This window comes from Bombus terrestris, unplaced genomic scaffold (genome assembly GCF_910591885.1).
Source record: "Bombus terrestris unplaced genomic scaffold, iyBomTerr1.2, whole genome shotgun sequence".
In the NCBI taxonomy this organism is placed as follows: domain Eukaryota; kingdom Metazoa; phylum Arthropoda; class Insecta; order Hymenoptera; family Apidae; genus Bombus; species Bombus terrestris.
In genome coordinates, this window is record NW_025963549.1 from 1,626,924 (window position 1) to 1,699,012 (window position 72,089).

General features: G+C 41.6%; 1 protein-coding gene across 1 annotated transcript; it reads left to right on the plus strand.

Annotated features, from left to right (window-relative positions):
- The first annotated feature begins 21,334 nt into the window (after positions 1–21,334).
- On the plus strand, positions 21,335–57,966 carry LOC105667082. The gene is made up of 3 exons (XM_048414147.1): positions 21,335–22,589; positions 22,704–23,365; positions 57,847–57,966. Exons 1-3 carry the CDS (start codon positions 21,335–21,337, stop codon positions 57,964–57,966), a joined length of 2,037 nt encoding a protein of 678 aa, XP_048270104.1.
- The last annotated feature ends 14,123 nt before the right edge of the window (positions 57,967–72,089 follow it).

Consider the following 72,089-nt stretch of genomic DNA (forward strand, 5'->3'; position numbering starts at 1 on the left):
CCATTGTAGGTACGTCGACAATAGGATGTACGTAATACTGCATATTTGCTGCCAAATACAGCACACATCAGCCCGTTTGCACACTGTCAAGACTGGACTCGGAGAAATCCAGCGTGATTGCAGTTTTGGATACTAATGCTTACATATTCGAATGAAGGTATCTCCGCTTGTTTTGCAGAAACATTGGCCATACGATGCGCGTTATATTCCACATCTGATGCCAAGTACAGTGCACATCATACGGTTTACGCTATGTAAAATCTGGACCCAGCCAGATCCAGCGTAGTTGCAGTTTCGTATATTCAGGATTAAGTATTCAAACCGACGTATCTCCGATTCTACTTCACATATGGCTACAATTAGAGGCTCGTTATACTCCAAATTTGCTGCCAAACACAGTGCACGTTATCCCGTTTGATGCATGTAAAATCGGGACCCAGCCGAACCCTGCGTATTTGCAGTTTTACATATTCAGTATTAAATATTCGAACCAACGAATCTCCGTTTCTATGGCACACTTACAGACAATTCGGTGCGCGTTATATTTGACATCTGATGTCATATACAGCGCACATCAGTAGGTTAGCGTTTTGTTCACTCTTGTCCCTGTCAAATACACCATAATTGCAGTTTAGCATATTCATGCTTGTATATCGAAAGCAACGTATCTTCGTTTCTATGGCAGATATGACGACAATTCGGTGAGCGTTATGCTCCTGATTTGCTGCTGAGCACAGAGCACATCTTCCGATTCTATCGTCTCTACTGTCTTATGTCTTCTCTGGTCACTGACAGATTCAGCGTAATTGCTGTTTTGCATATTCATGCCTAAATGTTCAAGTCAACGTATCAGCTCTGCTATTGGATACATGTCGCAAATGCGATGCGCGCTATACCTCACAATTACAGCCAAATACAGTACTTATCCGGTTTGCGCTATGTCGACTGTATTTTCGAGCTATCGCGGGGAGACGCGGTCATTTGTATACGCGTCAATGGGAGTCGTAAATTCCCGTTACGATTGGAATAATCGACACCACGAATAGTTCGATCCCCGTATTTCGCTTAGGATAATAGATGTAGTTGTTGTGGTATAACACTGGGGGTCACAGAGTTATAAAAAATATATGTATTTCCAACGATTTATACAACACACTGAGTAAGAACGCCGTTGCTTAAGATACAGATAACGAAGAGAAGGATTATTCTTAGATGAGAGTGTGAGCTATAGGAGCTCTAGGTCCGTGAGAGCTGTAGGAGCTGTCGGACTTCTGGATACTGTGAGAGAAATAGGAGGCTCTTAGAGATATAGGAACGGTGAGAGTTATAGGGATTGCAGGAACTCTAGTCACCGTGAGAGATGATGTAACTCTAAAGTTTATTCTGATGTGAGTACGAAGCTCGGTATGGGTGTGCCCTTTGAACGAAGAACGCGGATTCGTTGCTTACATTGTTAGTTAGGAAAATGAGGGCAATGATCCGCGATGCCGATTGGTTATGACTAATGTTAGGAAGGAAGAGAGGAGGAAGAAGCCACCTACCAACGTGGGTCCTAGGCGACATTTTTTATGGTAAAACTCAGATTTTCCGTTAGGTAGATGTCCGCTTTTTTCGTTAGGCCACTACCCGCTTTCTCCGTAATTCTTAAGAGCGCGTCATAAACCCAAGGACCTTTCTAAAAACCGACCGACAACACTTCTAGAATTAGAAAGTCTTTTCGAAACAAACAGATTGACTTAGACCATATGTGCGAAAAATGCAGTTAGGATTTCATCTTTATGGTGTGTCCTTGGGCCGAAGGCGGATTCGAAGGATGGCGCGTGGACCGTTGGCTGTCAAGCCGCGCGGCATTGAGTGCAGATGTGTTGCGCGGCAGAACATCTACTCTGGTCTCTGTTATATGCAGGGTAATTGTTGTTTTGCAGATTCAGACTCAAATATTCAACTCCACGTATCTCCGTTGCGGTTGCTGATATGTCGACAATACGATGTGCCTGGTACTCCACATTTCTTGCCAAATACATCGTTTACCAGCCAGTTTGCGCTATATCCAGACTGGTCCCAGACAGATCAAGCATAAATATAAATCGGAGATGAAAGAACACGGGAACCTTCCGTTTGGAATTTTGTGAAAATCCCGTAACATTGTAATCTAGATTCTACCATAGCTGTAATTCAACAATTGTAGCCATCCAGTCCGATTGTAATTGTTCGAAACTTGTGATACTGCAATTGGCCTCGAGGCGACATCCAGTCACCGAACGTAGCCGCGGTCAAGGGATGAACGTTTTGTCTAATAAAGGCATGGAGTAATTCTATAGCTGTCCTTAAATGAAATAATCGTAGCGGCACGTGACAGTAAACATTTCAACGGTTTCTGTCCCGTGTCTCGCCACACGCAGACTCTATCCGTCGGATAAGATGATTGCCAGATGTCAAGGCATCTCAACAGTATATGTTTAGCTAGCCTGAGGACCCATTATAAACCTTAAGATTTAGTTAATTAAAGTCCTTAACAGTCCTAAACAGGAAACAGTCTTCGTTCCAACTACGGGATGATAGGTGAAATCTATTTTTCCACGGACGACGCTTCCCGCTAGCAACGTTCCCTCAAGGGCTACTAGCATCCTTCTCTAACCATCAACATGGAAATTGTCCAATTAACAGTAGCGTCACTATCAATCTCTTTCCGAGCGAAGTCTTTTCTCCACGAATCCGATGTTCCGGTGCCCTTAGACACACCCATCATAGTTTTCCACTGCAGCATCATCGTGCCGGAAAATCATTCTCTCGTGAGGTCACATTAGCCAGTTACAAAGAGCCTTAACACTCGGTGGATATTCTATGTTTTGACAAAGAATTTGTTCAGTCCTACCTATAACATAGATAAGGAAGTATGGTACAACTTGGAATCAGGATGAAAACGAATTCTGTTATCCCGTTGACCGCGGCTTTGTTATTGAACCCAGGATCATCATAATCAGGTACTCGAGTACCTAATTATCTCGACTACTTGTCAAATTATATAACAATCAAATTTATTCTAGTAAATATCTGCTCTATTGCATAACTACAACGTCTAAACCAAATGAAGATTCGTTTCGCGCCTCTAACTCTAATCATAATGTGAACCCGATGTAAGTGAAAATACATGCACATACCATCGATTCTGCCTGACCAGCACTCTCACCCGGAACCGTAACTCGCAGTGCACCGTGACGAACAGCACATATATAAGCTTCCACTCTTAGCTAGACCGTCAGTCGTGCTCGCGCAACAGTAGAAGCAACATGGAGTTTTTTAGATCTCTACTACGCGTCGTTGGTTTGTTCGTGCCAAGTATGGTAGATATCATTTCCGAACTACCACTGGAGGTTTCGCACTTGATACTTCGAAAATTGGATCCCTCGTCCCTGCAGAGCGCCGCGCTTGTCTCGCGCAAATGGTTCAACGTATGTAGATCCGACAAGTGTCTACGGCGGAAAGTGAGACGTCACATGCGACATACGAGAAAGCGGGTCAATATGCAATTTCTCGGACCTGCAGCCGCTAAAGCTACCAACCAAGAATCAAGAAGTAGAGGACGTGGTGAGGGCAACCTAAGGCACGAAATAAGTTTATCCGCTGCTCGTACGGCGGTCGTCGTTGGAAGGTTACGCGGTCCTCCGAAAATTTCGATGCGAGATCGCCCCATCGGTGTTGGACCAATAAAATGAATTAGACTCTAACTCGTGTAAGTACCTTAATTTGACTGCTTGCTCTTGCGAGAACTTGAAACGGTCTTGTCCGGATTCAGAACTGTAGCGTGAAGCTTGAAATAAAATGGTTTTATTGAGACGGCAATGTGTTTCAGTCACGATAATACTATCTGTATCGTAATAGGCCCATTATTGAATATTAACTACAATGTATCACCGCTGCAATTGCAGATTTGTCGTCAATTATGTGCGAGATATACTCCTCATTGGCTGCCAAATACAGCGCACTTCAGCTGGCTCGAGCTACTATATCATCTCTGCTCCTCGACATATCAAGCGTAATTGCAGTTTTACAAATTAAGGTTAACATATTCAAAAGAATGTATCTCCGTTTCTATTGCACATATGGCTACAATTCGATGTCCGTTACATTTCACATCTGATGTCATATGCACCACACATCAGCAGGTTTGTACTATGTCAACTCCGGGCTCTGTCAAATCCAGCGAAATTGCTGTTTTGCATGTTCATGCTTAACTATTCAAATCATCGTATAGCCGTTTGCATTGCAAATATGCCGACAGCACGAAGCGCGTTATACTCCATATTCGCTGCCAAATACAGCGCATATTATCTGGTTTAAGTTATGTAACGTGTGGACGCAGCCAACCTCAGCGCATTTGCAGTTTTGCATATTCAGACTTAAATATTCAAGTCAACATATTGTGGTAACGTGAGGAAAAGGCCTCATTAGAAATGGATCAAAACAATGTCGTCTGTCCTTCGGTAGTTAGTTTACATCGGGGAGAAAGCCTATGTGACTAAAGTCACCTTGTACTTGCGGAGCGTTTACAGAATGGGGTTAGAGAGTTGGAAAAACTAACGCTAATGGTAGGGGACGATGTAACTTTAAAGATTGACTGATCGAGAAGCGTTGAACGGTTGATCGAGAAATAAGAGTGAGTCGAGAGGTCAGAGTTAATCGAGGAGTCGAAGAGTAGAGTTGTTAGCGCTGTCGAGTTGCGAGAGGTGTTAGCGTTGTTGAGAGTGGAGTTGTTAGCGTTGCCGCTGGTGAGAGGTGTTAGCGCTTTCCATTTTCAGGATTAAATATTCAAATCAAGCTATTTCCGGTTCCGTTGCAGATATGTCCACAATTCGAGATAGCGTCGTACTGCCAAATGTATTACTCATCAGCCGGTTTGCGCTATGTCGATTCTGACCATTGTTAAAGCCAGCGCAATTGCAATTTTGGATACTTATGCACGAATAATCAAATCAACGTATCTCCGTTATTGTGGCAGATATGTCGAGAATTCGATGTGACATGTACCCCACATTTCTTGCCAAATGCACCGCACACCAGCCTGTTTCCGTTATGTCCTCTCTGGTTTCAGTCAAAGCCGGCATGATTGTAGTTTCGCATATTCATGCCTAAATGTTCAAATAAACCTATACGGCGCATATCTGCCAGTTTGCGCAATATCAATTCTGGACCGTGTCAAATCCAGCGTATTTGCAGTTTTGCATACTCAGTCTAAAATATTGATATCCACGTATCTCCGCCTCAAGAGCTCAAATGACGACCATTCGATGCGCATAATACTGCACATATGCTGCCAAATCAGCCGGTTTGTGCCACGTCAACTCTGGACCCGATCAAATTCTATGTAATTGGAAATTTGCATATTCAGGCTTAAATATTCAAATGATGGTATCTTCGTTCCTATTACAGATATGTCGACAATACTATGCAAGTTGTATTCCACATTTACTACCAAATAAAGCGCGCATCATCCGGGATGCGACTTTTCAACTGTGAACGCTGTAAAAGGCAATGTAATTGCGGATTTGCATGTTAAGGCTGAATTACTCGTTAGAACGTAGCCGCACTGGTATTGGATATATGTCGAAAATGCTATGCGCGGTAGCTCCACATTTGCTGCCAAATAGAGTGCACATCAGTGGGCTGGCGCTAAGTGTGAAATCCAGCGAAATTGCAGTTTTGCATATTCAGGCTTAAATATTCAAATCTACGTATCTCTGTTTCTAATGCAGACATGACGATGAATTTCTGTGTGTTATACTCCACATTGGCTCCCAAATTTAGCACACATCGGAGGGTTTTTGCTATGTCATCTGTGTATCCTGTGAAATCCAATGTAATTGCAGTTTTGCTTACATAGGCTGAATCCTCCATTAGAAAACATTGCGCTGTTATTAGCTGTATACATATTATGTATGTCGGAAATACGATGCCCGCTACACTCCACATTTGCTGCCAGATACAGTGAACACGATCCGGTTTGAGCTATGTCAACTCTGGACCTTGTACATGCAGCGTAATTGCTGTTTTACATATTCGGTCTCAGATATTTGAATCAACTTTTCTCCTCTTTTATAGCACACATGCTGAGAACTCGATGCATCTTATACTCCACAGTTGCTGCCAAATACAGCCCACATCAGCTGCTTTGAGCTATGTCATCTCTGGTCTCCGATAAATCCAACGTAGTTTCAGCTTTGCATATTCAGGCTGAAATATTCTAATCAACGTATCTCCGCTTCCGTTGCAGATATGCCGACAACGTAAAGCGTGTTATACGCCAAAATTGTTGCCAAATACAGCACGCATCAGCCGCTTTGGGCTATGTCGATTCTGGACCCTGTGAAGTGCAGCGTAATTGTAGTTTTGCATACTCAGGAATAAACGTTCAGATCAATGTGTCTCCGTCTCTATAGCATATGTGCCGACATCCACTCCATATTTGCTGCCAAATACAGCGCACATTAGTGGGCTGGCGCTATGTCAACTCTGGCCCGTGTCAAACCCGCGTAATTGCAGTTTTGCAAATTCGTGCATAAATATTCAAATCAACGTATCTACGATTCTGTTACAGATATGCCGACAATTCGAATCAGGTTATACATTACATTTGCTGCCAATACAGTGCACATCATTGGATTTAAACTATGTCATCTCCGATCACCGACAAATCCAGCGTAATTGCAGTTTTTCATATACATTATTATATATTCAAATCCACGCATCTCCGTTACTGTTGGAAATGTGTCGACAATACGATTTGCTTTGTATTCCACATTTCTTGCAAATTAAACCAATATCATCCAATTAGCGCTATGTCCACTCTGGTCCGGTCAAACCCAACACAACTGCAGTTTTGCATTATCAAACCTAAATAATCAAATCAGCGAATCTCCGTTTCGATTGCAGATATGTGGAAAATTCGATGCGCTATATACTCCGTAGTTGCTACTAAATACAGCTCACATCATCTGGTTCGCGCTATGTCAAATCCGGATCCTGAGAAATCAAGCGTAAATGTAGTAATGCATGATCAGGGTTCAATATTCAGATCGACGTGACTCAGCTCCTATTGCAGATATGTCGACAAAACGGTGCGCGTTATATTCCACATGGACTGCCATACACTGGGCGCTTCATCTGGTTTAAGCCATGTTAAATACGGAACGAGTCAAATCCAGCGTATTTGTAGTTTTGCACATTCAAGCCTAAATATTCAAGTGAATGTATCTCCGTTTTCATAGTAAGTATGTTCACAATAGGATGCATGTTATACTCCACATTTGCTGCCAAATACAGCACACATCAGACAGTTTGCACATTCTCAAGACTGGACTCGGTGAAATCCAGCGTGACTGCAGTTTTGGATATTAATGCTTACATATTCGAATCAAGGTATCTCCGCTTGTTTTGCGGAAACGTTGGCCATACGATGCGCCTTATATTCCACATCTGATGCCAAATCAGCCGGTTTGTGCTATGCCAACTCTGGACCCTGTAAATTCTAGCATAATTGCAGTTTTTGCTATTAATGCTTAAATATTGCTTTCAAAGTCTCTCCGCTTGTTTTGCACATATGTCGACAATTCGAAACGCCTTATACTCTACATTTGCTACAGTTACATTACTCATCGGTTTGTTTGAGCTATGTCAACTCTGGTCTCTGCCAAAACCTGCCAAAATGCAATTTTGCATTTTCAGGAATTGAAAAGATATAGAATGGATTCGGAAATACAAATAATTCCCTTTATTTAGCACACAACTGTTGTACATATATCTTATACTCTAAAGACCTCGAAATGCTACTAGCACGCACGCTTGTTGTCAACCGGCTCCTCCAGATACTTCTAACGCCTGACTCTTGTCTTTTGTCCCAACTAAGGCCTGGAAGTCCTCTGACGCTTACAGTGGTTTCTCAGTCTGATTCGTGTATTTTCCATGTATGTTATATCAGATTTCTTGAATATTATTTCGTCACAGTGTAAAATGTGTCTTTTTTATACTTGCGAACTGGTTAATTCTATCGTTGTTACTGAATATTATAATATTCTTGTACGTTAGTGTATTTGTAATGGTATAGAATGAATTCGGAAATACAAATAATTCCCTTTATTTAGCACACAACATTTATACATATATCTTATACTCTAAAGACCTCGAAATGCTACTAGCACGCAGGCTTGTTGTCAACCGGCTCCTCCAGATACTTCTAACGCCTGACTCTTGTCTTTTGTCCCAACTAAGGCCTGGAAGTCCTCTGACGCTTACACGCACATTTACATGTACAGTTTAAATGTATCATGTTCCTAACACGCCTCCTTACATTTATACTGTACACTTAATCGTATTTACATGCTTTGACGAATTACGTAACAGAAACTTTAACACTTATTGCTTTATCTACATTTCTCTTAGTTTACATTCATCCATGACCTAAACCTTTCGAATTTTTCTCTCTGTACACAGTGCCTTCGTAAAAATATCCGCAGTATTTTCGTCTGTACTTACCTTAAGTATGTTTATCTTGTTCTCCTTTAAGCACTCGTGAACATAGTGGTAATGAACTTCAATGTGTTTAGAATTTTTTGTAAAATTTCCGTGCTTTGCTATACTCATCACTCCAGAGTTATCCTCATCAATTTTTACAGGGTTATCGTCTAGATTTACATTGAAGATTTTCATAATTTCCATAATGGACATTAATTCACTCACCGCTTCCGATAGAGCTACATACTCTGCATACGTCGAGGCTTTTGTCACACACCTTTGTTTTTTAGACTTCCAACCAATTACATTTCCACACAATCTAATTACATATTCAGAAGTCGATTTCTTTTCTAAATGATCTCCTGCCTAATCAGCGTCCACATAACAATCTATCGTTTCACATTTTTCATTCCTTTTATAATCTAATCTTAAGTCTCTAGTCCGGTACAAATATTTCAATATTCGCAAAGCAAATTTAAAATGTGTCTCATTACAACAATCTTGAAATCTACTCAAATAATTCACACTATAACTTATATCGGGTCTGGTATTTTCACTAATATACAACAATGCGCCAATTAAATTTTTGTATCCAATATCCTCTCTATTTATCACAGCTTTTTCAATTTTTAAGTTGGTCTCCATAGGTGCACAGTACAATTTGCTATTTTGTAACTTACATTTGTTTGCTAATGATTCAATGTATTTCTTTTGGCTTAATCTTATTTCATTTTTGAAATAATCATAGTCTATATTTATTCCAAGATATTCTTTGACTTCACCTAAATCTTTCATTTCAAATCTATTAGTTAATAACTTCTTTACCCTTTGTATCTTCCTTTTATTTTTACTACAAATTAGCAAATCGTCTACATACATTAGCAAATAAACAACATTTTCTCCCTCTCCATGTATATATAGGCACAACTCTTTGTTATTCTTCTTAAAACCTAATCTCGTCACATACTTATCAAGACACTCATACCACTCCCTTCGACTTTCTTTTAACCCATAAAGCGCTTTCGATAGTTTACAAACTCTATTCTTTCCGTCCGCATATCCCTTTGGTTGATTTACATATAACTCCGAGGTTACTTCACCATTTAAAAAAGCAGTTTCTACATTCATTTGCTCAATAATTAATCCATTTTGACAACAATATGATAGCAATATCTTAAAGGTCTCATTACTCGCTACTGGGGAGTATATGTCATCGGCTAAGTTTCTTTGATGGAATCCTCTTACCACTAATCTAGCCTTATACCTGTCATCTGATTTTCTCGTGTAAACCCATTTTACATCTAATACGTCTTTGCCTTTTACCCTTTCTACCAATTTCCAAGTTTTATTCTTATAAAGACATTCTATCTCCTTATTCATAGCTTGTTTCCAATCTTCACTATCTTCACAACAAATCGCCTCCTCAAATGTACAAGGGATATCTACACTACAATAATTTGCATGGATTTCACTAATGTTTTCTTTTTCTGGATATCTTACTGGAGTTCTCTTGTTACGTGTAGATCTTCCAGGGATGTTTAAGCTTTCAAGACTGTTATCATTTTCATCTTCCCTACTTTCTAACTCTTCCTTATTCATGCTTACCAATAAATCATTATCCTCAATGTCATCGTTATCTTTATCGAATGAATTTTCCGCAACGCCGATACATTTTGTGTCTGTTCCTATGACCTCTACATGTCTCGCTATTGTTATTTTCCTAGCTAATAAGACTCTGTAACCTACTTCACTATATCCTAACAAAATTCCCATATCTGCCTTCTTATCCCATTTAGAAACTCTTTTTTGTTCTGGTTTTCTTACAAAAACTTTACTTCCATATAGATGTAGATTTTCAACACTTGGTTTTCTCCCGAAGAATATTTCAAAAGGTGTCTTTCTCTCTATAGTATTTGCCAGTATTCGATTCTTCAAGTATACCGCTGTCCAATCTATTTCAAGCCAGTACCTTCTATGTACTTTCGCTTCCGCTAACAAGCAACGCGCCATGTCCATCACTGTTCTATTATACCTTTCCGTTGTCCCGTTTAATTCATGTACGTAGGTTGGGCAGTTATTTATTCTGATACCTGTATCCCTAGCAAATTTATAAATTCGATTATTCAAGTACTCTTCTCCATTATCACATCTCAATATTTTAAACCTCTTGCCCGTTAAATTCTCGGCTTCATTTACAAACTGTACGAAACAATCAAAGACCTCACCCTTTGATTTTATACAATAACTTCTAGCTATTTTGCTATAATCATCGATAAATGAGATGAAATATTTCTCTTCATTGAATCCGGTAGTCTTAAAGGGAACGCACACGACCGTATGAATAATTTCCATTATCTCCCTAGCCTTGGTTCGATTATTTTTGAATGGTAAATTGTGCATTTTACTTTCTATACACAACCTATATTTCAAAAATTCCTTCTCAAATTCTTTCGGTATACCAGTAACTGGCTGCTCTTTAACCAAGATATTTAAATATTTAAAATTTACGTGTCCTAACATCCTATGCCATCTTTCCTTTTTACTCATATCACAACGTTCGGCGCTGTTTGCTAAGTGCTCCTTCCCTTTCAATATACTTTTCATTCTATATGTTCCCTTTTCTTTAACCGCTACCGCTGTAAGCTTATTGTCCTCATCTATTACTTTTGCAATATTTCCTTTTGAAATAACCGTGTTTTTATTATCTGTTAACTTGCCTAAACTAATCAAGTTTGCGGACATTTCTTTCGCGTAAAAAACATAATTCATATTTATTTCATTTTGCTTTCCAAATGCTTCAAAATAACTTATAACATTCGCTAATTTTGTTGCCTTTATCGATCTATTATCGCCTAAATATATATGTCGGAGATGAAAGAACACCGGAACTCCTCCTTGGATTCGCGGGAATACCGCAACTCTGTAACTTAGATTAAACAAATGCCGCACCGATTATTCGAGATTTATGATAGTGAGCTTGGGCTCGAGGCGACAATCAGTCGCCGAACGTAGCCGCGGTCAAAGGGATGAACGTTTTATCTGACAAAGGCACAGAGTAACTCTATACCTCTCCTTAAAAGAAATAATCGTAGCGATACGTGGCAGTAAATACTTCAATAGTTTCTATCCCGCGGCCCGCCACACGCAGATTTTGTCCTCCTGGTAAGATGATCGCCGGGTGTCGGCATGCCTTTGTGGTGTATGTTTAGCTAACGTGAGGACCCGCTATAGATCTTAAGATTTAGTCAAGCGAAGTCCGTCAAGTAGTCTTTGTTGCAACTACGGGAAGATAGGAGAAACCTATCTTCCACGAACGTTGCCCCCCGTCAACAACCTCCCCTCAAGGGCGGCCAGCATCTCTTTCAAAACGCCGATATGGAGATCGACCAATTTGCAACAGCGCTAATTTCCCTCGCCTTTGGAACGAAAGCTTTCGTTGACGAATTCGAGGATCTCATGTCCTTAGACACACCCATTATAGTTCTCCTCGACGGCATCGTCGAGACGGAGATTCATTCTTTCGTACGATCTCATCGAGGAATGACAGTGCCACCTTACAACCAGTGAATACCTCACATCTAGTTAACAAAGAGTTAGACTTGAACTGTTCGAGAACATACGTTTACCACCCCCGTGACCGCGGATTCGTTTCGAACCTAAGGTCATTATCACTAGTGCTACGAGTGCTTAATCTTGTTAATAAGCCCGTGCTAATAAACTCTCCATTGTATCACGACAATGGCTAATTCTAATGAAAATTCATTAAACGCCCATCTCCATAATCCTGACTTCAATCCGACATATATTTACCGGTACTTTAAGGTCAATAGATTTATCGAAATAATTTACGTTGTTAATTATGTGATCTGTGCAACCGCTATCTAATGGCCACATTACTTCATAATTACTTATCTCGTTCGCCTCGCCGCTGTGTGCTGCGTGCGCCGTTGCTATCCATGTGCTTGATCTTGAGTTACCATGCTCGTGTCACGTAAAATAAAAAACAGGAGGCTCGAACGAAAAGAAAAAAATTAAGGTAACAAAAAAAACAAGAGAGTTTATTTCTTGTATTCTGAATTTACAATGATTGCGATTTTGTTCTGAGCTCCAGCCGTGACTTTCCAAGTCTGACGCTCTTACAATTTGACTTTCGGTAACATCTGTTTCTTCTTTGTTTGTCATCTCTCAATATCCCCACTACCCTGTAGGCGTACGTGACCGTTGTCACTCTTCGAGGACATTCGGTGAAAGGACCGTTAGGATACAGATGACTCATTAGGCACTTCGGCGATATACATTGTCGCCAAGGCCGCCACATCTCTATCTCCATCATCGGTCCATCGGATTTGAAGTATGCCGGTCGTGACATACCCACCAGTTTAGATTGATCTTGGTCCTCTAAGATCGTAGTAGAATTGGTTGGATTTGTTTATAAATCGTAATTCCTATTCTGTGAATTTAAGACAACTAACAAAGGGTATTGTTACTAGTGCTAGGGTCAGCATTATCGTGGAAAAAGTACGTTTTCAATCGGTACCATGTATCTTTTTCTTAATATTGTCGATAGATATAATGTAGTAAGGAGTTTTCACATCATTGATTCTATAGGGTCCTAACCATTCAATGTCCAACTTATCTCTTTTATGGTCATTGTGAATTAAAACAAAGTCTCCTTTCCTAAACACGGTCTGAGTTTTAACAATCTTTCTTTCTTGGTCTCGCTTGTAGCGTTGCTTATTTTGAATAAGTGTTTTGTGAGCTGTTTCCCAATATTTATTTAACTGTTTTTGCCAAAGTGAGTACATATCGTCATAGGTAAATGTGGGGAATTTGGACATTGCGGAAGGTAAGTTCGCTTTTCGCCCAAAAGTCAATTCGAAGGGGGAGAACCCTGTTCCTTCATGTTTTGCAGTGTTGTATCCTAAACAAATGAAATTAAGTACTTCGTCCCATTCTTTGTCATTGTCGTGTATCGCAGTACGAATTAAATCTTTAACCGAGGCATGTGTTCTTTCGAGGGATCCGTTACTCTGTGGGTGAAATGAAGTTGTTTTGACTTTGTTGTTTGATTTTAAAGGCCTCTTCAAATTTCGTCATTAAATCGCTAACAAAATTTTGTCCTTGGTCTGTCAGAATCGTCTTTGGTGCCGAAAATATGTAAATATAGTGCTCAATGAGCGCGTTAATTATAGATTCAGTTCGTTGCGTTTTGAGGGGAACAAGGATCAGATATTTCGTAAGTTCGTCGTGAATTGAAAGTATATATTGATTTCCGCGTTTGGTTTTCGTCATCGGTCCTATGATGTCCATAGCGATTTTGTCGTTAGGGTGAAGTGGTGTGTCTGAGATCTGTGGGGACTCTTTGGGTCTGATACGTGTTAGTTTCTCCTTTTTACATGTGTCGCATGTCTTCACGAAGTTTTCTACTCTTTCAAAAATGCCGGGGATTTTGAACTTATCCTTAATCCGTTGATACGTTTTCTGTATCCCTAAATGTCCTACGGTGTCGTTATGGTTTTCCTTTATTGCTTGTAGTATTTCGCTTTCGTCTAGTTTTAAAATGGGGTTGGGCGCATAAGTAATTTCCTTGTATGTGTCGTTAAAATATATTAGCATGAGTTTAATCTGTGTTTTCTCTAATTCAGTTAAATCGTTATTTCCTATGCCGATTTTTGTTGTATTTTTAAGAATTTTGTAAAGTTTTCTGATCCAAAGTGTCTCGTCGTATTCTCCTAAATCGTTTCGAGTTAATTGGTAAAATGTTTGATCGTTCGGTTTAACTTCTAAGAGTTTCGGGTTTTCGTTGTTGTTTTTCCATTCGTTGAATGAATTAGTGTGGTCAATTAATAGGTCGAGATTAACTATTTCGTTGCGAGTTACCGCGTGAACGCTAGATAAGGCGTCTGCAGCTGTATTATCTTTACCCTTTGTGTATTCGCTTTTATAGCTGTATTCTTCGAGTCTAAGTCTCCAACGAATCAGTCGACTAGAGGGGTCTTTGCAATTGTGTAGCCTCTTAAGGGCTTTGTGGTCGGTTCGAATAATGAAGCGTCGTCCTAACAAGTATTACCTAAGTCTTTTCACGGCCCATACGATGGCCAAGAGTTCCTTTTCTGTCGTGGTATAGTTTCGTTCGGGTGGGTTTAGTGTCCTTGAAATGTAACAGCAAGGATGATCGTCTTGTGACAGTATTGCTCCTAGTCCTTCGTTACTTGCGTCGGTGGTTAGGGTAAAGGTTTTGTTAAAGTCCGGATAAGCTAGTATTGGGGAATTACAGAGTTTGTCCTTTAAAGTATCAAAGCTAGTCTGGTGTTTGTCAGTCCAATGGAATGGTGTGTCCTTTTTTGTTAAGTCTGTAAGGCTTTTCGCGATTTTAGAAAAATTCCGAATAAATTTGCGGTAATAACCTGCTAAACCTAAGAATGATTTAACGTCCGTGGCATTGCGGGGTAATCGAATGTTTTTTGCAGCGTCTAATTTCTTGGAGTTTGGTTTAACTTCTTCGGCTGAAACTACGTGGCCTAAGTATTCTAGTTCAGGTTTTACGAATTCGCACTTATCCGGTTGCAATTTAAGTCCTAATTCTCTGAGTCTCTGAAATACTATCGCGAGGTCTTCATTATGTTCTTGAATCGTTTTTCCGAATATCACTATGTCGTCCAAATAAACAAGGCAATATTTTCCTACAAGTCCAGTTAAGGCTCTGTCCATTAATCTTTGAAAAGTAACGGGTGCGTTTTTAAGACCGAATGGCATTCGATTGAACTGAAAGTGGCCTTGCCGTGTCGAAAAAGCGGTATATTTTTTGGATTTCTCGTTCATTGGAATTTGATGAAATCCTGAGGATAAATCAAGCGCTGATAAGAATTTCGCGTTTCCTAGTTGTGTCAAAATGTCGTCTATGTCAGGTAAAGGATAAGCGTCTTGTTCCGTGAGTTCATTTAGTTTCCTAAAATCAATGACTATCCTCCATTTCTGTTTTCCTGAGGCGTCTAATTTTTTCGGAACTACCCATACCGGAGAGTTATAAGGGGAATCGGATTCTTCTATGATATTTTTCTTTAACATGTCTCCTATTTGTCGCGAAATTTCGTCTCGATGACATTCCGGTGGTCTATACGATCGTGTGTTAATGATTTTATCTTTGGTTAAGGAAATTGTCTGCTGGGTTAAATTAGTACAGGGCAAAAGGTCGGTTTCTAAATTAAAGATGTCAACGTAGTGCAGAATAATCTTTTCTATGGATTCGCGGGTTGGCTTTTCAATGTGATCTGTTCTCACTAGGCTTTTTAGTTTTGATACGTTGCAAACATCATGAGAATTTTGGATATTATTAGAAATTTCAATGTTTTGCTCACCGGTGTTGATAAAACATACTTTAGTTGGTTTGCCTACCAGATAGATTGTTTGAACTCTGTTTTCTCCAGGAGTTAATTGTATTGGTTTCTGAAAGAAAATGGTTTTGTCATTTAGTCGGATTCTGTCATTGGATATCGAATAGTTATACTTCTCTAAACATGGTAGCCCAATGATTCCGTCTTCGATGATTGGGAAGTTGTCCGGTACTATGTGAAAGATGTGGTCTTGTCCAAAAATTCGTTTTGTTACGTATTCGTTCGTTTCGTATTTGTCTCGTCCCATAGAAAATTTTTGTCTATGCCCTATTTGTATCGCGTTGACAGTTTTGTTACGTTTCACTAGGTTTATCCCTGCTCCTGTGTCGACCAGAAATACTCGCTCTGTGGTTCGGGTTGACAAAGGTATTGTGAGTAATCTTCCTGTGGTGATGTTGACTCGCGTCGTTTCGCGCGGTTCGTCTATACTCTGGTTCGATGTTACTTCTCGTGTTTCGTCCCTTTCCTGGACTGCTTGAATTCTTGCGGGTGGTCGGTCGTACTGGCTCGGTTGTAGAAAATTTTGGCATTTGCTGGCCATGTGTCCCAGCTTTCCGCATTTGAAACACTTCATTTGCGCGCGTTTAGCGGGTGGCCCATTCTCTACTCGGTCGAATGTGGTAGGTTTCTGAGCTACTGGTGCGTTAGGCGATCTAGATAGTGTATTAGATCGTCTTACCTGCATTGATTGATTGTTGAGGCGATTACTAGCGGAAGGCAAGCGACTACTTGACCAATTGGCTTGCCGTTCTTCTCGTGAGTAGCGTTCTAAGTCGGCTGCTTTCTTTTCAGCTTCTTCAAGATTCACGGGTTCAATGATTAATAATGTTCGGCCTATGTCGCGCTTGAGTCCCTTTAGGTACACACGGACAATCTTCTTTGTAGTTTCTTCGATCATTAGCTTGCGTAGAAGTGGTTGTGGGTACTCGTTGGTTACTGCGTACAGTAAACGGTTGAGTATTCTTCTGAAACGAATATTAAAACTCTGCACTGATTCTTCCCGTCCCTGTCTCAACTCTTTTAATTGTTCCCGATATTCTTCCGAAGTCACTTGAGCTGCCACATTGTTCCTCAGTGCGTTGTACAGATTGCTGTAGCACTCAATGGGGATGTTGCGGATACTTTGAGCTGCTTTTCCTACGATTTTTTCTACCTTTATTGCTTTTAGCAATAAATCTTGCTCCATGCAACGGTCTTTCATACTGCTCACTTCTTTGATGAATTCTTCCACACCTACGTCATCGTCTCCGTTGAGCATTGGAATACAACGTATTGCATCCTTAACTCGTAGAGTGGAAGGAGCGGGTGGAAAATAGCCTCTTTCTTCAACCTCGGGTTGTTCGGTGTCGATGTGCGCAGGTAGGATGCCTGGAATCGTTAACCCGGTCGGTTCGCGTGCCCTAACCGTACTCCCGGTGCGATAAATCGCCGTCGATTCACTTTCGTTGCCTTCAGTAATGATGGAACCAGAATCATCGGTCGCAAGGGATCCGAACCCAGTCCGTAGCTCTGCGACGGTTCTCCTAAGACTTCCGATTTCTGCTAACCAGCATCTATTTGTTTCGTCACTTTGCATAGACAAACGTAACATATCCTCTTGTAAACGGGCAATACTCTCTTGCTGTTTTTGAATGCTATCCAATATTGTTCGCAACGTTGGATCCGTTGAGGTAGAAGTTTGAGATTCGTTTGTCTTAGACATCTTCCTGCTTTCGGACGAAGATGAGTCTTCGCTACTGAAGCTAGATTTTCTTTCACGGTAACGTACGAAGGAATCCAGTTTACCTTCCTTTGTCACTTCACTCGGTTCGTGATAGTTACTTCGTTGTTGCGGATGAGCGTAGTCCCTAATAATTCCGTAGATGATTAATGTCTTTTGGTTTTCCGAACAAACACTTTTCACTATGCTGGGAGTAATCGCCAAAAATGTCGCGTAAGATAAAAAGCAGGAGGTTGGAACGAAAAGAAAAAAATTAAGGTAAGAAAAAAAACAAGAGAATTTATTTCTTGTATTCTGAATTTGCACTGATTGCGACTTTGTTCTGAGCTCCAGCCGTGACTTTCCAAGACTGAAGCTCTTACAATTTGACTTTCGGTAACATCTGTTTCTTCTTTGTTTGTCATCCCTCAATATCCCCACTACCCTGTAGGCGTACGTGACCGTTGTCACACTTCTAGGACATTCGGTGGAAGGACCGTTAGGATACAGATGACTCATTAGGCACTTCGGCGATATACATTGTCGACAAGGCCGCCACATCTCTATCTCCATCATCGGTCCATCGGATTTGAAGTATGCCGGTCGTGACACTCGCTCGTGCCGGTTGTTGACTGACGATGGAAATTTCCATGTCCCCTGCTCGTATTTCCTTTGTTTCCTCCTCCTCTGCTGCGACCACGTGTTGACCCAAGCCAAAAACTGATACTGTTTCCCGCTTCGACGCCATTTTGACACTCTCTCCCAAAATGTCCTACTCTTCCACATCTGAAGCATCCTTCCTTTTTTGCAGAAAAGGCGCTGGTTTGCATTTCTCCTCGATTGGACTTATTTTTCCTCTCCGCTATTTCAATTTTATTTTTTAAATACGCTACCGTTTGATTTTCGGCTTTCAGTGCATCTACTATATCCGCTATGTAGCTGTATTCTTCGGGTAACGTATTCAGCATGTATGTTAGTTTTTCCCTCTCACTCACTTGTGCACCCGCACATTTTAATTCGTTTATTAATTTTTCGAAATCGCTAAAGAACGATGCTGAATCACTGTAGTTCTCAAGTTTTATCTTTTCCAATCTCCTTCTGCATACGACCTGTAGTGCCGTCGACTCTTTCAAGTACATTTCATCAAACTTTTTTACTAACTCATACGCCGTTTTTTCTTCTCTAATATATTCCAATGGTCTGTTTGTGATGGCACTATAAATTATATTTATTGCCTTCGGATCCTTTTTGTCCCAGTCTTCACTGTCTGTTTCTGTTTTCAGCCTAGTTGTGACAACCTCGCATTCTCTATACTTGAGAAACATCGTTATTCTTTGCTTCCACATACCGTAAATATCCATCGAAAATGCGTATCATGATTTCCAATCTCTCCATTTTAAATGATTCCTTATCTCTTACTCAAGCGTTCCTACGTGCTCCAAGTGTATTTTTCCTCTTTGTAACCTTTGAACGTTTCTTTCCTTACTGAAGACTCACTCGACCTAACTCGCAATATTGAAAACCATGCACTAAAATAACTGGCAAAACTATGAACCACGCTCTGCTACCATGTAAAGATATAGAATGGATTCGGAAATACAAATAATTCCCTTTATTTAGCACACAACAGTTATACATATATCTTACACTCTAAAGACCTCGAAACCCTACTCGCACGCACGCTTGTTGTCAACAGACTCTTCCAGATACTTCTAACGACTGACTCTTGTCTTTTGTCCCAACTAAGGCCTGGACGTCCTCTGACGCTTATACACACATTCACATGTACAGTGGATATGTATCATGTTCCTAGCAGAATTGTTATGCGACTGATGCATCAACATAACATGCAAGAAGAATTGGAAACTAGGACAAAAAGGAAGAACTGTGAAAGAGATACTTATAATCATAGTAAACGACAAAAAATTCGCAGATGTTCAAGTGAATCTGACGAGGAGGATATTGATGGAAAGGTAGTTGACAATAGAAGAATACAAGTAATAACACAAGTGTTACGCCACGAGGCTTAACACAGGCTGTATTTTCTAACCGTCACTCGCGGCCCTACAATGTCTCAGTCAGATCGTCTTATCTGACCGCCGGATCATATACAATGTATCGACGAGCGCATAGCTGTTGCCAAGCAGCGAGTTCTCGAAACGTCGAATTTGGTCCGTTACGTTTTCCACGCAAGAAGAGACATACGTGAGCATAGGCGCGAACGGTGGCGTGACCTAAGTATAGTTGGTGTCGTCTTAAAGATGAGACAAAGAAATCATCTAAAGTCGATCAGTTCCTTGTGACGCGTCGAACATTACACATTGAGCCAAACATTCGCTTATTCTATTAAGTATCATATCGTGCTACGTCCACCAAGAGACTAAGCTCAATTGTAAGAGCCTTGCTCTATATTGTATACATTTATATTATCTGCGTGCGATAAGGTTGTTAATTGTTGATATCTTTTCAATCGTGTAGACTAAGTGTTGGAAATATACATTATTATAATTCTGTGACTCTCAGTGTTATACCGCATCAACCACCCCGATTATCCTAACCGAAATACGGGGATCGAACTATTCGTGGTGTCGATTATTCTAATCGTAACGGGAATTTACGACTCTCGTTGACGCGTATTCTAACGACCGCGTCTCCCCGCGATAGCTCGAAGTTTTACAACAAGAGTCAAACAATTTCGGAATCGGAACGACAGTGCGAGGAGCACTTTCGAAATCACGTTCAACGCAACAACGAAGGGCGATACGTGGTCGCTCTCCCATTCAACGAAACAACTCCTCCGCTTGGATCTTCCAAAGCCATGGCAATGAAGCGACTCACTTCCCTCTGCCGTCGATTCCAACGAGACAAACAATTCGAAGCCGACTATCACGCCGTAATACAAGAATACTTGGAATTAGGACATATGACGAAGATCACCACGGACCACTGCACGGACGACGGATATTTTCTGCCACATCACGGCGTGATCAAAGAATCCAGCCGGACTACAAAACTCCGAGTTGTGTTTGACGGATCTGCACCAACCACCACCGGAGTTTCATTAAACGACGTACTTCATACCGGACCGAAACTACAAGACGACATATTTCTTATCCTTTTAAGATTTCGTTTTCATCAGTATGTCATTACAGGCGATGTCGAAAAGATGTATCGACAATTTCTTGTGCGTCCAGAGGATCGGAAATTCCAACAAATCTTGTGGCGCAACTCGGACGGAGAAGTGGACATCTATCAACTTAACACAGTGACATTCGGGCTGTCAGCGGCCCCCTATCTAGCCATTCGGTGCCTCAAACAACTGGCAGACGACGAGGGACATCGATACCCACGAGCAGCGATGGTCTTACAGCGAGACTTCTACGTCGACGATGTTCTCACAGGAGCCGCAACAAAGAACGAGGCATAATCACTGAGAACGGAGCTCATAGAATTGCTTAAATTAGCCGGCTTAAACATCCGAAAATGGGCAGCGAACGACCGGGAACTGCTACGAGGACTTTCCGAGCAGGACATAAACGATAAGTTGCTACTAGGCGAATCGCAAACTTTCAAAACTCTGGGTGTTGTTTGGAATTCCTTTGACGATTCGATCCTATATTCCGTCAAAATCAATCCTACCGCCTCTCGAATTACGAAGAGAACAATCAGCTCCGAAATTGCCAAGATCTACGACCCTCTTGGATTACTGGCACCAGTGATCGTTCGCGCTAAGATGTTGCTCCAACGACTTTGGACTTTAAAACTTGACTGGGACGAATCTCTTCCGGCTGACGTACACACAGAATGGAGCAAATATTATTCACAGCTACCTTTGCTAAATAACGTGAAGTTTCCACGTAAAATTATAATCAAGACTGCAGCGGAAATTGAATTACACGGATTCTGCGACGCCAGCGAAAGGGCGTATGGGGCATGCGTCTACCTTCGCACCATCGCTCCGGATGGTCATGTTTGGACACGACTCCTCACCGCAAGGTCAAAGGTGGCTCCACTCAAATCACAAACCATTCCAAGGCTGGAACTGAGTGGAGCACTTCTTCTCGCATCATTGGCCACTACAGTCCTTCAAGCGTTACCAAGCAACATTTCTCGGACCGTTTACTGGACTGATTCTACAATCGTTTTACACTGGATTAATACATCACCCCATACGCTGAAAACCTTCGTCGCCAATCGTGTGACAGAGATTCAACAAAAGACTCACACCTCAGATTGGCGCCACATTCCCACTACCGATAACCCTGCAGATCTCATATCTCGAGGCCAATCACCCCAAGACTTCCTGCGATCTACCATTTGGCAACATGGACCAGAATGGCTCCAACAACCTGAAAAATACTGGCCGTCGTGGAACCCAGTACCATTAGTTGAAATACCAGAGCAAAAGAAGGCAACATGTCTGTCCGTGACTCCGCCTGACCACAGTCTACTGGAGAGATATTCTTCTTGGCCCAAGCTGATAAGAATTGCCGCTCGTTGCCTCCGATGGAGGCAAAAACAGGATCGGGGGGGACCTCTAACCACACATGATTTAACCAATGCGCATAACAAATTGGTCAAATTGTTACAACTCTGTTATTTTCCAGATGAAATACGTACTCTCCGCACAGATCGAAATTCTGCAGTGAAGGGGAAGCTGCAACGACTCAATCCATTTCTGGACAAGGACGAGATATTGCGAGTCGGAGGCCGACTCAGTCATTCACCAATGCCCTTCACTCAGAAACACCCAATCATTCTACCCAAATCCTCAGTTACAGCACTCATAATTGAGCATGAACACCTCCTAAATCTCCACTCCGGAACTCAAGCTACCTTATATGCCTTAAGGAGATCTTACTGGCCTATCGACGGCCATAGTCAAGTTTGGAGCACGCTGAAGAAGTGCGTACGATGCTGCCGAGCCAATCCACCTCCAGTAGAGTACGTAATGGGCGACCTTCCAGCTGCACGGATAACGGAATCTCGTCCATTTACGAACGTCGGAATCGATTATTGCGGACCGTTCTACATCAAGGAACGAAAGGATCGCAACCGACGAAAAATCAAGGTATATGTAGCAATCTTCGTATGCCTTGCAGTTAAAGCAGTCCACCTCGAGCTGGTCACCGATCTCACTAGCGAGGCCTTCATTGCTGCTCTGCGAAGATTCATCGCTCGCCGAGGATTCTGTGTAACAATTTATTCTGACAACGGCACCAACTTCGTTGGCGCCAACAATGAATTACGAGAGCTCCGAAACCTCCTGCAGTCCGACGATCATAAGGTAAAGATTCAGTCCTTTTTAGCCGATCGACGAATCGAATGGCACTTCATTCCTCCCAACTCACCTCACTTCGGCGGGCTGTGGGAGGCTGCGGTGAAGTCCTTCAAACGACATCTCAGACGTGTGGCAGGTAACGAGCTCTTAACATACGAAAATTTGAACACACTGATCATTGAAATCGAGTCTATCCTCAACTCCCGTCCTCTGACTCCAATATCATCTGACCCAAACGATCTTCTTGTCCTTACTCCCGGTCACTTCCTCATCGGAGATGCACTAACAAGCTTTCGAGAACGAGATTTCCGGGACACTCCATCCAATCGTCTCTCCAGCTGGCAACATATTCAAAGGATCAAACAACATTTCTGGCGCCGTTGGCATCGAGAATACCTGAACGAGCTGAACATCCGAAATAAATGGAGCAAGGGCAGTCACGACATCCGAGTAGGCACCGAAGTAGTCCTCAGGGAGGATAACGTACCATCCATGCAATGGCCTTTGGGCCGCGTGATCAAGGTCCATCCAGGAGTCGACGGAATCATACGGACCGCCACCGTGCAGACGGCAACAACTACCCTGGATCGTGGCGTCACAAGACTGGTCCCCTTACCCATTCACCCAGATCCAGACGAGTCCGACCACCCACACGGAGCCAAGGAGATTCGCCAGCGACGCAACTGACTCCACACCATATCATTTGATCGGTACCCTCTCAACGGGGGGAGGATGTTACGCCACGAGGCTTAACACAGTCTGTATTTTCTAACCGTCACTCGCGGCCCTACAATGTCTCAGTCAGATCGTCTTATCTGACCGCCGGATCATATACAATGTATCGACGAGCGCATAGCTGTTGCCAAGCAGCGAGTTCTCGAAACGTCGAATTTGGTCCGTTACGTTTTCCACGCAAGAATAGACATACGTGAGCATAGGCGCGAACGGTGGCGTGACCTAAGTATAGTGGGGGTCGTCTTAAAGATGAGACAAAGAAATCATCTAAAGTCGATCAGTTCCTTGTGACGCGTCGAACATTACACATTGAGCCAAACATTCGCTTATTCTATTAAGTATCATATCGTGCTACGTCCACCAAGAGACTAAGCTCAATTGTAAGAGCCTTGCTCTATATTGTATACATTTATATTATCTGCGTGCGATAAGGTTGTTAATTGTTGATATCTTTTCAATCGTGTAGACTAAGTGTTGGAAATATACATTATTATAATTCTGTGACTCTCAGTGTTATACCGCATCAACCACTCCGATTATCCTAACCGAAATACGGGGATCGAACTATTCGTGGCGTCGATTATTCTAATCGTAACGGGAATTTACGACTCTTGTTGACGCGTATTCTAACGACCGCGTCTCCCCGCGATAGCTCGAATTTTACAGTTAATGAATGAAGATAGGAGGAGTAAGCACCCTACCAACGTGGCTCATGGATGACCTTGTTCATGGGTAAATACACACATTTTCATCAGATAAATGTCCGGTTTAATATTATATAATTACCGGTTTTCCCATTACATAACTACCATCTTTTCCGTAATTTCTAAGAGCGTAGAATAAACATAAGGACTTTTCTAAGTAATACACATCAATCAAAAACATTTAAGAAATTGGACGTGCAAGAAGAAAGGGACCATCTAGAATTACTTAAAAAGTCTAAGTTTATGGTGGGTCCTTAGGTTTGATGAGGGTCTAAATAACGGTCAGCGGCCCCTTAGTGGCTAAATATCGAGGGACGTCGCACGGTTCCTATCACGCAAGGTAACAGTTGAATTAGTGAAAAAACGGCTGGTGTGCACTATATTTGGCAGCAAATGTGCAGTATAAGGCACATCGAATTGTCAACATATTTGCAACAGAAACGGAGATACGTGGGTATGAATATTTTATCCTGATTATGCAAAACTGCAAATACGCTTGATTCGTCTGGGACAATTCATGTGGATATAGCGCAAACTGGCTGATGAGCGCTGTATGTGGCAAGAAATGTGGAGTACCAGCCATATCGAATTGTCGACATACCAGCAACAGCAACAGCAACGGAGATACGTTTAGTTGAATATTTGAGTCTGAATCTGCAGAACTACAATTACACTACATATAACGGGGACCAGAGTCGACATAACGCTGACCAGCTAATGTGCTCTGTATTTGGCAGCAAATGTGGATTGGTTGTCGGCATATTTGCTATAGAGGCGAAGATACATTGATCTGAAAGTTTATTCCTGAATACGCAATACTTCATTTACGCTGCACTTCACAAGGTCCAGAGAGGACGAAGCGCAAAGCGGCTGGTGTGTTCTGTATTTGCCTGCAAATCTGGAGTATAACGCGAATCGAAATGTCGGCACATCTGCGATAGCAGCGGAGACACGTTGATTTGAATATTTAAGCATGACTATGCGAAACTGCAATTACATTGCATTTGACAGTAACCAAATATAAAATAGTGTTAGGAAGATGATACATTTGAACTGTACATGTGAATGTGTGTGTAGGCGTCAGAGAGTGTCCAGGCCTTAGTTGGGCCAAAGGGCAATTGGCAGCCGTTAGAAACATTTTAAAGGGTCGGTTGACAACAAACGTGCGTGCGACTAGGTTTTCGATGTCTTCAGAGTATAAGATATATTTTTCGGGTCAACGTCAGGATTAGGGATGGGGGTGTTCGATGAATCTTCGTTGAAATTAGCCATCGGTGCGGTGTAACAATAGTTTAGTTTATTGACACAAATTAGAAAGATTACAGCGTCGATATGTAATCGCAATGTTTCGACATTCGCGGCACTATGACAATGGTCTCGGCTCCGGTAACGTTTCCGCGGTCAACGGATGCTGAGCTCTACCCTACGTTAGCGTCTAAGTTGCACTACATGTTAGAGCAAGGAGCAATTACTACGTATAAGAAAGACAGGTCGATTGCTGATGAGCCCGCACTAGAGAGTGTCTCTCCATCACGGCGACGCTGTCGAGGAAAACTATGATGGGTGTGTCTAAGGGCTCGGATTCGTGGAGAAAAGTGTTCGTTCAGAAAGTGAGGGAAATTGACGTTACTGTTAATTGGTCAATTTCCATGTTGGTGGTTAGAGAAGGGTGCTTACCGTCCTTGGGGAGAGTTGCCAGTGGGAAGCGTTCGTAGACGGATAGATTTCTCTTATCTTCCCGTAGTTGGGGCACAGGCTATTAGTCTATTTGAAATACTTTGTATAATTGAAACTTAATATTCGTAGCGGGCCCTCAGCCAGCTAAACATATACCCTGAGGATGCGTCGACATCTGGCAATCATCTTACCCGAAGGACAAAGTCTGCGTGTGGCGAGCCACGGGACAAAAATCGTTGAAATTTTTACCGTCGTGCCCCGTCCCAAGTATTTCTTTTAAGGAGAGCTATAGAGTTACTTCATGCCTTTGTTAAACAAAACGTTCATCCCTTGACCGCGACTACGTTCGGCGACTGATTGTCTCCTCGAGTCCGAGCTGACTATCATAAATCTCTGTAGCGGCAGTCGACAGCAAACTTCCCAACGGTTTCTGTCCCGTACCTCGCTACACAAGGACTCTACCTTTCGAACAGATGGTTGCCAGATGTCTATCAGATACAGATTCTCACCGAATATTTACAGCGAGCCTAAGGACCCGCTATAAATCTTAGGATTCATGCAGCTGAGATTCTCTAAAGGGACAAATAGTCTTTGTCTCAATAGTCCCTACACATACCACCCACTACGGGAAATCTGCTTTTTCTCACGTACGACGCTCCTCGCTAGCAACTTTCTCTCAAGGGCAGTTGTCATCCCTTTCCAACAACCAACTCACAATTTTGCCAATTAACAGCGACGTCCGTTTCCCTCACTCTCTGAACTAACACTTTTCTTAACGAATCCGATGATCCCGTATCCTTAGACACACCCAAACACAGTTTTCCTAAGGAGCATCATCGCGACACAAATTCATTCTGTTCTATCGCGAGCCGCGAGGCAAGTTGGAAGACGCCTTCTGGATTGTTCGTCCGCAGTCGTACGTAATAGCGAATCTGAATCTCTCGACATATGTGCAATCGTCTCGACTCGAACCACCGCGTAAAGTATCGCGCCGAGCTTGAACTTGTAATCTTGAATCGATAATTGTACCGTGCTTTCGGCGCGCTAGTGTATACCACGAACACAAGCAAATAAACAGTTATTGTTAAACAATACCGAGTGATTCTTCTATACCTATCACGCACGTTATCTCATCTCAAATAAGTACAGTCGGATCGAATGACAACAGTTTCATAATACGGCTATGGTGAAGTCTAAATTACAGCACTAGGGGTCTTCCCAAAGTTCCGAAGGGAAGTTTCAGGTGTTCTTTCATCTCCGACACGGCCATACTGACTATCACACGTCCTCGTGTGTAACTAAAATATTGAGTTTCCTAACATTAGACTCGATACAATTAACATTATTCACAATTTAACTAGATGTTCGAATAAGGCAAGGGTCCAGTGTAGCAACAAATCCTGTTCGGGGATTTGGCAGCAAAAAAATAAAAGATTATGAAAATTAGTAGCGTTATAGTTAGTATCCAAGGTGATAGTTGCATCCTGCAAGTTATCAGTCGGATCGTAACGGCATGATGGGACATTTTCGATTTCGCACTCCAAAGGATCTCGGCCTTCTAGTTCGTATGAGCACATAGAGCTTCGTTCCACGGTCTCACTGAGCCTTATCATATTGTCACCCCGAAAAGCATGCAAGTCGCATCGCATGTTCTCACTGAGCCTTATCATATTGTTACCATGAAAAGCGTATGAGCCACATCACACGTTCTCTCTGAGCTGTATCACACTGTTACCATGAAAAGCGTGTGGACCACATCACACGTTCTCTCTGAGCTTTATCACATTATCGCCCCGAAACACGTGCGAACTCGCCCTGCCGGGTGTTATTGGCATAGTGCTAGTAATCTTCCGAGATCGAAGTACTCATATCGTCATGGCCACTGTTATGGCCTTCACTACAGACATCCAACTCGGCAGGGGTGCAACCATCTGGCATTTTCCTCAACATGTCGTGACTGTACTTGAACGATCGCTTACCGTTTAATACCTTTAAGATATACCTGTCTCCTTCCAAAACATCTTCTATTACAAATGGACCTCTAAATTTTGGATCTAATTTGGTTTGATTTCTTTCCTCATTTTGCGTAATACGAAATCACCGAGGTTAAACCTAACCGCTTTAACTTTAGTATTGTCAAATCCATCCTCATCATACCTAGCACTAGTTTCCATCCACTTTATTGCCTGTCGTCTTATATTGGAGATATCGATACTTTTGATGTTATCGGGTAACAACAGATCGCACGGTCTTGTCGTTCTACCTATTAGTAGTTCTAATGAGCTAGAGTTTGTCACGCGGTTGGTGGTGCAATTCAAAGCCAACTGTATTTCCCCAATCGCGTCTTGCCACGGCCGCCCGGTCGATTCCACTACCGTGAACATAATTTTCAATACACCCATAACACGCTCTACCTGTCTATTGGCTCTACTAGCACCGGTCGCTATTAAGTGAACTTTAATTCGTTTGCTTTAGCAGAATTCTCGAAATTCCTTACCCTTAAAACATATTCCCTGATCTCCTATTATCCGGCAGGGACTCCCGAATAAAAATATAGCGGATTTAAGCGCTTTAATGGTATTAAGGGAATCTATCTTACTAGTATGATGCAGGTATACGAATTTAGTGAAGACGTCGGTCAAAACAATGACGTGCTCCTTTTAATCGCTTTTACCATTCAACTTGCCTGTTATGTCCATGTGGACCGTATGCCAGGGTATGCTGGTCTTAGGTATAGGATGCAGTTCGGCTTGTATCTTACCTAAACTAGCTTTCGAATCTTGACAAGCATGACAGATCTCAATGAATCGGCGAACGTACTTCGCCATTCCTTCGATTCAGTAATACTCTTATAGTTTCTCGAGCGTTTTCTCCCAACCTTAGTGCATAATTGACTGGTGCACATGGTGAATAACAGACTATCTAAAACCACTTGGGACTATCGGTAAACAGAGTGTTCTGCCGTTTCTTTGTATCCTACGGTAAATAGTACCTCTCCGTAATTCGTATGTATTCGCGATGTCTCCCGCGAGCCCATCGTATTGCAATTCCTTGACGATTTCCAAGATTTGAGAATCCCGACGTTGTTCCGCTCACAGCCAATCTTCCGAAATTTCTGCCAGATTAACTATTTTCCCTTTGATTTTGTCGAATTTAATAGGGTCAACGCCTGTGCGGTTTCGCGAAAAGAAATCTACGCGAGCCGTCCGTTTACTTTCCCGACACATAATGTCATAAATAAAAGTCTGCAAGTAAGTCCATCACCTATGGTCCCTGTCATTTAAATGTACTTTATTACTCATCGCTTTCAACGAGTTGCAATCCGTGACGACAAGAAATTTCCGTCCATGTAGATAGCGACGGAAATGTTTTACGGCGTTTACGATAGCTAATGTTTCGAGTTCATAGGAGTGATATCTAGATTCCGCGGGGCTGGTTCTTTTATTGTAATTCTCTATTACCTTGTTCTTACCTTCGGCTTGATGCGTCAAAATCGCCCCGTAACTCTCCGAGCTAGCATCAGTATGTAGTTCTATCGGGTAATTGGGGTTGAATATCATCAGCACCGGCGCGTCGGTCAGGACGGAAACTACCTGTTGTCTTATTCTCTCGTGTCTATCTGTCCAAGTTGTATTTCTGTTATCTGAGATGAGCGCGTACAGGGATGAGCGCGTAGTTTCCTCATCTGTGAGAATGTAGGGATGAACTGTGTGACGGTGGTTGGCACAGGTTAAGAACTTAAGGTGTGTATTTTACCCGGGTCGGGACGAACTTCTCCGTTATGAATTACACATCTCAAATAGAGCACCGATGTCCTTAAGAGAACGTTTCGCAAAGTTAAAAGAGAATCCGGCTTTTACGAGGGTATCTAATACGGTGTTTCAATCTTTCTAAAGCTTGATCTATCGAGTCGGTAATAATTAGGACGTTATCGAAATAAATATCAACGTACGAATGAGAGAGGTAGCCTGGGGCGTTACGAATGGCCCACCGAAAGACGGACAGTGCAATTTTTCAGTCCAAACGGCATCGTTATCAATTCATATTGTCTGTCGGGGGTAACGAACGCTGTATACTCCGCTGAATTAGGATAAATAGGAATTTGGTGAAACCCGATGACCATGTCCAGGCTAATAAAGTATCTCGCCTTTTGCAATCTCGCGACTTGATCCGCAATAAGGAGTAAAGGGTACCGATCCGCGACCATATTTTGACTTAGCTCTCGGGAACCTGCTCATAATCTATCTGAGTCGTTTTTCTTCTTCACGAGTTATGTAGGGCTCGCAAATGGCGAATTACTAGGCCTTATGATCTTTGCTTTAATTAAAACGCTTGTTTTCTCACGTACCGCTCTTCGCTTCTCCTCGCTAAGTCTATAAGAACTTCCTCGTACGGTGGTGTTAGGATCAATTAATCGCATTTCTAACCGGCCTGTATTTGCGCGAATACGTAGGAAACCCGTAACGAATGAATCTTTGAATTTGTCGAGAAGAGAAATTAATCGACTTTTATTATTACCATGTACATCAGTGTCAACTTCATTAACGACGATCTCGTTTGCAGTGGTTTCATTAATTTCGTTTCCGCGGACTCTTTAATTAGTGAACGCTCGGCTCCCGAATCGCAATAAAATGGAAACGATTCACCCAGATGACTTGATATATCCGTTGATGCTTCCAGTACGCACGAGTCGACACGCCACTCGTTATTGAAATTATAGTTTCCTTCCATAATCAGGTTGGCAGCTGCGCCCCAAGCAGCGGAGTTGGAGCACGCGATTTTAAGGGTTAAAACGTGGTAGCGAAAAATTGTTAGGTTTCACACTCGATTTTTGCACTAGCGACTGAATTACTTGCGCACGATGGTCGTAAGTTCTAGCACTGTTATAGTCGGCACTGATCACACTTCAGATGTCGGGTTGGCGTTAAGATTAGAGTTAGGGTTAAGGGCGTGAAACGAATCCCTGTTGGCGCTAGACGTGACAATTATGCAATAGAGGTGATATTTACTAGTGCAAATATGACTATGATGGAATTGGACAAGTAATCGCGATAATTAGATACTCGAGGAGCTAATGACAATGATCCTAGGCTCAATAACGAATCCGCGGTCAACGGGATGACGAACTCTACTTTTCTTCAGCGTCTAAGTTGTACTCAATGTTAATGCATGGGGCAATCACTACGTATCAGAGGGTTACTTAAATCGTCGTTGAGATCGTACGGGAGAGTGGTTCTCCATCACGGTAACGCTGTCGAGGAAAACTATGATGGGTGTGCCTAAGGGCACGAAATCATCGGATTCGTGGAGAAAAGTCTTCGTTCCGAAAGTGAGGGAAATTGGCGTTACTGTTAATTGGTCAATTTCCATGTTGGTGGTTAGGGAAGGGTGCTAGCCGCCCTTGAGAGAGAGTTCGAGAAGAGGAAGCGTCGTTCGTGAGAAAAATAGATTTCTCCTATTTTCTCGTAGTTGGAACGAGGACTGATTGTCGGTTTGAAGGACATTAGTTGAACAAATCTTAAGATTTATAGCGGGTCCTCGGACTAGCTGATCATGTACTTACTCAAATAATAGAGTCTGCGTGTGCCGAGCCACGGGACAGAAATCGTTGAAATTTTTACCGTCGTGCCCCGACCCAAGCATTTCTTTTAAGAAGAGCTATAGAGTTACTTCATGCCTTTGTTAGACAAAACGTTCATTCCTTGACCGCGACTACGTTCGGCGACTGGTTGTCGCCTCGAGGCCAAGTGCAGTATCACAAGTTTCGAACAATTACAATCGGACTGGATGGCTACAATTGTTGAATTACAGCTATGGTAGAATCTAGATTACAATGTTACGGGATTTTCCCAAAATTCCAAACGGAAGGTTCCCGTGTTCTTTCATCTCCGATTTATATTTATGCTTGATCTGTCTGGGACCAGTCTGGATATAGCGCAAACTGGCTGGTAAACGATGTATTTGGCAAGAAATGTGGAGTACCAGGCACATCGAATTGTCGACATATCAGCAACAGCAACGGAGATACGTGGAGTTGAATATTTGAGTCTGAATCTGCAAAACAACAATTACACTGCATATAACAGAGACCAGAGTCGATGTTCTGCCGCGCAACACATCTGCACTCAATGCCGCGCGGCTTGACAGCCAACGGTCCACGCGCCATCCTTCGAATCCTCCATAGGCCCAAGGACACTCCATAAAGATGAAATCCTAACTGCATTATTCGCACATATGGTCTAAGTCAATCTGTTTGTTTCGAAAAGACTTTCTAATTCTAGAAGTGTTGTCGGTCGGTTTTTAGAAAGGTCCTTGGGTTTATGACGCGCTCTTAAGAATTACGGAGAAAGCGGGTAGTGGCCTAACGAAAAAAGCGGACATCTACCTAACGGAAAATCTGAGTTTTACCATAAAAAATGTCGCCTAGGACCCACGTTGGTAGGTGGCTTCTTCCTCCTCTCTTCCTTCCTAACATTAGTCATAACCAATCTGCATCGCGGATCATTGCCCTCATTTTCCTAACTAACAATGTAAGCAACGAATCCGCGTTCTTCGTTCAAAGGGCACACCCATACCGAGCTTCGTACTCACATCAGAATAAACTTTAGAGTTACATCATCTCTCACGGTGACTAGAGTTCCTGCAATCCCTACAACTCTCACCGTTCCTATATCTCTATGAGACTCCTATTTCTCTCACAGTATCCAGAAGTCCGACAGCTCCTACAGCTCTCACGGACCTAGAGCTCCTATAGCTCACATTCTCATCTAAGAATAATCCTTCTCTTCGTTATCTGTATCTTAAGCAACGGCGTTCTTACTCAGTGTGATTGTATAAATCGTTGGAAATACATATATTTTTTATAACTTTGTGACTCCCAGTGTTATACCACAACGACTACACCTATAATCCTATGCGAAATACGGTGATCGAACAATTCGTGGTGTCGATTATTCCAATCGTAACTGGAATTTACGACTCCCATTGACGCGTATTCAAACGACCGCGTCTCCCCGCTATAGCTCGAAAACACAGTCGACATAGCGCAAACCGTGTAAGTACTCTATTTGGCTGTAATTGTGGAGTATAGCGCGCACCGCATTTGCGACATGAATCCAATAGCAGCGCTGATACGTTGGTTTGAACATTTAGGCATGAATATGCAAAACAGCAATTACGCTGAATCTGTCAGTGACCAGAGAAGACATGAGACAGAAGAGAAGATAGAATCGGAAGATGTGCTCTGTGCTCACCAGCGAATCAGGAGCATAACGCTTACCGAATTTTCGTCATATCTGCCATAGAAACGAAGATACGTTGCTTTCGATATTCAAGCATGAATATGCTAAACTGCAATTATGGTGTAGTTGACAGGGACAAGAGTGAACAAAACGCTAACCTACTGATGTGCGCTGTATATGACATCAGATGTCAAATATAACGCGCACCGAATTGTCTGTAAGTGTGCCATAGAAACGGAGATTCGTTGATTCGAATATTTAATACTGAATATGTAAAGCTGCAAATACGCAGGGTTCGGCTAGGTCCCGATTTTACATGCATCAAACGGGATAACGTGCACTGTGTTTGGCAGCAAATTTGGAGTATAACGAGCCTCTAATTGTAGCCATATGTGCCACAGAATCGGAGATACGTCGGTTTGAATACTTAATCCTGAATATACCAAATTGCAACTACGCTGGATCTGGCTGGGTCCAGATTTTACATAGCGTAAACCGGATGACTTGCACTGTACTTGGCATCAGATATGGAATATAACGCGCATCGAATTGTCTACATACCTGCAATCGAAACGTAGTCACGTTGATCTGAATATTTATTCCTGTTGGGAATATGATACATTTACACTGTACATGTGAATGTGTGTGTAAGCGTCAGAGGATGTCCGGGTCTTGGTTGAGACAAAAGACAAGAGCCAGTCGTTAGAAGTATCTGGAAGAGTCGGTTGACAACAAGCGTGCGTGCGCGTAGGATTTTGAGGTCTTAAGAGTATAAGATATATGTATAACAGTTGTGTGCTAAATAAAGGGAATTATTTGTATTTCCGAATCCATTCTATATCTTTTCATGGTAGCAGAGCGTGGTTCATAATTTTGCAAGTTATTTTAGTGCGTGTTTTTCAATATTGCGAGTTAGTTCGAGTTAGTTCTCAGTAAGCAAAGAAACGTTCAAAGGTTACAAAGAGGAAAAATACACTTCGAGCACGTAGGAACGCATGAGTAAGAGATAAGGAATCATTTAAAATGGATAGATCGGAAATCATGATACCTATTTTCGATGGTGAGGATTACGGTATGTGGAAGCAAAGAATAACGATGTTTCTCAGATATAAAGAATGCGAGATTGTCACAACTAGGGTGAAGACAGAAACAGACAATGAAGACTGGGACAAAAAGGATCTGAAGGCAATAAATATAATTTATAGTGCTGTCACAAATAGACAATTGGAATATATTAGAGAAGAAAAAACGGCGTATGAGATAGTGAAAAAGTTTGATCAAATGTACTTGAAAGATTCGACGGCACTACAGATCGTATGCAGAAGGAGATTGGAAAAGATAAGACTTGAGAACTACACTGACTCAGCATCGTTTTTTAGTGATTTCGAAAAATTAATAAACGAATTAAAATGTGCGAGTGCACAAGTGAGTGAGAGGGAGAAACTAAATTTCACGCTGAATACGTTACCCGAAGAATACACCCACATAGCGGATATAGTAGATTCATTGAAAGCAGAAAATCAAACGGTAGCATATGTAACAAATAAAATTGAAATAGCTGAGAAGAAGAATAAGTCCAACCGAGGAGAAATGCAAACCAACGCCTTTTCTGCAAAAAAGGAAGGATGCTTCCGATGTGGAAGAGTAGGACATTCTGCGAGAGAGTGTCAAAATGGCGTCGAAGCGGGGAGCAGTAACAGTTTTTGGCGTGGGTCAACACGTGGTCGCAGCAGAGGAAGAGGAAACAAAGGAAATACGAGCAGGGGACGTGGAAATTTCCATCGTCAATCAACAACCGGCACGAGCGAGCATGGTAACTCAAGATCAGGCACATGGATAGTGTAACCACAAACTCGTTTGCCCTGACGTCACCTTAGGCGACCACTTGTAAAGATTCTCCAGACAGCCGATACTTGAACATTACACATGGCGACCTTGGCGACAATGTATATTGCCGGAGTACCTGAGGGTTCATCTATGTCCTAACGGTCCTTCCACCGAATGTTCTAGAAGCGTAGCAACAGTCACGTACGCCTACAGGGTTGTGGGGATAATGAAGGATGAGAAACAAAAGAAGAAACAGATGTCACCGAAAGTAAGAAAATATTGTAAGAGCCTCAGTCTCGAACGGCCACGGCTAGAGTTCAGAATTGTATAAACGGGGAAAAAATGAAGTTTTCTTCTTTCCTTTAAATTTCTTTCTCATTTTACGTGACATTTTGGCGATCCTGCCAGGATACATCAACGTTGGATAAAACAAGATTACGGTTTTGGCCTACGGGACATCCGACCAAAGGTGTATCAAGCAACCTGGACTACGAAAAACGGTTTTATTAGTAAGTAGAACCATTTCCTCTAAAAGGATCGATCGATTGCATTCGATAACGTCAGACTCCGACGATCTATTACTCTGAAATGGACAAAAGGGACGATAAGAAAGTTACACCTGTCGCTTCGACTAGCGGTGATCCAAACCTGCGGGCAATTTTGGATATGATGCAGCGCCAGCACGAAGAACATAAGGCAGTTATAAATGATTTGTATAAACTAATCCCCGATGAAAGCACTCAACGGATCAAGGAAATGGAACTAATAGGGAAGACTGTGGCCGAACTCAAGCTAGGAGTACATCTTCCGTAGATACGTCTGAGTTCAACTGAATTATGACAGACGATACTAGTTCTGCCAGCAGAAGCACTACTCGGGACACCCGCATAGTGAAATCTCCGGAAGAACGCGTTCGGATCAAAGAAACTCCAGAAACCTTCGACCCAGCGAACTCCGAGGATGAGGAAGAAGAATCAGCCTCGTACGAACGACATATGTTCGACGCGAAAACCAGCATCGAGTTCATCCCAGTCCTCAACGGTCAAGATGACATTGGAGTGGAGGGATTCATCAAGCGGGTAAGCGAAGCTAGATCGGAATGTAAGGAAAAGCGTGCTTTATTGAAATTAATTCTAACCAAACGCATTGTCGGCGAAGCCGAAAGAGGCATTAGACATTCGGTTATCGAGACGTACGGCGCCTTATTCGAAAATCTGAGGAAGTTCGTATCGATTAGCGTAACTTCAAACGGTGCACGCGATAAATTACAAAGAACTCGGCAAAGTTTTAACGAATCAGTACACGGATACGTCAAAAGATTTCGACAAGGTCTTAATGAACTTATATACGCATTGCAACAGGAAATTCGCGATCCTATTCGACGAGCAGTCGCGATAGACCTAGAGAACGAACGCGCAACCAAAACGTTCATACTAAATTTAAAACCCGAGATAGAAATCAGAACATCAAACATGAAACCGCGCACCTTACAAGAAGCACAAGATGCCGCGTTCGAAGCAGAACTATTAATCGGAGAAATTGAGCGAAACCGCGGAAATCAGTGCAGGCAGCAAATAAGAGCTCACTCATTCGCCCGAGGGAATGTTTCGTCACAACGCAAACCCCCACTTAGGAGCGGTCCGATGACTACGCTCAATCGCCTGCCGACAAGCACTCAAATAAACAACGGAGGAAGAATGAAGTGTTTTAAGTACAACCAAATAGGACATACCGCAAATTACTGCCGAAATTTTCAACCGGCCAGCCAGCGAAATCTTCCGCCACCGCGCAGCTACAATATAAACATGGAGAATGCGGGACGAGAAGAGGAAACAGCGCTACCAGAACCTCGAGAGACGTCGTACGAGTACACGCAACAACAGGAAAACTTCCATCCATTGGAGTTCGATCGGGAACAGAAATCAAACGATATTTAATCGATACCGGTGCAGGAATAAATTTAGTTAAAAGATCAAGTGCCATATTTAAACCTAAAAAGACAGTAGCTAAAACATTTTACATGGGCAATGACAAATATCAAACTGACGAAACAGTAGACTTTCAATTCTTTAACATCATGAACACATTTCACGTTGTGCTAGACGATTTTCCTTTAATAGAAGACGGAATAATTGGTTTACCTATGCTCTCTAACTACTCATATCGAATTAACAACGAATCAATACAATTAAACGGGAACGAAATATTTTTCCAGGCGCCGAAAACCATTCTCCCAGGCTAAACCAAAATCGAAACAATTTATCTGGATAAAGTTCCGACGAGAATATGTTTCTGCAATACTGGTGAGCAACCAACTATAATCACTAATGATCTTTCTTATGAACACGATCTCGATAAAATTGCTATTACCCTACGCGAAAACAAAATCGTCAATACCAAATCGTACCGACCTCCCGAAGCCCATAAAGCAGAAATTGAAAAACAAATGAAAAAAATGTTAGATAAAAATATCATTGAAGAATCAGATTCTCCTTACAACAGTCCAGTATGGGTAGTACCCAAGAAATCAGACGCATCAGGCAAACAGAAATGGCGTATAGTTATCTACTTTCGAAAATTAAATGAACTTACCGATCAAGACGCCTACCCACTACCGACAATCGACGACATTCTATCACAATTAGGCAACGCCAAATTCTTCTCTGCTCTAGATTTATCTTCAGGATTCCATCAAATACCCATGGACCCCGACTCAAAGAAATATACAGCCTTTAGCACACCTCAGGGACACTTTCACTATAATCGCATGCCATTCGGTTTAAAAAACGCCCCAGCCACCTTCCAACGCATGATGGATACCGCGTTACGAGGATTATTGAACAAATACTGCTTTGTATACCTTGACGACATAATAATATTCGGTAGTACAATTCAACAACACAATGAAAACCTTGCTATAGTATTGCAAAGATTAAAAGAGTTAGGACTAAAAATCCAACCCGACAAATGCGAGTTTCTAAAACCTGAATTAGAATACTTAGACATGTCATAACACACGAGGGCATAAAGCCAAATCCTAAAAAGATCTCCGCAGTTAAAGACATTAAGATTCCCAAAACACCAACAGACGTAAAGTCACTTCTCGGATTAGCTGGATACTACAGAAAATTCATTAAAAACTTTTCCAAACTCGCCAAACCATTAACAGATCTCACAAAGAAAGACAATCCTTTTAGATGGACAGAAACGCAACAGACAAGCTTTGACACACTAAAGGAAAAGCTATGCTCAGCCCCAGTTTTAGCATACCCAGACTACACGAAAACATTCACACTCACCACAGACGCTTCCAATGAAGGAATAGGCGCAATCTTATCACAAGACGGACATCCTTGTTGTTACATATCACGGACACTCAACCCCCCAGAGAAAAATTATTCTACCACAGAAAAGGAATTATTAGTTATCGTATGGGCAGTTTAGAGACTCAGGCAATACCTGTTATGTAGACGATTCGTTATTCGAACCGATCACCAAGCACTCACTTGGCACAAAAATTGCAAAGACCCTTCCGCGCGTTTGATTAGATGGAGACTTAAACTCGAAGAATACGAGTACGATATTCAGTATTGCAAAGGTAAAGAGAACACAGCAGCCGACGCACTTTCGAGAAAAATTTACCAAATTACCGACAAATCAGTCCCAGACACACCTGCAAACTCCGAAAATATTGTAGAACACTTTAACGCATGGTCAGAAGACGCGACACCCCCGAGACGACTTAAAATCGCGCCAAACGATCACACCTTCTATCAATTGAATAGAGAAACATTAGGTCCATTCGACAAAGATACTTGGATTCGAAAAATTTTTGAACTAACCAAGAAACACAAGAAAATTGGGATAGGAGACAATAGTTTTACCGAAACCGAAAAAGCTAGGATCAAAGTAACACTCATGTTTATTAATGACCAAATTGAAGAAATAACTTTTGCATACGAACCAATACAAACCATAACTGACGAACAAGCTTTAGACATTATACGCGAAAACCATAACGACATTAGTGGACACTTGGGTATTCAAAAGACATATAGTAAAATCAAAGACCAATTCAAAATCCCACGCCTCATGGAGAGGATAGAAGATTTTATAAAAAATTGCGAAGCTTGTCAACGACAAAGCTAGTTAGAATCAGACCCAAGGAACAACCCGTAATTCCTCAGACACCAGTAGAACCAAACGAAAAGATAGCCATGGATCTAATTGGTCCGATGCCTAAAACCACACGTGGAAATCAATACATTCTTTCGATTCACGATGACCTAACGAAATATCTCGTTTTAGTACCACTGAAAACACAACGAACCGAATCGATTATCGATGCATTACTACACCACTACATTTACATCTTCTCAGCACCCAAAACGATACTAACAGACCAGGGACAAAACTTTATTAGGGAACTAATGGAAAAATTCGAGGAAGCATTTAAAATCAAACATATAAAGACCACTAGTTTTCATCCTCAATCTAACGGATCCTTAGAACGAACACACGCCACAGTAAAAGACATGATTCGCACGAGCCTACACGATTCTAATAAAGAATGGGATCAGGTATTAGACTTTATTTGCCTAGGGTATAAAACCGCGATACACGATGCAACTGGATTTTCACCCTTCGAACTAACATTTGGAAGAAAAGCAAACTTCCCGTCTTCCGTATCCCGAACTTCCAATTACACCTACGAAGAAATGTTTGCACTATGGCAAAAACAATTGCAAAAATATAGAATGATAGCGAAGAACACTCTTGAACAAAGTAGAAAGAGGTACATGAGAGATCAGACAAGAAAAATCATTAGAACTCAAACCTTATTTAAGGAAGGAGATCGTATACTCCTTCACAACGATCATAAGTCGGATAAATTGGACGACGAATGGTTAGGACCCTACGTTATTAAATCAGTCAAGACACCGTATTATGAGATTCTCATTAGAGATCGAGTTAAGAAAATCCACGGTAACGGAATAAAACCTTATTTTTCAGGACGATCACCCTTGCCGTCGGATTTACCACCCTTAACGGATTAAAAATAATCCCTATTGACAATAATGGAATATTTCATGAGAAAATATCCAAAGCATATCTTTATAGCGAACACATAAATGTTATTATAGGACTAGATATTAGTGCTGTATTGGAACAAGTAAGATATATTGAAAAGGGAGTAGCCGAAGTTAGGAATCATTGCGAGACACGAAAAGACTGTAACATATTACCAGAAATACGCTCTTTACAAGCAAAACTAAATAACGTCAGAACACTTAGCATCGAATTACGATTCTTAGCTCACATTCATCTCAGAAGTAGATGAGGACTAGTAGACGCTATCGGATCTATTAGTAAAACTCTTTTTGGAACCCTAGCCGCGAACGATCTAGATATAATCAACAAAAATATAGACAAACTCTTTGAAGAAGGTAACAGCCTAAAAACCATAGTAGCTAACCAGACAGCTTTGATTAAACGAATTTTAAATAACGACGTCATCCAGCGACTGAAACAAGTAGATACAGGTGTAACAAACGAACTTAAAACGCTTAACAAAAAGGAGATCACCTTAATAAAAGTCATAGCTCTAGAAAGCTCACTCTCTGACTTACATTTCCAAATCGACGAAATATTCAATTTAATCATCTTAGGAAAACAAGGAATAATAAGCCCACAGATTATTGATCCCGGAACTTTTATTAACAATTACGCCCAAGTACTAGGTAGCAAAACAGTAGGAAACGCTTTTATACCAAAGGAAGAGAATTTCCAAAATATTTTAGATATCTCAGAACTCACATTGTTTACTCGACAAAACAAAGTTTTCTTTGTAATTTCTATACCAACAGTTATGGACATGGAATGGGATATAGAGCAAATATATCCCATACCATCTCTCACGAACAAAGTGTTTTTTGCACCTTTAGTAGTTCATCCGATATTTTTACCGTCAGGACTAAATTACATCAATGTCGATCAAAACTACTTGGATAAGCAATGCCGTTCTATATCTGACTTTTACATTTGCAAACAAACTCAGCCGATTCACGACCGTCGAGTGAAGCACGATTGTAACTCTGAAATCTTAAGCGCAGGAAACACTCTCAAATTCTGTAAGGTAGTAGTTTATAACATTGAAGATATAACTTTTATCCCATTAAACGCTGAGAATCATTTTATAGCTATACCAGAAAAACCAATAGATCTGAGCATTTTCGAAGAAAAGACACATCGAATTGTTAGACTACAGAAACCATCTTTGTTACAAACTAATAAAACCGTAGACATATTGTACAAGAATAACCATATGAGAATCAGTGGTAGTAGCAAGGAAATTTCTTACGAGATTAAAATCAAAGCAGTCAATGTAACTAATGATTCAGACTGGATTATTTTACTAAATAAACTAGAGAAAGCTACAAAACTTATTAACGATAATTACGGATACAAAAACACTCTGGATGGAATCGAAGATCAAACGAATCAACTAACTTTTGCTCATAGAATCGATCAAGTTGAATCACGGGGAATATCTATATTACAAATTATAGGATATTTATCCATTGCTCTCATATGGTTATACTTTCTCAACAAAATAGGAATGTCGAAATCGTGTTTTCATTCATTCTGTTGTAAAATCAAGCGAAACACGACAAATAACAATCCACCAGCCAGCGCCCGATGCCAATCAACCCGGCACCTATCAACGTATTCACCCCGATTCTACCTGTGCCCAGCACCAGCAACGATTCGCAAGTAACCTTCGACCTGGAAACACCCAAGGCAAAATTTCACCCATCTATCTTAAAGAGGAAAAGGAACTTCGAGGACTAAGTTCATTCTAAGGAGGGGGGAGTGTAACCACAAACACTTTTGCCCTGACGTCACCTTAGGCGACCATTTCTAAACATTCTCCAGACAGCCGATACTTGAACATTACACATGGCGACCTTGGCGACAATGTATATTGCCGGAGTACCTGAGGGTTCATCTATGTCCTAGCGGTCCTTCCACCGAATGTTCTAGAAGCGTAGCAACAGTCACGTACGCCTACAGGGCAGTGGGGATAATGAAGGATAAGAAACAAAAGAAGAAACAGATGTCACCGAAAGTAAGAAAATATTGTAAGAGCCTCAGTCTCGAACGGCCACGGCTAGAGTTCAGAAGTGTATAAACGAGGAAAAAATAAAGTTTTCTTCTTTCCTTTAAATTTCTTTCTCATTTTACGTGACAATAGCAACGGCGCACGCGACACACAGCGGCGAGGCGAACGAGATAAGTAATAATGAAGTAATGTGGCTATTAGATAGCGGTTGCACAGATCACATAATTAATAACGTAAATTATTTCGATAAATCTATTGACCTTAAAGAACCGGTAAATATATATTTAGGCGATAATAGATCGATAAAGGCAACAAAAGTAGGGAATGTTATAAGTTATTTTGAAGCATTTGGAAAGCAAAATGAAATAAATATGAACAATGTTTTTTACGCGAAAGAAATGTCCGCAAACTTGATTAGTTTAGGCAAGTTAACAGATAATAAAAACACGGTTATTTCAAAAGGAAATATTGCAAAAGTAATAGATGAGGACAATAAGCTTACAGCGGTAGCGGTTAAAGAAAAGGGAACATATAGAATGAAAAGTATATTGAAAGGGAAGGAGCACTTAGCAAACAGCGCCGAACGTAGTGGTATGAGTAAAAAGGAAAGATGGCATAGGATGTTAGGACACGTAAATTTTAAATATTTAAATATCTTGGTTAAAGAGCAGCTAGTTACTGGTATACCGAAAGAATTTGAGAAGGAATTCTTGAAATATAGGGTGTGTATAGAAAGTAAAATGCACAATTTACCATTCAAAAATAATCGAACCAAGGCTAGGGAGATAATGGAAATTATTCACACGGTCGTGTGCGGTCCCTTTAAGACTACCGGATTCAATGAAGAGAAATATTTCATCTCATTTATCGATGATTATAGCAAAATAGCTAGAATATATTGTAAGAAATCAAAGGGTGAGGTCTTTGATTGTTTCGTACAGTTTGTACATGAAGCCGAGAATTTAACGGGCAAGAGGTTTAAAATATTGAGATATGATAATGGAGAAGAGTACTTGAATAATCGAATTTATAAATTTGCTAGGGATAAAGGTATCAGAATAAATAACTGCCCAACCTACGTACATGAATTAAACGGGACAACGGAAAGGTATAATAGAACAGTGATGGACATGGCGCGTTGCTTGTTAGCGGAAGCAAAAGTACATAAAAGGTACTGGCTGGAAATAGATTGGACAGCGGTATACTTGAAGAATCGAATACTGGCAAATACTATAGAGAGAAAGACACCTTTTGAAATATTCTTCGGGAGAAAACCAAGTGCTGAAAATATACATCTATATGGAAGTAAAGTTTTTATAAGAACAAAAGAGAGTTTCTAAATGGGATAAGAAGGCAGATATGGGAATTTTGTTTGGATATAGTGAAGTAGGTTACAGAGGCTTATTAGGTGGGAAAATAACAATAGCGAGACATGTAGAGGTCATAGAAACAGACACAAAATGTACCGGTTTTGTGGAGAATTCATTCGATAAAGAAAACGATGACATTGAGGATAATGATTTATTGGTAAACATGAATAAGGAATGAGTAAGGAAGAGTTAGAAAGTAGGAAAGATGAAAATGATAACAGTCTTGACAGCTTAAACATCCCTGGAAAATCTACACGTAATAAGAGAACTCCAGTAAAATATCCAGAAAAAGAAAACATTAGTGAAATCCATGCAAATTATTGTAGTGTAGATATCCCTTGTACATTTGAGGAGGCGATTTGTTGTGAAGATAGTGAAGATTTCAAACAAGCTATGAATAAGGAAATAGAATGTCTTTATAAGAATAAAACTTGGAAATTGGTAGAAAGGGTAAAAGGCAAAGACGTATTAGATGTAAAATGGGTTTACACGAGAAAATCAGATGACAGATATAAAGCTAGATTAGTGGTAAGAGGATTCCAACAAAGAAACGTAGCCGATGACATATACTCCCCAGTAGCGAGTAATGAGACCTTTAAGATATTGCTATCAAAGTGGATTAATTATTAAGCAAATGAATGTAGAAACTGCTTTTTTAAATGGTGAAGTAACCTCGGAGGTATATGTAAATCAACCAAAGGGATATGCGGACGGAGCGAATAGAGTTTGTAAACTATCGAAAGCGCTGTATGGGTTAAAAGAAAGTCCAAGGGACTGGTATGAGTGTTTTGATAAGTATGTGACGAGATTGGGTTTTAAAAAGAATAACATAGAGTTGTGCCTATATACACATGGAGAGGGAGAAATTGTTGCATATTTGCTAATATATGTAGACGATTTGCTAATTTGTAGTAAAAACAAAAGGAAGATACAAAGTGTAAAGAAGTTACTAACTAATAGATTTGAAATGAAAGATTTAGGTGAAGTCAAAGAATTGAGAGGATATTGGATAAAAAAATTTAATTGGCGCATTGTTGTATATTAGTGAAAATACCAGACCCGATATAAGTTATGGTGTGAATTATTTGAGTAGATTTCAAGATTGTTGTAATGAGACACATTTTAAATTTGCTTTGCGAATATTGAAATATTTGTACCGGACTAGAGAGTTAAGATTAGATTATAAAAGGAATGAAAAATGTGAAACGATAGATTGTTATGTGGACGCTGATTGGGCAGGAGATCATTTAGATAGGAAATCGACTTCTGGATATGTAATTAGATTGTATGGAAATGTAATTGGTTGGAAGTCTAAGAAAACAAAGGTGTGTGACAAAAGCCTCGACGTATGCAGAGTATGTAGCTCTATCGGAAGCGGTGAGTGAATTAATGTCTATTAGGGAAATTATGAAAATCTTCAATGTAAATCTAGACGATAACCCTGTAAAAATTTATGAGGATAACTCTGGAGTGATAAGTATAGCAAAGCACGGAAATTTTACAAAAAATTCTAAACACATTGAAGTTCATTACCACTATGTTCACGAGTGCTTAATGGAGAACAAGATAAACATACTTAAAGTAAGTACAGACGAAAATACTGCGGATATTTTTACGAAGGCACTGTGTAGAGAGAAATTCGAAAGGTTTAGGTCATGGATGAATGTAAACTAAGAGAAATGTAAATAAATAAGTGTTAAAGTTTCTGTTACGTAAATCGTCAAAGCATGTAAATACGATTGAGTGTACAGTATAAATGTAAGGAGGCGTGTTGGGAATATGATACATTTACACTGTACATGCGAATGTGTGTGTAAGCGTCAGAGGACGTCCGGGTCTTGGATGAGACAAAAGACAGGAGCCAGTCGTTAGAAGTATCTGGAAGATTCGGTTGAAAACAAGCGTGCGTGCGAGTAGGATTTTGAGATCTTAAGAGTATAAGAAATATGTATAACAGTTGTATGCTAGATAAAGGGAATTATTTGTATTTCCGAATCCATTCTATATCTTTTCAATTCCGGAACATGCAAAATTGCATTTTGGCAGGTTTTGGCAGAGACCAGAGTTGACATAGCTCAAACAAGCTGATGAGTAATGTAACTGTAGCAAATGTAAAGTATAAGGCGTATCGAATTGTCGACATATGTGCAAAACAAGCGGAGAGACTTTGTAAGCAATATTTAAGCATTAATAGCAAAAACTGCAATTATGCTAGATTTTACAGGGTCCATAGTTGGCATAGCACAAACCGGCTGATTTGGCATCAGATGTGGAATATAAGGCGCATCGTATGGCCCTCGTTTCTGCAAAACAAGCGGAGATACCTTGATTCGAATTTGTAAGCATTAATATCCAAAACTGCAGTCACGCTGGATTTCACCGAGTCCAGTCTTGACAATGTGCAAACTGTCTGATGTGTGCTGTGTTTGGCAACAAATGTGGAGTATAACATGCCTCCTATTGTGAACATACTTACCATGAAAACGGAGATACATTCACTTGAATATTAGGCTTGAATGTGCAAAACTACAAATACGCTGGATTTGACTCGTTCCGTATTTAACATGGCTTAAACCAGATGAAGCGCCCAGTGTATGGCAGTCGATGTGGAATACACCGCGCACCGTTTTGTCGACATGTCTGCAACAGAAACTGAGTCACGTCGATCTGAATATTGAACCCTGATCATGCATTACTGCATTTACGCTTGATTTCACGGGGTCCGGATTTGACATAGCGCAAACCAGATGATGTGAGCTGTATTTAGTAGCAACTACGGATTATAAAGCGCATCGAATTTTCCACATACCTGCAATCGAAACGGAGATTAGTTGATTTGATTATTTAGGTTTGGTAATGCAAAACTGCAATTGCGTTGGGTTTGACAGGACCAGAGTGGACATAGCGCTGATTAGATGATATTGGTTTAATTTGCAAGAAATGTGGAATACAAGGCAAATCGTATTGTCGACACATTTCCAACAGTAACGGAGATGCGTGGATTTGAATATATAATAATTTATATGAACAACTGCCATTGCGCTAGATTTGTCGGTGATCGGAGATGACATAGTTTAAATCGAATGATGTGCACTGTATTGGCAGCAAATGTGCAGTATAACCTGAGTCGAATTGTCGGCATATCAGCAACAGATGCGGAGATACGTCGGTTTGAATGCATAATACTGAATATACAAAACTGAAAATACGCTGGATCTGACTAGGTCTAGATTTTGCATAGCTCAAACCGGATTGTGTTCACTGTATCTGGCAGCAAATGTGGAGTGTAGCGTGCATCGTATTTCCGACATACATAATATGTATACAGCTAATAACAGCGCAATGTTTTCTAATGGAGAATTCGGCCTATGTAAGCAAAACTGCAATTACATTGGATTTCACAGGATACACAGATGAAATAGCACAAACCCTCCGATGTGTGATAAATTTGGAAGCAAATGTGGAGTATAACACACATAAATTTATCGTCATATCTGCATTAGAAACAGAGATGCGTAGATTTGAATATTTAAGCCTGAATATGCAACACTGCAATTTCGCTGGATTTCACACGGTCCAGAGTTAACTTAGCGCCAGCCCACTGATGTGCGCTCTATTTGGCAGCAAATGTGGAGCCACCGCGCATAGCATTTTCGACATATATTCAATACCAGTGCAGCAGTTGAAAAGTCGCATCCCGGATGATGCGCGCTGTATTTGGTAGTAAATGTGGAATACAACTTGCATAGTATTTTCGACATATCTGTAATAGGAACGAAGATACCTTCATTTGAATATTTAAGCCTGAATATGCAAATTTGCAATTACACAGAATTTGATCGGGTCCAGATTTGACGTGGCACAAACCGGCTGATGTGGCAGCATATGTGCAATATTATGCGCATCGAATTGTCGTCATTTGAGCTCTTGAGGCGGAGATACGTGGATTTCCATATTTTAGACTGAGTATGCAAAACTGCAAATACGCTGGATTTGACACGGTCCAGAATTGACATTGCGCAAACTGGCAGATATGCGCTGTATAGGTTTATCTGAACATTTAGGCATGAATATGCGAAACTACAATCGTGCCGGCATTGACTGAAACCAGAGAGGACATAACGGAAACAGGCTGGTGTGCGGTGCATTTGGCAAGAAATGTGGGGTACAAGTCACATCGAATTCTCGACATATTTGCCACAAGAACGGAGATACGTTGATTTGATTATTCGTGCATGAGTATCCAAAATTGCAATTGCGCTGGCTTTAACAATGGTCAGAATCGACATAGCGCAAACCGGCTGATGAGTAATACATTTGGCAGTACGACGCTATCTCGAATTGTGGACATATCTGCAACGGAACCGGAAATAGCTTGACTTGAATATTTAAACCTGAAAATGGAAAGCGCTAACAACTCTACTCTCAGCAACGCTAACACCTCTCACCAGCGGCAACGCTAACAACTCCACTCTCAACAACGCTAACACCTCTCGCAACTCGACAGCGCTAACAACTCTACTCGTCGCCTGCTCGATTAACTCTGACCTCTCGACTCACTCTTATTTCTCGATCAACCGCTCAACGCTTCTCGATCAGCCAATCTTTAAAGTTAAATCGTCCCCTACCATTAGCGTTAGTTTTTCCAACTCTCTAAGCCCATTCTGTTAACGCTCAGCAAGTACAAGGTGACTTTAGTCATATAGGCTTTCTCCCCGATGTAAAGTAACAACCGAAGGACAGACGACATTGTTTTGATCGATTTCTAATGAGGCTTTTTCCTCACGATACTACAATATGTTGACTTGAATATTTAAGCCTGAATATGCAAAAGTCCAAATGCGCTGAGGTTGGCTGGGTCCACACGTTACATAACTCAAACCAGATAATATGCACTGTATTTGGCAGCGAATATGGAGTATAACGCGCTTCGTGCTGTCGTCATATTTGCAATGCAAACGGCTATACGGTGATTTCAATAGTTAAGCATGAATATGCAAAACAGCAATTTCGCTGGATTTGACAGAGCCTGGAGTTGACATAGTACAAACCTGCTGATGTGTGGTGCACATGACATCGGATGTGTAATGTAACCGGCATCGCTTTGTCGCAATATGTGCAATAGAAACGGAGATACATTCATTTGAATATGTTAGCCTTAATTTGTAAAACTGCAATTACGCTTGATATGTCGAGGACCAGAGATGATATAATAGCACGAGCCAGCTGATGTGAGCTGTATTTGGCAGGCAATGAGGAGTATATCTCGCATCTAATTGACGGCAAATCTCCAGTCGCAGCGGTGATACGATTTATTTAATATTCAATAATGGGCCTGTTACGATACCGATAGTATTAGCGTGACTGAAACACATTGCCGTCTCAGTAAAACCATTTTATTTCAAGCTTCACGCTACAGTTCTGAATCCGGACAAGACCGTTTCAAGTTCTCGCAAGAGCAAGCAGTCAAATTAAGGTACTTACGCGAGTTAGAGTCTAATACATTTTATTGGTCCAACATCGATGGGGCGATCTCGCATCGAAATTTTCGGATGACCGCGTAACCTTCCAACGACGACCGCCGTACGAGCAGCGGATAAACTTATTTCGTGCCTTAGGTTGCCCTCACCACGTCCTCTACTTCTTGATTCTTGGTTGGTAGCTTTAGCAGCTGCAGGTCCGAGAAATTGCATCTTGACCCGCTTTCTCGTATGTCGCATGTGACGTCTCACTTTCCATCGTAGACACTTGTCGGATCTACATACGTTGAACCATTTGCGCGAGACAAGCGCGGCGCTCTGCAGGGACGAGGGATCCAATTTTCGAAGTATCAAGTGCGAAACCTCCAGTGGTAGTTCGGAAATGATATCTACCTTGCTTGGCACGAACAAACCAACGACGCATAGTAGAGATCTAAAAAACTCCATATTGCTTCTACTGTTGCGCGAGCACGACTGACGGTCAAGCTAAGAGTGGAAGCTTATATATGTGCTGTTCGTCACGGTGCACTGCGAGTTCCGGTTCCGGGTGAGAGTGCTGGTGAGGCAGAATCGATGGTATGCGCATGTATTTTCACTTACATCGGGTTCACATTATGATTAGAGTTAGAGACGCGAAACGAATCTTCATTTGGTTTAGACGTTGAACTTATGCAATAGAGCAGATATTTACTAGCGTAAATTTGATTGTTATATAATTTGACAAGTAGTCGTGGTAATTAGGTACTCGAGAAGCTAATGACAATGATCCTGGGTTCAATAACAAAGCCGCGGTCAACGGGATAACAGAATTCGTTTCCATCCTGATTCCAAGTTGTACCATACTTCCTTATCTACGGTATAGGTAGGACTGAACAAACTCCTTGTCAAAACATAGAATATCCAGCGAGTGTTAAGGCTCTTTGTTACTGGTTAATGTGACCTCACGTGAGAATGACTTTCCGGCACGATGATGCTGCAGTGGAAAACAATGATGGGTGTGTCTAAGGGCACCGGAACATCGGATTCGTGGAGAAAAGACTTCGCTCTGAAAGAGATTGATAGTGACGTTACTGTTAATTGGACAATTTCCATGTTGATGGTTAGAGAAGGATGCTAGTAGCCCTTGAAGGAACGTTGCTAGCGGGAGGCGTCGTCCGTGGAAAAATAGATTTCACCTATCATCCCGTAGTTGGAACGAAGACTGTTTGCCTGTTTAGGACTGTTAAGGACTTTAATTAACTAAATCTTAAGGTTTATAATGGGTCCTCAGCCTAGCTAAACATATACTGTTGAGATGCGTTGACATCTGGCAATCATCTTATCCGACGGATAGAGTCTGCGTGTGGCGAGACACGGGAGCGAACCCGTTGGAATGTTTACTGTCACGTGCCGCTACGATTATTTCATTTAAGGACAGCTATAGAATTACTCCATGCCTTTATTAGACAAAACGTTCATCCCTTGACCGCGGCTACGTTCGGTGACTGGTTGTCGCCTCGAGGCCAATTGCAGTATCACAAGTTTCGAACAATTACAATCGGACTGGATGGCTACAATTGTTGAATTACTGCTATGGTGGAATATAGATTACAATGTTACGGGATTTTCCCAAAATTCCAAACGGAAGGTTCCCGTGTTCTTTCATCTCCGATTTATATTTATGCTTGATCTGTCTGGGAGCAGTCTGGATATAGCGCAATCTGGCTGGTAAACGATGTATTTGGCAAGAAATGTGGAGTACCAGGCACGTCGAATTGTCGACATATCAGCAACAGCAACGGAGATACGTGGAGTTGAATATTTGAGTCCGAATCTGCAAAACAACAATTACACTGCATATAACAGAGACCAGTGTCGATGTTCTGCCGCGCAACTCATCTGCACTCAATCCCGCGCGGCTTGACAGCCAACGGTCCACGTCCTACGCTTTAAAACTTTTGTCGAAATTTTAAAGTTTAATGGTAAACTCTTCGTTCTTATAATGTCTAACTGACAGGCATGCACCATTTATAAAAGAATCAACATAAATTTCGTAGTTGAGTATTATTGAAAGTCTCTAATTTAATTCAGAAAGGCAATAATTTGTTTAACGAAATAAGCCATTTATTTATCATCCGGGTTTCTACCATGACATTTATGTTATAATAGCAATATGAAAATAAGGCAATCTGAGTAAAGAAATACTATTTCAAGTCATTTTCGCCTATACATCTTAAGTGGTTCATAAATGATTCGTGTATACCCTTCTTTCCTTCTGCCACTACTCACGTGAAACTATAACTAGCATTTAAACAAAATCAACTATGTTTCGCGTCAACGACAGTCGTAAATTCCCGTTACCATCAGATAATCGAAGCCACTGTAAGGATATAGAAGGGGTTCGGAAATACAAATAATTCCCTTTATTTAGCACACAACAGTTATACATATATCTTATACTCTAAAGACCTCGAAATCCTACCCGCACGCACGCTTGTTGCCAACCGACTCTACCAGATACTTGTAACGACTGACTCTTGTCTTTTGTCCCAACTAAGGCCTGGACGTCCTCTGACGCTTACACACACATTCACATGTACAGTGTAAATGTATCATATTCCCAACGGGAATAAATATTCAGATCAACGTGACTACGTTTCGATTGCAGGTATGTAGACAATTCGATGCGCGTTATATTCCATATCTGATGCCAAGTACAGTGCAAGTCATCCGGTTTACGCTATGTAAAATCTGGACCCAGCCAGATCCAGCGTAGTTGCAGTTTCGTATATTCAGGATTAAGTATTCAAACCGACGTATCTCCGATTCTACTTCACATATGGCTACAATTAGAGGCTCGTTATACTCCAAATTTGCTGCCAAACACAGTGCACGTTATCCCGTTTGATGCATGTAAAATCGGGACCTAGCCGAACCCTGCGTATTTGCAGTTTTACATATTCAGTATTAAATATTCGAATCAACGAATCTCCGTTTCTATGGCACACTTACAGACAATTCGGTGCGCGTTATATTTGACATCTGATGACATATACAGCGCACATCAGTAGGTTAGCGTTTTGTTCACTCTTGTCCCTGTCAACTACACCATAGTTGCAGTTTAGCATATTCATGCTTGAATATCGAAAGCAACGTATCTTCGTTTCTATGGCAGATATGACGAAAATTCGGTGAGCGTTATGCTCCTGATTCGCTGGTGAGCACAGAGCACATCTTCCGATTCTATCTTCTCTTCTGTCTCATGTCTTCTCTGGTCACTGACAGATTCAGCGTAATTTCTGTTTTGCATATTCATGCCTAAATGTTCAAACCAACGTATCAGCGCTGCTATTGGATACATGTCGTAAATGCGATGCGCGCTATGCTCCACAATTACAGCCAAATACAGTACTTATCCGGTTTGCGCTATGTCGACTGTATTTGCGAACTATCGCGGGGAGACGCGGTCGTTTGAATACGCGTCAATGGGAGTCGTAAATTCCCGTTACGATTGGAATAATCGACACCACGAATAGTTCGATCCCCGTATTTCGCTTAGGATAATAGGTGTAGTCGTTGTGGTATAACACTGGGAGTCACAAAGTTATAAAAAATATATGTATTTCCAACGATTTATTCAATCACAGTGAGTAAGAACGCCGTTGCTTAAGATACAGATAACGAAGAGAAGGATTATTCTTAGATGAGAGTGTGAGGTATAGGAGTTCTCGGTCCGTGAGGGCTGTAGGAGCTGTCGGACTTCTGGATACTGTGAGAGCCATAGGAGGCTCTTAGAGATATAGGAACGGTGAGAGTTGTAGGGATTGCGGGAACTCTAATCACCGTGAGAGACGATGGAACTCTGAGAGATATAGGAACGGTGAGAGTTATAGGGATTGCAGGAACTCTATTCACCGTGAGAGATGATGTAACTCTAAAGTTTATTCTGATGTGAGTACGGAGCTTGGTATGGTTGTGCCCTTTGAACGAAGAACGCGGATTCGATGCATACATTGTTAGTTAGGAAAGTGAGGGCAATGATCCGCGATGCCGATTGGTTATGACTAATGTTAGGAAGGAAGAGAGGAGGAAGAAGCCTCCTACCAACGTGGGTCCTAGGCGACATTGTTTATGGGAAAACTCAGATTTTCCGTTAGGTAGATGTCCGCATTTTTCGTTAGGCCACTACCCGCTTTCTCCGTCATTCTTAAGAGCGCGTAATAAACCCAAGGACCTTTCTAAAAACCGACCGACGACACTTCTAGAGTTAGAATGTCTTTTCGGACAAACAGATTGACTTAGACCATATGTGCGAACAATGCAGTTAGGATTTCATCTTTATGGTGGGCCCTTGGGCCTATGGAGGATTCGAAGGATGGCACGTGGACCGTTGGCTGTCAAGTCGCGCGGGATTGAGTGCAGATGTGTTGCGCGGCAGAACATCGACTCTGGTCTCTGTTATGTGCAGTGTAATTGTTGTTTTGCAGATTCAGACTCAAATATTCAACTCCACGTATCTCCGTTGCTGTTGCTGATATGTCGACAATTCGATGTGCCTGGTACTCCACATTCCTTGCCAAATACATCGCTTACCAGCCAGTTCGCGCTATATCTGCACTGGTCCCAGACAGATCAAGCATAAATATAAGTCGGAGATGAAATATCACGGGAACGTTCCGTTTGGAATTTTGGGAAAATCCCGTAACATTGTAATCTAGATTCTACCATAGCTGTAATTCAACAATTGTAGCCATCCAGTCCGATTGTAATTGTTCGAAACTTGTGATACTGCACTTGGCCTCGAGGCGACAACCAGTACCGAACGTAGCCGCGGTCAAGGGATGAACGTTTTGTCTAATAAAGGCATGGAGTAACTCTATAGCCTTTCTATAAAAGGAATGCTTGGAACGGGGCACGACGGTAAAAATTTCAACGATTTCTGTTCTGTGGCTCGGCACACGCAGACTCTATTATTTGAGTAAGTACATGATCAGCTAGTCCGAGGACCGGCTATAAATCTTAAGATTTGTTTAATTAAGGTCCTTCAAACCGACAAACAGTCCTCGCTCCAACTACGAGAAAATAGGAGAAATCTATTTTTCTCACGAACGACGCTTCCTCTTCTCGAACTCTCTCTTAAGGGCGGCTAGCACCCATCCCTAACCACCAACATGGGAATTGACCAATTAACAGTAAAGTCAATTTCCCTCAATTTCCGAACGAAGACTTTTCTCCACGTATCCGATGATTTCGTGCCCTTAGGCACACCCATCATAGTTTTCCTCGACAGCGTTACCGTGATGGAGAACCACTCTCCCGTGCGATCTCAACGACGATTCAAGTAACCCACTGATACGTAGTGATTGCCCCATGCATTAACATTGAGTACAACTTAGACGCTGAAGAAAAGTGGAGTTCGTCATCCCGTTGACCGCGGATTCGTTATTGAGCCTAGGATCATTGTCATTAGCTTCTCGAGTATCTAATTATCGCGATTACTTGTCCAATTCCATCATAGTCATATTTGCACTAGTAAATATCATCTGTATTGCATAATGATCACGTCTAGCGCCAATAGGGATTTGTTTCACGCCCTTAACCCTAACTCTAATCTTAACGCCAACCCGACATCTGAAGTGGGATCAGTGCCGACTATAGCAATGCTAGAACTTACGACCATCGTGCGCAAGTAATTCAGTCGCTAGTGCAAAAATCGAGTGTGAAACCTAACAATTTTTCGCTACCACGTTTTATCCCTTAAAATCGCGTGCTCCGACTCCGCTGCATGGGGCGCAGCTGCCAACCTGGTTATGGAAGGAAACTATAATTTCAATAACGAGCGGCGTGTCGACTCGTGCGTACTGGAAGCATCAACGGAGAGATCAAGTCATCTGGGTGAATCGTTTCCATTTTATTCCGATTCGGGAGCCGAGCGTTCACTAATTAAAGAGTCCGCGGCCTCGAGATTTTCTGGCAAAGGAATGACTGACATATTAGTAATGCGAGGAGTAGGGAATACCTGTATTAAACAAATGCCACACATTTGTTCATTGTGTGTATTAATGATTTTTACATCGAAGATAATTTCTCATGTCCTTCCTGACAGTTATTTAAAATATGATATCGCGATTAGTTGGGGAACTCTAAGTCTGGATTTTGACGTAACACTACACAAAATAGCCTCGCTATGTGTAAAACAAAAATAATTAATGTCTGTAATGAAACCACTGCAAACGAGATCGTCGTTAATGAAGTTGACACTGATGTACATGGTAATAATAAAAGTCGATCAATTTCTCTTCTCGACAAATTCAAAGATTCATTCGTTACGGGTTTCCTACGTATTCGCGCAAATACAGGCCGGTTAGAAATACGATTAATTGATCCTAACACCACCGTACGAGGAAGTTCTTATAGACTTAGCGAGGAGAAGCGAAGAGCGGTACGTGAGAAAACAAGCGTTTTAATTAAAGCAAAGATCATAAGGCCTAGTAATTCGCCATTTGCGAGCCCTACATAACTCGTGAAGAAGAAAAACGACTCAGATAGATTATGAGCAGGTTCCTGAGAGCTAAGTCAAAATATGGTCGCGGATCGGTACCCTTTACTCCTTATTGCGGATCAAGTCGCGAGATTGCAAGAGGCGAGATACTTTATTAGCCTGGACATGGTCATCGGGTTTCACCAAATTCCTATTTATCCTAATTCAGCGGAGTATACAGCGTTCGTTACCCCCGACAGACAATATGAATTGATAACGATGCCGTTTGGACTGAAAAATTGCACCGTCCGTCTTTCGGAGGGCCATTCGTAACGCCCCAGGCTACCTCGCTCATTCGTACGTTGATATTTATTTCGATAACGTCCTAATTATTACCGACTCGATAGATCAAGCTTTAGAAAGATTGAAACGCCGTATTAGATACCCTCGTAAAAGCCGGATTCTCTTTTAACTTTGCGAAACGTTCTCTTAAGGACATCGGTGCTCTATTTGAGATGTGTAATTCATAACGGAGAAGTTCGTCCCGACCCGGGTAAAATACACACCTTAAGTTCTTAACCTGTGCCAACCACCGTCACACAGTTCATCCCTAAATTCTCACAGATGAGGAAACTACGCGCTCATCCCTGTACGCGCTCATCTCAGATAACAGAAATATAACTTGGACAGATAGACACGAGAGAATAAGATAACAGGTAGTTTCCGTCCTGACCGACGCGCCGGTGCTGATGATATTCAACCCCAATTACCCGATAGAACTACATACTGATGCTAGCTCGGAGAGTTACGGGGCGATTTTGACGCATCAAGCCGAAGGTAAGAACAAGGTAATAGAGTATTACAATAAAAGAACCAGCCCCGCGGAATCTAGATATCACTCCTATGAACTCGAAACATTAGCTATCGTAAACGCCGTAAAACATTTCCGTCGCTATCTACATGGACGGAAATTTCTTGTCGTCACGGATTACAACTCGTTGAAAGCGCTGAGTAATAAAGTACATTTAAATGACAGGGACCATAGGTGATGGACTTACTTGCAGACTTTTATTGATGACATTATGTGTCGGGAAAGTAAACGGACGGCTCGCGTAGATTTCTTTTCGCGAAACCGCACAGGCGTTGACCCTATTAAATTCGACAAAATCAAAGAGAAAATAGTTAATCTGGCAGAAATTTCGGAAGATTGGCTGTTAGCGGAACAACGTCGTGATTCTCAAATCTTGGAAATCGCCAAGGAATTGCAAAACGATGGGCTCGCGGGGGACATCGCGAATACATACGAATTACGGTCCGGTACTATTTACCGTAGGATACAAAGAAACGGCAGGACTCTCTGTTTACCCATAGTCCCAAGTGGTTTTAGATAGTCTGTTATTAACCATGTGCACCAGTCAATTATGCACTAAGGTTGGGAGAAAACGCTCGAGAAACTATACGAGTATTACTGTTTCGAAGGGATGGCGAAGTACGTTCGCCGATTCATTGAGAACTGTCATGCTTGTCAAGATTCGAAAGCTAGTTTAGGTAAGATACAAGCCGAACTGCATCCTATACCTAAGACCAGCATACCCTGGCATACGGTCCACATGGACATAACAGGCAAGTTGAATGGTAAAAGCGATTAAAAGGAGCACGTCATTGTTTTGACCGACGTCTTCACTAAATTCGTATACCTGCATCATACTAGTAAGATAGATTCCCTTAATACCATTAAAGCGCTTAAATCCGCTATATTTTTATTCGGGAGTCCCTGCCGGATAATAGGAGATCAGGGAATATGTTTTAAGGGTAAGGAATTTCGAGAATTCTGCTAAAGCAAACGAATTAAAGTTCACTTAATAGCGACCGGTGCTAGTAGAGCCAATGGACAGGTAGAGCGTGTTATGGGTGTATTGAAAATTATGTTCACGGTAGTGGAATCGACCGGGCGGCCGTGGCAAGACGCGATTGGGGAAATACAGTTGGCTTTGAATTGCACCACCAACCGCGTGACAAACTCGAGCTCATTAGAACTACTAATAGGTAGAACGACAAGACCGTGCGATCTGTTGTTACCCGATAACATCAAAAGTATCGATATCTCCAATATAAGACGACAGGCAATAAAGTGGATGGAAACTAGTGCTAGGTATGATGAGGATGGATTTGACAAAACTAAAGTTAAAGCGGTTAGGTTTAACCTCGGTGATTTCGTATTACGCAAAATGAGGAAAGAAATCAAACCAAATTAGATCCAAAATTTAGAGGTCCATTTGTAATAGAAGATGTTTTGGAAGGAGACAGGTATATCTTAAAGGTATTAAACGGTAAGCGATCGTTCAAGTACAGTCACGACATGTTGAGGAAAATGCCAGATGGTTGCACCCCTGCCGAGTTGGATGTCTGTAGTGAAGGCCATAACAGTGGCCATGACGATATGAGTACTTCGATCTCGGAAGATTAGTAGCACTATGACAATATCACCCGGCAGGGCGAGTTCGCACGTGTTTCGGGGCGATAATGTGATAAAGCTCAGAGAGAACGTGTGATGTGGCCCACATGCTTTTCATGGTAACAGTGTGATACAGCTCAGAGGGAACGTGTGATGTGGCTCATACGCTTTTCATGGTAACAATATGATAAGGCTCAGTGAGAACATGCGATGCGACTTGCATGCTTTTCGGGGTGACAATATGATAAGGCTCAGTGAGACCGTGGAACGAAGCTCTATGTGCTCATACGATCTAGAAGGCCGAGATCCTTTGGTGTGCGAAATCGAAAATGGTCCATCATGCCGTTACGATCCGACTGATAACTTGCAGGATGCAACTATCACCTTGGATACTAACTATAACGCTACTAATTTTCATAATCTTTTATTTTTTTGCTGCCATATCCCCGAACAGGATTTGTTGCTACACTGGACCCTTGCCTTATTCGAACTTCTAGTTAAATTGTGAATAATGTTAATTGTATCGAGTCTAATGTTAGGAAACTCAATATTTTAGTTACACACGAGGACGTGTGATAGTCAGTATGGCCGTGTCGGAGATGAAAGAACACCTGAAACTTCCATTCGGAACTTTGGGAAGACCCCTAGTACTGTAATTTAGACTTCACCATAGCCGTATTATGAAACTGTTGTCATTCGATCCGACTGTACTTATTTGAGATGAGATAACGTGCGTGATAGGTATAGAAGAATCACTCGGTATTGTTTAACAATAACTGTTTATTTGCTTGTGTTCGTGGTATACACTAGCGCGCCGAAAGCACGGTACAATTATCGATTCAAGATTACAAGTTCAAGCTCGGCGCGATACTTTACGCGGTGGTTCGAGTCGAGACGATTGCACATATGTCGAGAGATTCAGATTCGCTATTACGTACGACTGCGGACGAACAATCCAGAAGGTGTCTTCCAACTTGCCTCGCGGCTCGCGATAGAACAGAATGAATTTGTGTCGCGATGATGCTCCTTAGGAAAACTGTGTTTGGGTGTGTCTCAGGATACCGGATCATCGGATTCGTTAAGAAAAGTGTTAGTTCAGAGAGTGAGGGAAACGGACGTCGCTGTTAATTGGCAAAATTGTGAGTTGGTTGTTGGAAAGGGATGACAACTGCTCTTGAGAGAAAGTTGCTAGCGAGGAGCGTCGTACGTGAGAAAAAGCAGATTTCCCGTAGTGGGTGGTATGTGTAGGGACTATAGAGACAAAGACTATTTGTCCCTTTAGAGAATCTCAGCTGCATGAATCCTAAGATTTATAGCGGGTCCTTAGGCTCGCTGTAAATATTCGGTGAGAATCTGTATCAGATAGACATCTGGCAACCATCAGTTCGAAAGGTAGAGTCCTTGTGTAGCGAGGCACGGGACAGAAACCGTTGGGAAGTTTGCTGTCGACTGCCGCTACAGAGATTTATGATAGTGAGCTCGGACTCGAGGAGACAATCAGTCGCCGAACATAGTCGCGGTCAAGGGATGAACGTTTTGTTTAACAAAGGCATGAAGTAACTCTATAGCTCTCCTTAAAAGAAATACTTGGGACGGGGCACGACGGTAAAAATTTCAACGATTTTTGTCCCGTGGCTCGCCAGACACAGACTTTGTCCTTCCGGTAAGATGATGGCCAGATGTCGACGCATTCTCAAGGTATATGTTTAGCTGGCTGAGGGCCCGCTACGAATATTAAGTTTCAATTATACAAAGTATTTCAAATAGACTAATAGCCTGTGCCCCAACTACGGGAAGATAAGAGAAATCTATCCGTCTACGAACGCTTCCCACTGGCAACACTACCCAAGGACGGAAAGCACCCTTCTCTAACCACCAACATGGAAATTGACCAATTAACAGTAACGTCAATTTCCCTCACGTTCTGAACGAAGACTTTTCAGCACGAATCCGAGCCCTTAGACACACCCATCATAGTTTTCCTCGACAGCGTCGCCGTGATGGAGAGACACGCTCTAGTGCGGGCTCATCAGCAATCGACCTGTCATTCTTATACGTAGTAATTGCTCCTTGCTCTAACATGTAGTGCAACTTAGACGCTAACGTAGGGTAGAGCTCAGCATCCGTTGACCGCGGAAACGTTGCCGGAGCCGAGACCATTGTCATAGTGCCGCGAATGTCGAAACATTGCGATTACATATCGACGCTGTAATCTTTCTAATTAGTGTCAATAAACTCAACTATTGTTACACCGCACCGATGGCTAATTTCAACGAAGATTCATCGAACACCCCCACCCCTAATCCTGACGTTGACCCGACAAATATATCTTATACTCTGAAGACATCGAAAACCTAGTCGCACGCACGTTTGTTGTCAACCGACCCTTTAAAATGTTTCTAACGGCTGCTAATTGCCCTTTGGCCCAACTAAGGCCTGGACACTCTCTGACGCCTACACACACATTCACATGTACAGTTCAAATGTATCATCTTCCTAACACTATTTTATATTTGGTTACTGTCAAATGCAATGTAATTGCAGTTTCGCATAGTCATGCTTAAATATTCAAATCAACGTATCTCCGCTGCTATCGCAGATATGCCGACATTTCGATTCGCGTTATACTCCAGATTTGCAGGCAAATACAGAACACACCAGCCGCTTTGCGCTTCGTCCTCTCTGGACCTTGTGAAGTGCAGCGTAAATGAAGTATTGCGTATTCAGGAATAAACATTCAGATCAATGTGTCTTCGCCTCTATAGCAAATATGCCAACAACCAATCCACATTTGCTGCCAAATACAGAGCACATTAGCTGGTCAGCGTTATGTCGACTCTGGTCCCCGTTATATGCAGTGTAATTGTAGTTCTGCAGATTCAGACTCAAATATTCAACTAAACGTATCTCCGTTGCTGTTGCTGATATGTCGACAATTCGATGTGCCTTATACTGCACATTTGCTGCCAAATATAGTGCACACCAGCCATTTTTTCACTATATCAACAGTTCCCTTGCGTGATAGGAACCGTGCGACGTCCCTCGATATTTAGCCGCCAAGGGGCCGCTGACCACTATTTACACCCTCATCAAACCAAAGGACCCACCATAAACTTAGACTTTTTAAGTAATTCTAGATGGTCCCTTTCATCTTGCACGCCCAATTTCTTAAATGTTTTTGATTGATGTGTATTCCTTAGAAAAGTCCTTATGTTTATATATACAATCTTAGAAACGCTCTTAGAAACTACGGAAAAGCTGGTAGTTATATAATGGGAAATCCGGTAATTATATAATATTAAACCGGACATTTATCTGATGAAAATGTGTGGATTTTCCCATGAACAGGGTCATCCATGAGCCACGTTGGTAGGATGCTTACTCCTCCTATCTTCATTCATTAACGCTGATCATACCCAATGGGTATCGCGAATCCTTGTCCTCCCTTTTCATAACAAAAAGAGTGAACAACGAATCAGTTTCCCTTGTTCAAAAATTACCTACATACCGAGCTTTCCTCCGTAAGTATATAAGAGGGGAATTCGAGTTATATATCGGTTCGAATATTCTCTACACCCATGACTTCATCGAAAACCACCTATCTATGCATACTCAATCTAGGTTTTCAGATCAGTCAATATATCTACCCGGATTCTCTCATATCAGATCAATCCATTTCTTCGTCACCTATATCTTAAACGGCGGAATTACTAACTCGTGTTGTTGTACAAAGTTGTTGGAAATACATATTTCAAAAATATTGAAATATGTATAATTTTTGTGCTGGACTAGGTCCAGTGCGTAGTGGAGATCACTGTAACGGGATATCACTGTGTGGAGATATGTGTGTGCGCGGCGACTGAGAAACAGACGAATGTAAACAGTTCTATCGGTTAACAGTCTTCAAAAGGTCGGGTATGAATAAAAGTGCTGAGACGCGCGCAAGTGTACATCGATAAATATTCTAGAAATCGTTTATACAGTAAATATGTGTCTACGTTAATAGTAATGGCCAACGTAAATTGAATGTTTCCATAACAATATTTCGGCCATCAGGATCCACAATTCTCAATATGGTAGCAAAATTCGTGGTTGACGAGATTTAAGGTTATGGGACCACGTGTAACCGGGAGTGAATGTATAAAAAAGGTTCATTTTGAAAGAATTGGAAATATGTTCTGAAGAGATAAAGAGGCTGTTGGCGGAGCAGATAAAAGGAATCTGTATAGTGAGGAGAACTGTTTTTGAAAAAAGGGTGAAGATGAAAAGACGAATCAAGATGCCAATGGACGATAAAACTAAAATTCAAGTATTCGATGTACGTGATTACGAAGCGTGGAAGAAAAGAACATTAATGTATTTAAAGTGTAAAAAATGTTATGAACTGGCTACACGAGAGAAAATGGACACGGATGCGAAAGATAATTGGGATGAAAAGAATCAATGGGCGATGAACTACATCTATTGTAGTATAACAAATGAGCAATTAGAATTTGTTGGTGATCAAGACACTGTTTACAAAATTATTACAAAATTTGATGAGATGTATATGAAGGAATCAACAGCATTGCAACTTTCTATAAGACGTAGACTCGACATGATGAGGTTGAAAGATTTTGAGGAATCAGGTTCATTTTTCACGGAATTTGAGAAGACGATAAATGAATTAAAGAGTGCTGGTGCAAACGTAAGTGAACGTGAAAAACTCGATTACGTGCTGAAAACACTACCAGAATCATTGATTTATATTGATGACTTAATCGACTCATTGAAAGAAAGTGGTTGAACTTGTGATTTTTTAAAAAATAAAATTATAATGTGGGAAATGCGTAGGAAATACATATTCGAATGAAGGTATCTCCGCTTGTTTTGCAGAAACACTGGCCATACGACGCGCGTTATATTCCACATCTGATGCCAAGTACAGTGCACATCATACGGTTTACGCTATGTAAAATCTGGACCCAGCCAGATCCAGCGTAGTTGCAGTTTCGTATATTCAGGATTAAGTATTCTAACCGACGTATCTCCGATTGTAATTCACATATGGCTACAATTAGAGGCTCGTTATACTCCAAATTTGCTGCCAAACACAGTGCACGTTATCCCGTTTGATGCATGTAAAATCGGGACCCAGCCGAACCCTGCGTATTTGCAGTTTTGCATATTCAGTATTAAATATTCGAATCAACGAATCTCCGTTTCTATGGCACACTTACAGACAATTCGGTGCGCGTTATATTTCACATCTGATGTCATATACAGCGCACATCAGTAGGTTAGCGTTTTGTTTACCCTTGTCCCTGTCAAATACACCATAATTGCAGTTTAGCATATTCATGCTTGAATATCGAAAGCAACGTATCTTCGTTTCTACGGCAGGTATGACGACAATTCGGTGAGCGTTATGCTCCTGATTTTCCGGTGAGCACAGAGCACATTTTCCGATTCTATCTTCTCTTCTGTCTTATGTCTTCTCTGGTCACTGACAGATTCAGCGTAATTTCTGTTTTGCATATTCATGCCTAAATGTTCAAACCAACGTATCAGCGCTGCTATTGGATACATGTCGTAAATGCGATGCGCGCTATACTCCACAATTACAGCCAAATACAGTACTTATCCGGTTTGCGCTATGTCGACTGTATTTTCGAACTATCGCGGGGAGACGCGGTCGTTTGAATACGCGTCAATGGGAGTCGTAAATTCCTGTTACGATTGGAATAATCGACACCACGAATAGTTCGATCCCCGTATTTCGCTTAGGATAATAGGTGTAGTCGTTGTGGTATAACACTGGGAGTCACAAAGTTATAAAAAATATATGTATTTCCAACGATTTATACAATCACACTGAGTAAGAACGCTGTTGCTTAAGATACAGATAACGAAGAGAAGGATTATTCTTAGATGAGAGTGTGAGCTATAGGAGTTCTCGGTCCGTGAGGGCTGTAGGAGCTGTCGGACTTCTGGATACTGTGAGAGCCATAGGAGGCTCTTAGAGATATAGGAACGGTGAGAGTTGTAGGGATTGCGGGAACTCTAATCACCGTGAGAGACGATGGAACTCTGAGAGATATAGGAACGGTGAGAGTTATAGGGATTGCAGGAACACTAGTCACCGTGAGAGATGATGTAACTCTAAAGTTTATTCTGATGTGAGTACGGAGCTTGGTATGGTTGTGCCCTTTGAACGAAGAACGCGGATTCGATGCATACATTGTTAGTTAGGAAAGTGAGGGCAATGATCCGCGATGCCGATTGGTTATGACTAATGTTAGGAAGGAAGAGAGGAGGAAGAAGCCTCCTACCAACGTGGGTCCTAGGCGACATTGTCTATGGGAAAACTCAGATTTTCCGTTAGGTAGATGTCCGCTTTTTTCGTTAGGCCACTACCCGCTTTCTCCGTAATTCTTAAGAGCGCGTAATAAACCCAAGGAACTTTCTAAAAACCGACCGACAACACCTCCAGAATTAGAAAGTCTTTTCGAAACAAACAGATTGACTTAGACCATATGTGCGAACAATGCAGTCAGGATTTCATCTTTATGGTGGGTCCTTGGGCCTACGGAGGATTCGAAGGATGGCACGTGGACCGTTGGCTGTCAAGCCGCGCGGGATTGAGTGCTGATGTGTTGCGCGGCAGAACATCGACTCTGGTCTCTGTTATATGCAGTGTAATTGTTGTTTTGCAGATTCAGACTCAAATATTCAACTCCACGTATCTCCGTTGCTGTTGCTGATATGTCGACAATTCGATGTGCCTGGTACTCCACATTTCTTGCCAAATACATCGTTTACCAGCCAGTTTGCGCTATATCCAGACTGGTCCCAGACAGATCAAGCATAAATATAAATCGGAGATGAAAGAACACGGGAACCTTCCGTTTGGAATTTTGGGAAAATCCCGTAACATTGTAATCTAGATTCTACCATAGCTGTAATTCAACAATTGTAGCCATCCAGTCCGATTGTAATTGTTCGAAACTTGTGATACTGCAATTGGCCTCGAGGCGACAACCAGTCACCGAACGTAGCCGCGGTCAAGGGATGAACGTTTTGTCTAATAAAGGCATGGAGTAATTCTATAGCTGTCCTTAAATGAAATAATCGTAGCGGCACGTGACAGTAAACATTCCAACGGTTTCTCTCCCGTGTCTCGCCACACGCAGACTCTATCCGTCGGACAAGATGATTGCCAGATGTCAACGCATCTCAACATGTTTAGCTAGCCTGAGGACCCATTATAAACCTTAAGATTTAGTTAATTAAAGTCCTTAACAGTCCTAAACAGGCAAACAGTCTTCGTTCCAACTACGGGATGATAGGTGAAATCTACTTTTCCACGGACGACGCTTCCCGCTAGCAACGTTCCCTCAAGGGCTACTAGCATCCTTCTCTAACCATCAACATGGAAATTGTCCAATTAACAGTAACGTCACTATCAATCTCTTTCCGAGCGAAGTCTTTTCTCCACGAATCCGATGTTCCGGTGCCCTTAGACACACCCATCATTGTTTTCCACTGCAGCATCATCGTGCCGGAAAATCATTCTCTCGTGAGGTCACATTAGCCAGTTACAAAGAGCCTTAACACTCGGTGGATATTCTATGTTTTGACAAAGAGTTTGTTCAGTCCTACCTATACCGTAGATAAGGAAGTATGGTACAACTTGGAATCAGGATGGAAACGAATTCTGTTATCCCATTGACCGCGGCTTTGTTATTGAACCCAGGATCATTGTCATTAGCTTCTCGAGTACCTAATTACCACGACTACTTGTCAAATTATATAACAATCAAATTTACACTAGTAAATATCTGCTCTATTGCATAACTTCAACGTCTAAACCAAATGGAGATTCGTTTCGCGCCTCTAACTCTAATCATAATGTGAACCCGATGTAAGTGAAAATACATGCACATACCATCGATTCTGCCTGACCAGGACTCTCACCCGGAACCGGAACCTGCAGTGCACCGTGACGAACAGCACTTATAGAAGCCTCCACTCTTAGCCAGACCGTCAGTCGTGCTCGCGCAACAGTAGAAGCAACATGGAGTTTTTTTAGATCTCTACTACGCGTCGTTTGTTTGTTCGTGCCAAGTAAGGTAGATATCATTTCCGAACTACCACTGGAGGTTTCGCACTTGATACTTCGAAAATTGGATCCCTCGTCCCTGCATTGCGCCGCGCTTGTCTCGCGCAAATGGTGCAACGTATGTAGATCCGACAAGTGTCTACGGCGGAAAGTGAGACGTCACATGCGACATACGAGGAAGCGGGTCAGGATGCAATTTCTCGGACCTGCAGCCGCTAAAGCTACCAACCAAGAATCAAGAAGTAGAGGACGTGGTGAGGGCAACCTAAGGCACGAAATAAGTTTATCCGCTGCTCGTACGGCGGTCGTCGTTGGAAGGTTACGCGGTCCTCCGAAAATTTCGATGCGAGATCGCCTCATCGATGTTGAACCAATAAAATGTATTAGACTCTAACTCGTGTAAGTACCTTAATTTGACTGCTTGCTCTTGCGAGAACTTGAAACGGTCTTGTCCGGATTCAGAACTGTAGCGCGAAGCTTGAAATAAAACGGTTTTACTGAGACGGCAATGTGTTTCAGTCACGCTAATACTATCGGTATCGTAACAGGCCCATTATTGAATATTAAATAAAACGTATCACCGCTGCGATTGGAGATTTGCCGTCAATTAGATGCGAGATATACTCCTCATTGCCTGCCAAATACAGTTCACATCAGCTGGCTCGTGCTATTATATCATCTCTGGTCCTCGACATATCAAGCGTAATTGCAGTTTTACAAATTAAGGTTAACATATTCAAATGAATGTATCTCCGTTTCTATTGCACATATGGCGACAAAGCGATGCCCGTTACATTACACATCCGATGTCATGTGCACCGCACATCTGCTGGTTTGTACCATGTCAACTCCGGTCTCTGTCAAACCTAGCGAAATTGCTGCTTTACATATTCATGATTAATTATTCAAATCACCGTATCGCCGTTTGCATTGCAGATATGCCGACGATTCGATGCGCGATATACGCCACTTTTGCTGCCAAACACAATGCATATTATCTGGTTTGAGTTATGTAACGTGTGGGCGCAGCCAAACTCAGCGTATTTGCAATTATGCATTTTCAGGTGAAATATTCAAATATTACATATTCAAATGAACGTATCTTGGTTTCTATGTCGCCTATTCGATGTGCGGAATACTCCACATATGATGCCAAATCAGCCGGTTGGTGCTATGCCAACTCTGGACCCTGTAAAATCTAGCAGAAGTGCAGTTTTTGCTATTAATGCTTAAATATTGCTTTCAAAGTCTCTCCGCTTGTTTGGCACATGTGTCCACAATGCGACACGCCTTATACTCTACATTTGCTACAGTTACATTACTCATCAGCTTGTTTGAGCTATGTCAACTCTGGTCTCTGCCAAAACCTGCCAAAATGCAATTTTGCATGTTCAGGAATAAATATTCACATCAACGTGACTACATTTCGATTGCAGGTATGTAGACAATTCGATGCGCGTTATATTCCACATTGACTGCCATACGCAGAGCGCTTCATCTGGTTTAAGCCGTGTTAAATCCGGACCGAGTCAAATCCAGCGTATTTGTAGTTTTGCATATTCAAGCCTAGTTATTCAAGTGAACGTATCTCCGTATACATTGTAGGTACGGCGACAATAGGATGTACGTAATACTCCACCTTTGCTGCCAAATACAGCACACATCAGCCCGTTTGCACACTGTCAAGACTGGACTCGGAGAAATCCAGCGTGATTGCAGTTTTGGTTATTAATGCTTACATATTCGAATGAAGGTATCTCCGCTTGTTTTGCAGAAACATTGGCCATACGATGCTCGTTATATTCCACATCTGATGTCAAGTACAGTGCACATCATACGGTACGCTATGTAAAATCTGGACCCAGCCAGATCCAGCGTAGTTGCAGTTTCGTATATTCAGGATTAAGTATTCAAACGACGCTAACGTAGGGTAGAGCTCAGCATCCGTTGACCGCGGAAACGTTGCCGGAGCCGTGACCATTGTCATAGTGCCGCGAATGTCGAAGCATTGCGATTACATATCGACGCTGTAATCTTTCTAATTTGTGTCAATGAACTCAACTATTGTTACACCGCACCGATGGCTAATTTCAACGAAGATTCATCGAACACCCCCACCCCTAATCCTGACGTTGACCCGACAAATATATCTTATACTCTGAAGACATCGAAAACCTAGTCGCACGCACGTTTGTTGTCAACCAACACTTTAAAATGTTTCTAACGGCTGCCAATTGCACTTTGGCCCAACTAAGGCCTGGACACTCTCTGGCGCCTACACACACATTCACATGTACAGTTCAAATGTATCATCTTCCTAACACTATTTTATATTCGGTTACTGTCAAATGCAATGTAATTGCAGTTTCGCATAGTCATGCTTAAATATACAAATCAACGTATCTCCGCTGCTATCGCAGATATGCCGACATTTCGATTCGCGTTATACTCCAGATTTGCAGGCAAATACAGAACACACCAGCCGCTTTGCGCTTCGTCCTCTCTGGACCTTGTGAAGTGCAGCATAAATGAAGTATTGCTTATTAAGGAATAAACATTCAGATCAATGTGTCCTCGCCTCTATAGCAAATATGCCGACAACCAATCCACATTTGCTGCCAAATACAGAGCACATTAGCTGGTCAGCGTTATGTCGACTCTGGTCCCCGTTATATGCAGTGTAATTGTAGTTCTGCAGATTCAGACTCAAATATTCAACTAAACGTATCTCCGTTGCTGTTGCTGGTATGTCGACAATTCGATATGGCTGGTACTCCACATTTCTTGCCACATACAGCGCTCATCAGCCAGTTTGCGCTATATCCACATGAATTGTCCCAGACGAATCAAGCGTATTTGCAGTTTTGCATAATCAGGATAAAATATTCATACCCACGTATCTCCGTTTCTGTTGCAAATATGTCGACAATTCGATGTGCCTTATACTGCACATTTGCTGCCAAATATAGTGCACACCAGCCATTTTTTCACTATATCAACTGTTCCCTTGCGTGATAGGAACCGTGCGACGTCCCTCGATATTTAGCCGCCAAGGGGCCGCTGACCGTTATTTACACCCTCATCAAACCTAAGGACCCACCAAAAACTTAGACTTTTTAAGTAATTCTAGATGGTCCCTTTCATCTTGCACGTCCAATTTCTTAAATGTTTTTGATTGATGTGTATTCCTTAGAAAAGTCCTTATGTTTATTGTGCGCTCTTAGAAACTACGGAAAAGCTGGTAGTTATGTAATGGGAAAACCGGTAATTACATAATATTAAACCGGACATTTATCTGATGAAAATGTGTGTATTTACCCATGAACAAGGTCATCCATGAGCCACGTTGGTAGGATGCTTACTCCTCCTATCTTCATTCATTAACTGTAAAATTCGAGCTATCGCGGGGAGACGCGGTCGTTAGAATACGCGTCAACGAGAGTCGTAAATTCCCGTTACGATTAGAATAATCGACACCACGAATAGTTCGATCCCCGTATTTCGGTTAGGATAATCGGGGTGGTTGATGCGGTATAACACTGAGAGTCACAGAATTATAATAATGTATATTTCCAACAATTAGTCTACATGATTGAAAAGATATCAACAATTAACAACCTTATCGCACGCAGATAACATAGATGTATACAATATAGAGCAAGGCTCTTACGATTGAGCTTAGTCTCTTGGTGGACGTAGCACGATATGATACTTAATAGAATAAGCGAATGTTTGGCTCAATGTGTAACGTTCGACGCGTCACAAGGAACTGATCGACTTTGGATGATTTCTTTGTCTCATCTTTAAGACGACCCCCACTATACTTAGGTCACGCCACCGTTCGCGCCTATGATCACGTATGTCTGTTCTTGCATGGAAAACGTAACGGACCAAATTCGACGTTTCGAGAACTCGCTGCTTGGCGACAGCTATGCGCTCGTCGATACATTGTATATGATCCGGCGGTCAGATAAGACGATCTGACTGAGACATTGTAGGGCCGCGAGTGACGGTTAGAAAATACAGCCTGTGTTAAGCCTCGTGGCGTAACATTAACGCTGATCATACCCAATGGGTATCGCGAATCTTTGTCCTCCCTTTTCATAAAAAAAAGAGTGAACGACGAATCGGCTTCCCTTGATCAAAAATTACCTACATACCGAGCTTTCCTCCGTAAGTATATAAGAGGGGAATTCGAGTTATATATCGGTTCGAATATTCTCTACACCCATGACTTCATCGAAAACCACCTATCTATGCATACTCAATCTAGGTTTTCAGATCAGTCAATATATCTACCCGGATTCTCTCATATCAGATCAATCCATTTCTTCGTCACCTATATCTTAAACGGCGGAATTACTAACTCGTGTTGTTGTACAAAGTTGTTGGAAATACATATTTCAAAAATATTGAAATATGTATAATTTTTGTGCTGGACTAGGTCCAGTGCGTAGTGGAGATCACTGTAACGGGATATCACTGTGCGGAGATATGTGTGTGCGCGGTGACTGAGAAACAGACGAACGTAAACAGTTCTATCGGTTAACAGTCTTCAAAAGGTCGGGTATGAATGAAAGTGCTGAGACTCGTGCAAATGTATATCGATAAATATTCTAGAAATCGTTTATACAGTAAATATGTGTCTACGTTAATAGTAATGGCCAACGTAAATTGAATGTTTCCATAACAATATTTCGGCCATCAGGATCCACAATTCTCAATATGGTAGCAAAATTCGTGGTTGACGAGATTTAAGGTTATGGGACCACGTGTAACCGGGAGTGAATGTATAAAAAAGGTTCATTTTGAAAGAATTGGAAATATGTTCTGAAGAGATAAAGAGGCTGTTGGCGGAGCAGATAAAAGGAATCTGTATAGTGAGGAGAACTGTTTTTGAAAAAAGGGTGAAGATGAAAAGACGAATCAAGATGCCAATGGACGATAAAACTAAAATTCAAGTATTCGATGTACGTGAATACGAAGCGTGGAAGAAAAGAACATTAATGTATTTAAAGTGTAAAAAATGTTATGAACTGGCTACACGAGAGAAAATGGACACGGATGCGAAAGATAATTGGGATGAAAAGAATCAATGGGCGATGAACTACATTTATTGTAGTATAACAAATGAGCAATTAGAATTTGTTGGTGATCAAGACACTGTTTACAAAATAATTACAAAATTCGATGAGATGTATATGAAGGAATCAACAGCATTGCAACTTTCTATAAGACGTAGACTCGACATGATGAGGTTGAAAGATTTTGAGGAATCAGGTTCATTTTTCACGGAATTTGAGAAGACGATAAATGAATTAAAGAGTGCTGGTGCAAACGTAAGTGAACGTGAAAAACTCGATTACGTGCTGAAAACACTACCAGAATCATTGATTTATATTGATGACTTAATCGACTCATTGAAAGAAAGTGGTTGAACTTGTGATTTTTTAAAAAATAAAATTATAATGTGGGAAATGCGTAGGAAATACATATTCGAATGAAGGTATCTCCGCTTGTTTTGCAGAAACACTGGCCATACGACGCGCGTTATATTCCACATCTGATGCCAAGTACAGTGCACATCATACGGTTTACGCTATGTAAAATCTGGACCCAGCCAGATCCAGCGTAGTTGCAGTTTCGTATATTCAGGATTAAGTATTCTAACCGACGTATCTCCGATTGTAATTCACATATGGCTACAATTAGAGGCTCGTTATACTCCAAATTTGCTGCCAAACACAGTGCACGTTATCCCGTTTGATGCATGTAAAATCGGGACCCAGCCGAACCCTGCGTATTTGCAGTTTTGCATATTCAGTATTAAATATTCGAATCAACGAATCTCCGTTTCTATGGCACACTTACAGACAATTCGGTGCGCGTTATATTTCACATCTGATGTCATATACAGCGCACATCAGTAGGTTAGCGTTTTGTTTACCCTTGTCCCTGTCAAATACACCATAATTCCAGTTTAGCATATTCATGCTTGAATATCGAAAGCAACGTATCTTCGTTTCTACGGCAG

Coding starts and splice junctions, on each gene's coding strand:
- LOC105667082 (XM_048414147.1), top strand. CDS start 21,335: ATGTTGCTCCAACGACTTTGGACTTTAAAACTTGACTGGGACGAATCT. Junction 22,590..22,703: donor TGCACGGATAACGGAATCTC/GTCCATTTACGA, acceptor TATGCCTTGCAG/TTAAAGCAGTCCACCTCGAG. Junction 23,366..57,846: donor TAGTCCTCAGGGAGGATAAC/GTACCATCCATG, acceptor CGATCGTTCAAG/TACAGTCACGACATGTTGAG.